A 68,205-nucleotide genomic window follows, 5' to 3' on the forward strand; every position below is an offset into this window, starting at 1 on the left:
TATACTAGTCAAAAACCCTTTGTATCCCATACAGTTACTGCTTGAGATGGTTTATATGTATGTTTGAAAATCAACTTTTAACCGTCTACAAACTTATAACCATATATGCGTGTAGGCATGTTTATATATATGTTTGAAATTAACTTTTAACCGTATATCTTATATTCTTAAATACCGGTTAACCTCTTTGTTTTAAAGTTACCATTTGAGCTGGTTTTATTTTATATGTTTGAAATCAACATTTAATCGTATCAAATCTTTTGTCGCACTAAATTTTTGGATCCTCAATTATATTTTTAAAATTTAAGGACAAAGTGGTCATTGTAATTTATTTTATTTATCAAAATGCCGATTCACAAATGATCTTAAGGACGAGCAAATGGTACCGACTACTAGTACCATTGTTACTGATTCTAAAGAGACATGAAACTAACCCGGGATAGGCTTAGCTTGATATTTCAACCGAGACTGGGATAATCATCAATCTAACCCCTGGTGGGGCTCAGATTAATGTTCTCTGGCCTCATGATAAACGAACTCACACCTCGATTTTCTTCTCCGGCGTGCTCGAGACCTGCCATGAAAGGCGGGGGAAGTGGAGGAGACTTCAAAGAGTTGCCTCTTGTTTACAGATAGGGCTGTGCAACGGTTCAGAACCACGAAAACCGAACTGGAACCGAAAATGACTAAAAAATAAGAACCGGTTATAGCAAACCGGTTCGGTTCCAGAACCGGCAAAGTCGGTTCTCGCTAATCAGTTCTTGTCAGAACCGTTTCCGTTGTATTTATCAAATATGTTGTGCAAACTTTGCAAATTACAAAACAAGTTTATATAAATGTATGTTTTCTTTCACGGTAAAATTAATTTAGATTATAACATGAACATCCGTTATATTTTTTATTAAAACCTAATTGTTTAAGTTAAATAATTCATTAGCAATGATAAATTAAAGGAAGATCATATATCATTTTATATAAAATTATCTTGATAGTTTAAATAAAAATTGATCATGGTTGTTAGGCTGAATGAAAAGAAAGAAGATTGAATTAAATAATGACTGAATGGATGCGGATTAATAAGTTACTCTATAAAAAATAGGTATTGGTAAATTTAGTTAAAACGTTTTTAATATTTCGGTTCTTCGGTTCCAAGTCTAGAACCGCCAGTTTTACCCGGAACCGAACCGCAAACTGTTTAATGCAAATTATGAGAACCGAGAACCGTAATGTAACACAGGTTAGCAGTTCTGAGGCACCGGTTCGGTTCCGATTCCGCGGTTCTGGCAGTTCCGAACCGTTTTTTGCTCACCCCTGTTTACAGATACAAAAATTTGTTGAGACTAAGGGTCCCTTCAAATAAGAGATGAGACCCCTTATATAGAAAACCCCATGACTACTATCATGAAACCCTAATCTTATTGGGTCAAGCCCGGTTAGGGGTTACCTCCACAACCCGCAAACCATTGGGCCTTTGTTAGTATACAATAATAATGCAATAAATACAACACGTAATGTAGTTCAGTTTGACACTGGTATTTACTTTACTTTTGATTATCTTAGTAATAGTTTTGTTTATTCGCTTTCAAATCTCAACTATCCAAGTTTGGTTTTTAATGTTAAAAAACGATTATTGACGCTTTGGCTTACAATTTACTTGTCAAAACCATACCGTGAACACCTTAATATGTCATATATACCGAATATGTCATTTAACTATTTACATTCATTTTTTCACTTTAACCCCTCAGTTTCTTTAAATGTAAATACAAATAAATGCTTTTGATACTGGTTTAAGCTAGTAGAATCGGTAGGTCCGGTCAAGCCATCTAAACCAATTGGTTTAGTTCATTGTTTCTCGAGTCTATAACAGTGTAAATTAACGTCAATACAAACAAAAACATACTCTAAAGTTTTAAATACTCGTAACTTGAGGTGGGCAAATAAACCTGTTAACCGACCCGACCCGAAAACCGAACCGAAACCGAACCGGTTTGAAACCGGTTATATAGAAACGGTTTGGAACCGATTTAAACCGTCGGTTTGGAACCGGTTTGTAGTTTTCTCCATCAAAACCGGGTTCAAAACCGTTTAACCGAACCAAAATCGGGCAAAAACCGGTCAAACCCGAACAAAAACCGATCGTAACATGGTAAGAAACCGGTTTCAACCGAACCGAAACAGATCATAAACCGGTTTTGACTTTTGTTGACAAAACCGAATTGGTTTTGAGTTTAAAACTGGTTTGTGCGCCTCCTACTCGTAACAGTACAATGGTTATTGATCCCAAATCCCAAATAAATGTTATTTCATGAGTTTATTGTCAATTTTCATATAATTATAAGCTGTTAAAATAAATAACAATAACAATTAGTATTATAATTATTATTAATATCAATTAATAATTGTTAATTAAGTAACGTATATCATATGATTCACATTACGATTATATCAGTCTTTTTAATACTCCCTGTTTCTCATTTTATATTTATTTATTTTCTGTGTTTTATGTTTTTGTTTTCTCTCAATTCAGATTTCGCCGACTGCTTCTTCACAAACTATACACATACATATTATACAATATACATACATATACATACAGCTTTCTCAATTATTATAATAATAATTATTATTACGATCGTCTCAGATCGCCTTCAACACCTGCACACTGGTACGTTTAACTCATTTCACGTGTTGTTAATCAATCACAGATCACGTGATTGATTCACGTCACTTTTAGTTTGATCTCATCAATTACCATTCTACTTTCTTTGTTATTATTGTCTGTAATTATTATTATTTGATTCAATTATTCTATATGTTAATTAATTAATTAATTAATTAATTGTTGAAATGAGAGTCTTTAAGTAGGATCTCGTATCGGTGGTTCAGCATTGTAATTAATCAGTTGTTGTAATGAAAGTCTCTATATTGAATCTAATTATGTAGTAATGTAGGATCTCGTATCGGTTAGGTTTCCAATTGGTAGGGTTGGTGAGCCTGGTTCAGTGTTGTAGTTAGGGCGTTTTTCGGTTGATTAACATTGAAGCTGCAGGATATGCATAATTAAGTAAAAATGTAGGATCTCGTATCGGTTAGGTTTGAAATTGGTAGATTGGTTTGGCATTGTAATTAGGGTGGGAGTGTTTCTGTTGATTAATGTATATATGTATCGGTTAGGTTTGAAATTGGTAAGCCTTAGTTGTGGTGCACGCATATAATGTATATATGTGTGGGCCCTCGAGTGGGCAAAAGTGAAATTGCACCAATTTTGACATTATTTTACTAATTTCGTGAAAATAACGTTAAAAGTGGTGGAAGGTTAATCAGGCATCATGTGGTGGCGTTGATGGCCGAAAGACAAGGGTACATGCACCGGTCAACCGGTGTCCAAATGGTTGTGTGTTATGTGACTTATGTCCAAGGCTTGATGCAAAACTACTATCGAGCCGAGGGTCTCACCGGAAGCAGCCTCTCTATTCCTATGGGGTAGAGGTAAGGCTGTCTACATCTTACCCTCCTCAGACCCTACCATAGCTTTACTACTGGTGGGATTTACTGAGTACAATGATGTTGATGATGATGACGATGTTTCTGTTGATTAACATTGAAGTTGTACGATGTGCAATTGGATAGGTATACAACATTACAAGTTTACAGCTCCATCATATGTGCATAAAATGATGGTTGGCATGAAAGTGGGTACTGAAATGATAATCTACATGTAGATGCGGATGAAAGGCGTTTTTTGGGTCGGTTAACGTTCTTGTAGTTGTTTTGACAGATGACAGTGGGGAAGTTTTGTTTATCTGGATACACATTTCTGTTTTGATTATGTTCTATGTTTATAATTTAAGAGTATGGAGAATTATTTAACTGTGAAAGTGCTTCAACGTGTCATATGTTATAATTTTGAAAATGTCTCGGTGGTGTTCTTGAACTGTTCTAGATGCTCAGATTTTTGGGCATCCATGTTTTGGTGATAGTGTTAGCCTGTTAGGTACATAGGATTGACATCATCAAGTCTTCTTTGTGTAAACAGCTGATGTATGTATTTTGCTATACGCGACGTACATGTACCGTGTTTTTGTTTTAGGGAAATGGAGGAATCCATTCCTGCAGCAGCCTTATATGACCAGCAACTCATTTGAACTTTAGTCTTGTGGTTATTTAGTTAGCACATTTGTCAAATGAACCTAATTCCCTTATATCCGCCTATACCTTCTGAACAGTAAATGTGCATTTATTTCATTTGGTTTTTTGGTATTGGTGTAACTGAACATGACATGACAGGGTGATTTATTATTTCAAGAAGAAGTCTAATCATTTTTTTATCCATTATTACTATAGCTTAATCAAACTACACATTTACTGTTGCATTGTCACAGATATATGATCAACCTGATAATGTTCGATCTATCTGTTGTTACTTTTTGTCTAGTGCATTCATGGTTGACATTGCTAATGTATGATCTTGTTATTCTTTTACGCAGTCCCGGTGTGGAGAAAAGTTCCTTTAGCGTAAATGCCTGTTGCAAAACTTTTGGGCGCCAGTAATCTAGATGCCATGAAATCAGATGAGGGTACAGATTCCTTGGATACTTTCATCAGGCAAGCGGTTGGGAAAGAGCCGTTATTTTCATTCTCAAGGACCGGTGATAGCCCAACTCAGTGGATACAGTTGCTTCATACCTTTGATCAGCCAGGTACAAAATATATATATATATACACACACACATACTCACACACATAAGGAACAGGTTCAAGAGGGAACTCAAAAAAAGTGGGGAACTGGGGAACTCTTCATTTTACATGTAAAAAAAATACTAAAAAAATTTATTTTTCATGTAAAAAACACATTTTTACATAATCTTTTTAGAGCTTTTTACATATAAATAACACATGTAGAAGCCGTTTAAAAAAAAAATAATTTAATTTTCAGTTAAAAAATCGGTAATTTTTTTTTTTTTACAAAATTACCTTTTTATTGAAATGTCTTCTACATGTATTTATAAACTAAAAGTCCAAGAAAAAAGTTTATGTTAAAACTAATTTTTTACATGTGAAATCGAGCTTTATATTATTTTTTTACATGCAAAATGAAGAGTTCCCCAGTTCTCCACTTTTCTTGAGTTCCCTCTTGAAATATATATCTGTCACTAAAAGTTGACAGCATTAAAGGGTGCGGTTCATAATTTATATGTGTTTGAATGCTAATATGAATTAGTAAACCTATGAGAATGTCTACCGTCTAGGCTTACGGTTCGTGATACTTTAAAAGAAATATTGCTATAAGCTGACAGTGTTATTTTTTTTAATGTGTAGATCTTCCTGGTTGGCCTTTGCTGACTCCTATGAAGGTTCAGTTGCAGAAGTGTGATAAGTGTTCACGTGAGTTCTGCTCAACGATCAATTATCGGAGACATATAAGAGTGCATCGCCGGTCCATGAACTTTCATAAGGTTTCGTTGTCTTACTTGAATACACACTCTAGTATGTCTACCTGATTATAGTTCTATTTGCCTTGCAGTCCCTAATTCATATAGTTTTCTTTATTGTTTAGGAACCTCAGAAGTACAGGGATTTACTAGGAGCATTTTGGGATAAGGTAATCTTCCATTGTTGTATAAGATTGCCCGTAGTGGGCGAGAATAATGGGCAAAAAGGGGCGATTTTCATTTTCAACAACGCCCCCCCCCCCCCCCGGAGCGATAAAGGGGGCGAAATGTGGAGGGCGACGGGTTCTTATCGCCTCACTTCCTTTTGTTTTTATTATTATTATATTGTGTTTGTGAGAGAGAAATATATATATGTATATTAACGCCCTGCTTGCGGTGCGCGCATATAATGTATGTATGTGTGAACCCTTGGGTGGGCAAAAGTAAAATTGCACTAATTTTGACGTTATTTTACTAATCACGTGAAAATAACGTTAAAAGTGGCGGAAGGTTAATCAGGCATCATGTGGTGGCGTTGATAGCCGAAAGACAAGGGCACATGCACCAATCAGCCGGTGTCCCGATGATTGAGTGTTATGTGCCTTATGTCCAAGGCTTGATGCAAAACTACTATCGAGCCGGGGGTCTCACCGGAAGCAGCCTCTCTATCCCTATGGGATAGAGGTAAGGCTGTCTACATCTTACCCTCCTCAGACCCTACCATAGCATTGCTATTGGTGGGATATACTGAGTACGATGATGATGATGATGATATATATAGGCCTACAACACCATTACACCCCCAAAACAAAAACCTACCCTTTGCTGACTGTGCGCCACATGGCGCAAAACGCCCCATTTTGTAGCTCATCCACTACACATAGCCTAAAGACTTGAAAATGTCTTTTGCTACTTCCACTTTTCTCACCAATGTGTTTTTTTGCAGCTCGATGATGACAAAGCTAAGGATATTATGTCTTTCAAGGATGTTACACTTGAGGTATTGGGCTTTAAAATTTTTCTTTGTCCCAATGTTAAATCTTCATTAGTTTTGGCTTGTTAATATGCCTTTATATATTAGTAGGATCATGTTGGCTATATAAATTAACTTTTTGTGCTATTGTTTTTTAATGCCCCTGCCATTTAGGAAGTTCCAGGCTCTTCTATAGTAAATAATATTGCAGCTAACTTACGAAAGCCGATTTTTCTATCTCTTCCACAAGTATATGTGAAGGCTGGCTCTGCACTAGTGGTAAAATGCTCTTTATATTTTTAAACATTTTTTTTTGCTGCTTTTACTAGTTTTATATGGTTTTAATGTTTTATACTGTTACTTGCAGGATATTATTCAAGGAAGACTTTCCATCCCGCGAATCACCTCTCAGGAATTATTCAGTGTTCTTGATGATGCTAGTGAGAGAACATTCCTGTGTGCCGGAACAGCTGAATCATTGAAAAGATATGTTTTCGATGGGGAAGCTGGGAAAATCGGTCTTGAGATGAAAAATTTAATAGCTTGCACAAGTTTTCTTGTTGAACAAAAATTGGTATATTCTTTTATTTCTCATTTATTAGTAACACATAGGGGTGTGCAAGAAACCGAAAAAACCGATTCGAAACCGAAAAAAACCGAAAAAATCAAACTGAAAAAACCGAACCGAAACAAAAACCGACGGTTTGGTTTTGCTTTTTTATGAAAACCGAACTAACGGTTCGGTTTTGGTTTTTCATGTAATTAAAACCGAAAAAACCATACCGAACCGAATTCCTAAATTTTTGTTTATTTATATTTTATATTAAGTAATTTATAAGAATTTAATAAATATGTAACTCAAATATTTTTGGTCAAATGTATAATAGTCTATAATTTTACAATTAACAAAATTATTTATACCTAAATTAGTTTATTTTTGGCAATATTTTTTTCGGCCTAAAATTATCAGGGTCAAATGGCAAAAACCGAAACCGAACCGAAACAAAAAAGTTTTCGGCCTAAAATTATCAGGGTCAAATGGCAAAAACCGAAAAAACTGAAACCGAACCGAAACAAAAAAGAAAACCGAAAAACCGAAACCAAAAAAACCAAAACCGAACAGTTTTAAAAACTCCAAAATCCAAAGTTTTGGTTTTAGCCGAAAACCGCACCGAATCGCACCACGCACACCCCTAGTAACACATTAAGACAATCATATGTTATCAAGATATGATCCAAAATGAACCTACAACATTTTCATGATTTATCGTATATTTTGAATCTTGTTAGGTAAAGGCCTGGCTTGCAGACAAAGATGTTGAAGCATTGAAATGCCAGAAGTTGCTTGTAGAGGAAGAGGAAGCTGCTCAGAGGAGGTTTGTGAATTGTGTATATGCGTTTATATTTTGTATAACCGGCAATGTTTTAAAAACCGATATTTTACTTGTACCGGATTGGGCTAAAAAATGGTACAACTGGTTGAACCGGGTTAGACCGGTGGGTTCAACCGGTTGAATAGTTTACCTTATAATCTATATCTATACTCTCTAATAAAAGGCTACAAGTTTTGCCACTTCTCACTCCCACATTAAACCTCACATTTTTAACAAATTTATAATAGTAAAATAATAGTTACCATTCTTAAAATTTATGTTTTAAAATTTGTTAATTTAATATTACTCCTATTTTTTTTTCGAACATTTGATATTTATAATTATCTTTTACTTTAAAATTGTTTTAAGGACTATTCTACAACGACTGTATTAATAGTGTTTAACGGGTTTATTGTTTCTTGTATACTGATTATTTATTGAATATTGTGTTTTCAAGAACTACTCGTGTAGTACACGGGCCTCAAACTAGTTTCCTATAAATGCAACTTCAACTCCAAAAATAACCCAAAAGTAAATGATCCCATAACAAAAAATAATCCAAAAGTTAATCTATATTAAAAAAAATAATACAAAAGCACTCAAATTTAAAAGGATTATTGGATTTAAATAATCCCATCTTTAATGAGTTGGCCAATAATAATCCCACCTCCGGTATTTCCCGCTGGCAGTCCCACCTTTTCAAGGTTTTTTGTTTTATGATCCCCCATTAAAAATAATTAACGGGGTTAAGTTTTTGCTGATGTGGCTAGTGACTTGGCCTTTTCATTATCCTACATGGCTTTTACCATTTTTTTCCCCTCTCTGATTACCTACGTGTAATACTCACCCATTTAACCCCCAAAATTATGTATTGAGCCCTAATTATCGATTGAATCCTCACCCACGACAAACTCATACAAAAATTATCTGATGGACACTGTGTGCCGGTTGGAAGAATCCAGGTACGGTGCCACGACCCAAGGGAATGCCGCGGTACATGATGCTAAAGGTGGAGGTGTCGTACTGGATTCCTACGGTGTTGTCGTTTTTGGCGGTGAAGAGCATGCGAATGGCGAGTGAGAGTGAGGCGGTGGTGGCTACCGGAGCGGCGAGGTTGATGTACTGCACGACGACTTGTTGGAGTTCGAACTGAGGTTTTTAGGCTTTACGGCGAGGACGATGACTAGGACGACGGTTAGGGTTAGGAGTAAGAGGAAGGAGAAGAGGAGGACGAGGCAGCAGCAACACCCTCTGATTGACGCGCCACCGCAGGAGTGTGGATTGTAGTGGTAGTTACGGTGGTGGTGGTTGGTGGTGATGGTGATGAGTCATGTTAGTGGTGACGGTGAAGGAATGAGTGGGATGGTGTGGAGTGATTAGTAATGGGTGAGGATTCAATTTTACACGTAAGTAATCAGAGAGGGGGAAAAAAGGTAAAAGCCATGTAGGATAATGAAAAAGCCAAGTCACTAGCCACATCAGCAAAAACTTAACCCGTTAATTATTTTTAACGGGTGATCATAAAACAAAAAACCTTGAAAAGGTGGGACTGCCAGCGGGAAATACCGGAGGTGGGATTATTATTGGCCAACCCATTAAAGGTGGGATTATTTAAATCCAATAATCCAATTTAAAACAATAGTCATAGTGTGTACACGTTTGAATGGTAATTGTTGGGTTAAAATAAATTTCAGAAAAATATGGGCCGCAAACATCAAAAATTTCTCGTACTTAAAACCGGTATTTTAGCAAAAAAAACCGCCGGTACGTTGTTCTAGCAAACCGGCCAAAAATATCGGGCTCAAAATACCGGCTTGCTGTGCGAAATCCGGTTTAACCGGTTCAACCGACCGGTTTGAACCGGTTTTCAAAACACTGATAACCGGTACAGTAAATAATATACAGACTGGATTTATATTTTGATGATATTGACATAGGCAAGCTGAGTTGTTAGAAAGAAAAAGACGAAGAAAGATTAGGCAGAAAGAACAAAGGGCAAGGGATCAGTCTAATGGCCTGAAGGTGGAGTTATCCACTGCATATGATCTGTCTGAGAGCGTCCTGTCAGCAGAGAATTCCAGCCGTCAAATCTCTCCAGATATTGATCCTCTCATTCCAGATGGAAGAACAGGTTCTCCCTTCGATCATATTCAGTTATCAACCAACGAAGAAGCCTTAGATCATTCGGATCATGCTGCTCTTGAACAACAGAAGATGAGTAACAGTTCACAGCATTTCTTTGCCAGATGGCAGGTTCCGAAGTCGCAAAGAACTGGTCGTAACGGTCGTCATAATAATCAGAATGGCAGTTTTGTAAAATGGGAACCAGCACACAAGCACAGGGAACCGAGGGTTAATAATAATAATAATAATAATAATAATGGCGGTAAGATTTGGACTAAGAAACCTAAACCAGAAAGCGATGTGAAATCCAGAGTTCACAATGATGCGAATAATCAAACCGGGGAGAACAGCTGTCATCTGATGATTGGTTCCATATCTGTTATTGTGAGGAACAGTGCAAGTCATCAGCACGTCAACAGTACAGTTGCTGAGTGTCAACAAAACGACAGGACGGAAAACAATACAAAAGGTGGTCAAAATGTCCCCAACCGAACTACGCTTAAGCTTTGGAAGGCCCGAAATGACAACAGAGGTCAACTGGCAGATGTTAGCAAAAGTCAAATGTTGGAAGAGGATGTGACGTCAGCAAGAGGCGTTGACCAAACTTTGACTACTGAGAGTTGTCAACAGTCGGAGTTGAATGGCAACGACAGCGAGGATACCAATGTCTCTAACGTACAAGTGGAAGGCAGTGATAAATTAGTGAATCTTTCAGTTGACGCAGCAAAAGATTTTCTTTCCCAGAGTAAGCTTAATTATTATACGGGTGTCAAGCGTGTCGGGTTGGCGGGTTAACGGGTTGATGGGTTTCGGGTTGGCGGGTTGAGATTCTTCAACCCAAACCGAACCCATATTTTTATTCGTGTCAGGTCGTGTCGACCCATTTAAATTCGTGTCGTGTTCGGGTTGTGTTTCGGGTCAACCCATTTTGCGTTCACATACGAAAATGAGTGACATCTACTGACTAACGGGCTGTTTGGTTCATTCAGATCTGAATGAGCCTCTGTCCCATTCAGCAACAACAAGTCTGAATGATTCAGACCTAATTTTAACCATTCAGATGTTATTCTGTTTGGAACCAAACAGTCTGAAGTCTTAATGAATCAGATGTTTACATCTGAATGGTTCCATTCAGATATTAACAAACAGCCCCTAAGTAATAAATTAAACAATTTATTACTCTTATTCATATAAAACTTGTTAATAATTTGTGATAAATCTAATTGTTTTTGTGCATTTATATCTCATTCTTAGTTAACAAACTTAGGTTCACATATTTAGCTCAAAATAAGAACAAACGAATGAAATAACCAGAGAATATACAGTTAGAACTACTAAATGAAATTATTAGAAGTAAAAAGTTGATAAAAGTAGTGTAAAAAGAAATTAGTTTTACTTTTAAAAGTTAATTGATATATGAAAAATTAAAAAACTGAGTATTTAATTTTAAAAATTAATACATCTTATTTATAAGATAAAAATATTAGCTTCTCTAAAATTGTTAAACGGGTTAACAGGTCAACCCACTTTTTAACGGGTCGGGGTTGGGTTCGGGTTGACCTGTTTTTAAACATGTCGGGTTCGGGTTGACCTGTTTAAGAAAATGGGCCGTGTCAGCCGACCCAAAACCTATATTTTTTTCGTGTCGGGTTCGTGTTGGGTTTCAGTTCGTGTCAGGAATTGACACCCCTAATTATTTTACCCTATTTTTTCAAAAATGTTTTGGGTCTATGTTTTTCAATCAGTTTATTAATATCTGGTGATTTATTACGAATGAAGGATGGAAAGAGGCGGTTACAGGGGACCATGTGCAGTTGGTTCTAACAACAGCAGCACCTGAATCGCCAGTGCAACTTGGTCATCCGGAATCAGATTCTGCAAAAGGTCAAGCGGATACTTCGTCGGTTCATGCAAATGCTAAACCCAAGTTTAGGAACAAGAGTATGAAGACCAAGTACATTCCAAAACAGAGATCCGTTTACTAGGCGTTGAATTGTTTTTTAGGTTCGTCTCTCATTATATACCTAATGAAAAATCAATGATGTGTAGTTTGATTTATTAACTTCGAGACTGTTTGTTACATTGTTATTAGTCAGAGATACCGGTTGGTCTCATCTTTTCAGAAAGATTTTACCATAAAAAGGGAGAAAGCGATGTTTTTTTAGTTGATTTTTTTTTTTTTTTTTTTTGCTTCGTGTGCTCTCTTTTGTTGGTTTTGCTGTCGGATAATGCTGATTTTTGGGTAGCTTCGAGTCATTTTTATAGCGCGTTTATGGCTGTGTTTTTCCATGCTTGAGCCTGTAGTTTTACAGAGTTATGTTCACTTTGCCTTTTAATGTGTTTGTTGGCCTGCCCAATTGTAACATAAGACTTGAGGTATTATAAACATGCCTTGGCTTTTTAAAAAAGTAATGTTTAATTACATTTGATTTATATACTAAAATTTTCAAGCATCACCCATCAGTTAACATGTGCCTGGCAAAAACCTAGAATTTATATTGTAAAGAGATGACAAGATGGCGAAGAATGGGTCATAGATAATTTGATCGTAAATTTGATTCGCGATTGTAATCCGTACTAGCAATTTGATTATTGACCGTCTTAATCTTCACTTTCTCTGTCTACGGCAATCTCTATAATGAAAACCGGTTGATATAGTTCAATCATAATGCTGTAATTTATTTTGGAATGATAAGAATTTAAGATCTGTTAAGGATTAGGAGTGTTATCTGTTTAATTGCCAGATAATAGTTTCAATTACTAAAATCTAGTTCATCTATATTTTATAAATAGTTAGCAAATAAATGTATTTATATACATGGTCCTGGCTCACTTTTACTGAAGTTATTACACTTTCTGAAAAATAGTCACACAAAAAGCATTATTTTCAACAACAAAATGTGGGTGTTCCACAAGTAAAAAAGGTTTGAAAATAACATGTAACAAATCGAAAGTACATCTCATAAATAAAAATATTCTATTCGCATAACATGTAACAAGCCCCATGGGCCCATGATATATTTGGGCTACATTAATCTTATATTTTGAATTATACATTTTTTATAAACAACAAAACACCCGCAACAACCTCCACAACCCGGAGAGAAGCTCAACACAAAAAAACTACATGAAAATAAAATTACATAAATTTGACCATTCTATTGATCTATACTTTGTCCTACTATTAAAGCCAAGAGATTTAAATATCTCCAATTATCTCTTCAACTTTCATCTCCATACCCTCAACACACTTTTTCGTTTCTCGCTTTCCAAATACTCCAACATGTAATGATAGCAATCCCATGAACGCCTCTTTCTCGACCTCTCCGAGTTTGATGGGCTTATGTAGCTCACGTAAATTTCTAACCGAGAACCCAAATATGGGATTAACTTTACACCAATGACTTACGTGATCCCACATTACCGTCGCGACCAAGCAGCCCGTAAATACGTGATAAGCCGACTCCCTTCCAAATTCACAAAAAACACTTACTATTAGATACCCTTATATTTCTTCTTTTTAACACACACTAGATAGGAATCTTATTCATTTCTGCTTTCCAAACGTGGTTGTTACACTTCGCCGGAGCCCACTTGCTTCATCTTATAACATAATTGTTTTTCAAAAAATACAATGATTTTTTTTAATAAATGAAATTAGTAGGCTAGGCTGCATGTTTCCCATTATTGGTAGATGAAACTTAAAAATAGATTATAGACATGAGATAAAAATTAGTTAAACGAGTCGTACTCGTGTTTGATACTTGTGTTAAACACGTCGTCTCTAACCTATTCAACCCTAACGCCCTATTTGAATGTAATCCCATTCTACCAATTATAAGATAAAACATAAACACAAGTGAATTAAAACTATCACTTCAACTAAAGCTTTGCAGCTCTGGTAGACTACAGTTTCCATGGTGAGTTTCAAAGTCTGGATAATTTGAACTCTTATAAATTAGCAAGCGCCTAATCACTAGCAGTCACGATAAACACAAGTCAATAAGAATAAACGAACAAAAAAAAAACAAAAAACAAATGTCGTTTAAATAAACACGACGCAGAAATCACGAAAGTTCAAAAGATGTATTCGAGCTCTTAACCTTCCTCTATGCTTGCAATGGAGCATATAATTTCTGCTTGCATGCCTACAAAATTTAACCTAATAAAAACATCCCTACAAAAGTAGATCATGATGCATTATGAGAAATGATGGGCCCCGCTTCTCGCCCGCCTGTAACAACATAACATTGAATAGTTAGAGAGTATTTTCGAGTTTGGATATGGCAATAAAAACTAACAATTATTATACAATTAAACCATTGCTATTACTTCAAGGCAGGAGTGGCAAATGTGACCCATTGGGTTGAATGAGTTGTATTAAAATGTATATAATGGGTCAGAATTAGTCAAACTAAAAAAGAATTTGATTGAAACGGGTTGACATTTCTCAAGTTTTTTTTATGAAGAGAAAAACAGGGGAAATTTTTTAATACTTTCACTTTTTTAGTTTTAGATTTATATTTCGAGTTATAATTTTTTAATTATTTTTTTTGAATTTTTTACTGAGGGTTTTTGATATGGGTTGATATTTCAAAAACCACTAAGTAAAAAAATTCAAAAATAATAATTAAAAAATTATAACCGAAAGATAAATAAAAAACTTAAAAAGTAAAAACACTAAAATGTTTCCTCCGTTTTTCTCGTTCCATAAAAAAAATAAAAAAATGTCAACCCGTTTTAATCATTTTCTTTATTTAGTTTGACCCATTTTGACTCATTATATACATTTTAATACAACCCATTCAACCCAATGAGTCACAATTGCCACCCCTACTTCAAGGTAAAGAAAAATACATACCTGTTAATAAATTACTAAATGGTGTAAGGTTCCTATTTTGACCAAACCGAGTTCAGTCTTTGAGCAAAATCCTCTACTTCCCTGCACCGGAAACAAATTTCACAAGATAAAAAAAAAGTTTCTTGATATAAAATTGAGTCGTTTAAATTAAACAAACCTGTCAAGTTGTTCCCTCAGTGCAGGATCCAACCCGTCATCAAAATCAGACTCGGCAGAAGCATATCCAAGCAACTATGAGCATATAATTTGATTACGCGCGTCTTCAATCTCACTATTATGGGAAGAAGACAGACTATCCGTTTCCTAAAGCATGCAATTAAAAAGTGATAAAAGCATTTACTATATAACGAAAAATTTATTTACTACCAAATTAACGATTGGATACCAACCTTGTAATTATTCTTGTTCTCGATGTTGGGAGAAGGATCCTTGCAATGATGCTTTCTCCTACGATTTCTCTTTTTGTTCTTGGCAGGCTTAACGCCTTTGGAATCTGAAAGCAGCAGAAAGTTTATTAATTTGCAAGTATTAATTTGCATGTAAAAACAGTAATTAACCTTCATCTCCACTGTTTATGAATGATAACAGATCATCAACAGACCGATCTTCAACAGGCTCCTCTTCAACTTCAACATTCTGTAACACACAAATGGAGTTAATGTCATATAAAGTTTTCTTGTCAACTGTCGTTGACCCAAAATGTGAAAACTCATTAGTTTTACCTTTGATTTTTCTCTAGCTTTCAACTGTTTTCTCTTTCTTGCATACAACCTATTCAAAAGACGGACACGTGAATCATCCGTTTTAAACTTAATAGGCTCCAACTTCTCTTCCTGCAATAAACAGATCCCGTTAAGTCAAATAAAACTGTCTATGCCATCTTCTTTTATGAGAAAAAAAAAACATTTTATCTTTTACCTCCGTAAGATCATCAGCAATATGAAACGTCTCACGTATTTCCTCCGCAGTTTTGCCTGAAATCATCCTAGCAATTGCACAGCTAGTAAGATCAACCAGCGGCCTAACCTGAAGGCTATCTGCAGCCGACACTAAATCACACAACTTATTTGCATCCAATCGCATAAACTTTTCATCAAAAGTTTTACGCTCCTGCAGAAACACAAATAACATATTCAACATTTAATTTTCAAATCATCAAAAACCTCCAAAAAAAAACGAGACATGCAGAAACAGAAATAACATATTCAACATTTAATCTTCAAATCATCAAAAACCTCAAAAAAAAAACGAGACAAATAGAGCGAACCAAAGATTTCACAGACCTTATTAGACCGGCCTGCAACTTGATGAAACCTGCAATAATCAAGTATTAACCCTAAAACCGCAGGAGTAACTCTGTCAGGAAGCTTTATAGCATGGTTTTTGGAAGATCCCATGCTTTTATGAAAGACTTCTCTGCGTATCATCGGACAAAACATTGCAACTTCTTCTTCCACTTGTTGAATTAAACCATCCGAAGTTTCCAGCCAAATAAAAGACTTCATCTTGATTGACATAAACAGCAAACAAAACATTTATAATTACAACAAAAAATTTTCACAAATCACAACCACATTGTGAATTCATGATATTGTAGGTAGAGCTGTAAACAAACCGAACGTTCGAAGAGCTTTTCGGAGGGAAGTTCGATTAACTAAATGAACAAACTCGACCAGAAGCTATGTTCGTTCATTTGCGTCCGTTTATGTTCATTAATGTTTGTTGTTTACGTTTGTTCATTAAAGATTTTTAATTCTTTAATAGCTTTTCTAATCCTATCATATAGCTTTAAGCAAAATTATTAACTATAACAAAAATATATATGAGTAATATGTGATTAATGTATATCTAAAATAAACTTTTCAACATGAATGTTAGAAAAGTCCATTTCTTGAATGACCCAACACAGACAATAAATTTCATTAATTTACGTTCGTTCATTAAAGCCCGTTACTTTAACGAACCAACACGAACAATAAATTCCGTTAATTTCTTTAATGTCAAAAAAACTCAGTGAAGTGAATTTATATTAATTCGTATCCATTCACTTGTGTCTGTGAACCGTTCACAAACAGTGTTATTCCGTCAACAAACCAACACGAACAATAAATTTCATTCTATTAGCTGTTTACGAACCGTTAACTTATCCAATTAAAAACCTTTACAAACAAACATGAACCACAATACCTTATGCGAATAGAATATTTTTAATAATAATGATGATAATACCTCTGGTTTGAGCATAGCCATAATATGCGGTTGAAATAATAATCAATCAAAGCAATGACAACGGATTATTATTATTATTATTATTATTATTATTATTATTATATAATAATATAATATACGCCTGGTGAAGTAAGTGATTAGCTGCCGTTAAATTCCGTCGACGTATAACCATACAAATCCCTTGCCACAATCAATGTCAATAAATAATAATAATAAATTAGGGCAAAATATTACGGGATGATAAAATTATTATTATTAAGTATAATAAAATTAATCGATACATATATATACATACCTTGAATTGAATTGAGATTGTATAGGTTGACCTGGTGAAGAAGGATTTAAATTATTATGTATATGAAAAATGGGAAATTGATTCAAGTTGAAAATTGCAGCTAGGGTTTTTTTTATTTTTTTATTAAGTTTTTGGTATTTATTTGGTTTTTTTTATTGGTATGAGATTATGGGCTTTAACGTGTTGTGCAGGTGGCGAGTAAGCTTGGCGGCTGGCTGGTTGTGGATAATAATTTGGGGCTTTCTTTTCTTTTCTTTCTCTCACAAACATCCTCCTAGTATTATCTGACTTTTGTTAAATGTTAATGTTGCTACAACAAAGATAAGACCAATGATAGTGAATAGACTGGTTAGGCTAATAAGTTTTAAGGGTTCAGGTTAACCTAACGCAGGTCGTGGTGTCCCTCTACGTTTGCAAAACGTAGAAGGAGGTTCACTAGTTAGTTGTTTGTTGTTATAGCTCACCGAAGATCAAGAACCGTGATGTTTGGAATCGGTTTTAGAATGATGTTCTTGGTGAAGCTATGAAGTTATTGAAGTAAGAAAGAAATAAGCTAAGAGTATATTTCTCAAGGAAGAAGAGAAGATTAGGGAGATGGTGTTATCTGCCCAAATCTGTTGTGTATATGTTTATGGCTAAGTCTCTCTTATATAGGAGAAGAGACTTAAGCCTTTCGTCCAATTGTAACTAATCTAGTTCCCCTCCAGTTTGCCTAGAGAGTTGACCTCTTTATGGGCGGGAAGCTTTGGACCGCTGGTCCATAGTTAAAATAATATTACTTTATCTGAGCATGTCCTTTGTTCAGAGGGGACAAGGATGTGAACAGTGATGTGACATCGTACTGTAGCACGTGAGTACTTGTTTACATAAGTTTGGGCGGGAAACGAAGTTTTTAACCTTTTAACCCTTTTAGCGTTAATGTGTTCCAGCCATTTTATTATTTCCTTGGGCTACCCCCGTAATCAGTTAATATTATTTTAATATTCGTCATGCTTACGGTGCGCGCATATAATGTATATGTGTGTGGGTCTCCGGGTGGGCAAAAGTGAAATTATACTAATTTTGACGTTATTTTACTAATCTCGTAAAATAACGTTAAAAGTGGCGGAAGGTTAATCAGGCATCATGCGGTGACGTTGATAGCCGAAAGACAAGGGTACATGCACCAATCGACGGTGTCCCGATGGTTGAGTGTTATGTGTCTTATGTCCAAGCCTTGATACTACTATCGAGCCGGGGGTCTCACCGGAAGCAGTCTCTCTATTCCTATGGGGTAGAGGTAAGTCTGTCTGCATCTTACTTTTCTCATACCCTACCATAGTTTTGCTATTGATGAAATATACCGAGTACGATGATGATGATGATGATGATATTATTTTAATGATATAACTGAAAATGAAAATGAAAAGAATAACTTTAAAATGACCCAGTTTAAGAGAGAAAAATCATGTTTGTAACTTTTTATTTGAAATTTTTCAAAATGTCCATACAAATCTTGTCGACGACAACACATTTGTAATCACGTTGACGAGTTTCAAAAGCTAACTATAACACGTAAATAACATTGAAATATTTGAAAATATATTTTTTAAATTGTCCAGTTGCAAATAATTAGTTACTAAGATCTGATTATTGATTATTAAATAGGTTATGGGTGAAATGTCACTCAAATCCAGAGCTAGCTGGTTCTCCCCGAAATGTGTTAAGATGCAGCAAAATTGTTGAATCTCTCTTTGATTGAGCAATCTGTAATATTTCGAATCCTCATTATTAATGGAGCTGGATATTATTAATGGAGCTGGATAAAATGGCGGGGTCCCCAATCTTTTTTTTTTTGACCAATATATATTTTACTATAAAACGGTTACAATAAAGTGGTAGGCAAACGGGCAACAAGTTGCGCCACAAGTTCATCGTTCACGGCATACTTTCATATTTTGAAGTTGGGATATTGGTTTTTAATACTCTAAATTTTCGCTCATTGGTAGATAACACTCCCAATTAACGATTTGTCTCCCACCACTCCCAACTTTCACCCTATTTGTTTCTAGCACTCCTAAATATAACGGAGCTTAACTCCGTTAATTCTTTTGCACACATGGCATTTATTTAATGATGTGTAATGTTTAGGTGGCAATTCTTTTATGATGTGGCTAATTTTGTTTTTTATAATCCTCAATTTACTCTCTCTCATAGCTCATCCCTGCCATATTGATTTCAATTTCTAGATTTACACTGTGTTCCAGAGTATTATAAATGGAGAGAAAGGAAAGGAGTTGGAAGGAAATAAAGAAAATTGATGTTCTAGAGTTCTTTTTATAGGGAGAAAGGAAAAGAATGGAAAGGAAAGAGTGAGCTTTTTGGTGTTTATCCTTTTCTTTCCAAATTGGAAGGAATTGAATACATAAACATTCAGATCAGATTTCAATTACAATTTTACCCTCATTAGAAGGCGGGATTATCTCCCAAAATCCCGCCAAGTCTTCCATCATCTCTCCCATCACAATATATCAAGGTCATTGTGTTTTCTCCTTATCCAAACCTAACCATCTGTTCATCAATCAGAAGCATCCCACTGCCTGTTCTTCTTACCAGGTATTTTAAGTTAATCTTACTTTGTTTTGATTTTACATCTTTTTCAATTAGGTTTGTAGTGACCGATTAAGGATCGATAATATGAACTTTCATGTTTCTCATAAAGTGTACTGCACTTATAGTTGATTATCAAAAGAAATTAAATATAGGATTAAGATTTACCTATAAGGTTATGTTCAAGAAACTTGGGTATATAATCGGGTACACCGTGCTAATCTGGTCGGATTAGCGGGCATATTACAAATCCCGAAGCCGTGAAAACTTTCAAAAGTAATCCAAAACCCGTCCCAAATGTTTCGGGTTTTGGGTTTTTTCATCGGGCTCGGGTTTCATGTCATCCATAAGTGTTCATAATTTAGGTTTGGTTTAAAACCGCAAAACCGCCCATTAGTTCTTTTATTTTTGAAGAATATGAGTTTAATTGTATTAAATAGGTGAGAGCAAAGTAAAGTCGGATCTATATTCCTTGATTGTAGTTGATGAAGTGTGTTCGTTTGTAACTTGAATTTTTATTATATTACAGCTTACTCAAGTGCAAATAAAAGTTGAAAACATCATAATGTTATATGTTATTGAAGGTTTTGTTATTACGTTTACTATTTGCATTTATTTAATTTTATAACAATGTATCCTTGTTATATTAATGTTACTATGTAGAAAGTCATCATGAGCAAACAAGAAGTCATTGGAAACACGGGTAAGAAGGAACACTTCAAGTGGACAGAGATGATGGATGAAGCATTCATTTAAGCAATGATAACACAAAAAGATAAGGGCTATAAGATAAATGGGTTATTCACCTCAAAAGATATACTAATATGATTGAGGAGCTAACTACAAAGCTTCAAATGGATATTACCAAAAATATTTGAAGCATCGCTTAAAAACTTTGAAAGAGCGTTTTCTCAATGGTACGATATGTTTCAAGGAACTTCTTTAAGTGGTTTCTCATGGAATTATGAGACTCAACTAATTGAGGCAGAGGACGAAGTGTGGGAGAAATTAATAGCTGTAAGCATTTTAAGCGTTTAAGCATTTTTAGTTGTTTCTAGGGGTGTGCAAACACGCATAACCTGCTGCACATGATCATTTGCTGCACATGATCATCATTAATTAAAAAACATAACCTGTTTGTTGCAACTTACAAAACAGTGGCACATACTTCATTCTTGCATGACATTCATTATATTTTATTCATTCTATATTAAGCCAACATAAAATAGAATGCATAACTATCATAAATCACTTTGTTTATTGATAACATGATATAATATATCAGAGCATGTCCATTTGGAAGAAACAATAACATCTGAGGGTAATTTCCAGATCTGAAGGCTGAAGCATATCTTGCTTGGCTATCATCGTCTATTTTCCGTCTGATCTACTGTTTCCGGGTTCCTTTTTGAAACCCTAGGCGGCGGTGTGACGGTGGCAGTAGTCAGCTTGCCGTTCTGAGTTCGGCTGTTGCGGTTAAAAGACGGTTGTCATTGATAATTCTGATAGTTCTTCTTAAATCGCTGTCAATCGAGTTCAGAAACTCGACATTCATCAGGTTGTTAACCTAATTTTTCATAAGGCTGAAGTGTTTGGTATACTAGGACGGTTGTTGCTATTTTGAGCTTAGGTTTCTCAATTCCATTCAAGAAAAAACCCTAAGTCTCTGAAGCATCAAATTCACCGGCGTTACGTTCCGATTTCAAATATTTAGCGGTTGTTTAGGTCCGGTGTTGAATTCAATCGGCGATTTACAGATTCCGAGCTGTTATAGCTACAAATTACAGAGGCTTTTTAACACGGGTGATGCTTAAGTGACACGAAATACATTATACTATACGGTCTTGTGCGCAATTATTATTATTTTTTGCTGCCGTTGGGGGTCCCAAAGCAAAATAGTGAGCTTCTTGTAACCTGGCTGCCGTTGAGCTGTATCCGCCTTCATCATCTTCACGGTATACTCGTTCCTTTCTCACTATTATTATTATTATTATTATTATTATTATCATTAGAACATACGTGATCCGGATCTTTGGAGTTTATTTTCATTTTAAGATCTCTTGACTATTATTGTTATTGCTACACACTATTATTATTATTATTAGTTTTTGTTACTATTATTATTATTATTATTATTATTATCATTATTATTATTATTATTGATTTGGTGTTCTATTGCTTGTGTTTGTGTGATTAGTTGCAACCATAGAGCGTAGGAACCATGACTATTACTTGAGACCATGTCCTGAAACGAGGGGTGTAGGAAAGAGTAAAGATAGGGAGCGTATATTGCGTTTGGCATCTTGGAATGTAGGAACATTAAATGGTAAGTTGCTAGAATTGGTAGATGTGCTTAAAAGACGTAGGGTTCAGATAGCATGCCTCCAGGAGACTAAGTGGAAAGGACATAGAGGGGCTGAGTGTAATGGGTATAAGTTGTGGTACTCGGGGTCTGATGGAGCTAGGAATGGAGTGGGGTTTCTAGTGGCTAAGGAAATACACACTAGTGTGGTGGAGGTGATAAGACATAATGACAGGATTATGGTGTTGAAATTAGTACTAGGAGAGGAAGTAGTGGCAGTAGTCTCCGCCTACGCGCCTCATGTAGGCCTAGGGGATCAGGAAAAGAGAGAATTTTGGGATTGCCTAGACGCAGTGGTAGGGGGCATACCTAGGGGGGAGGATTTGCATAGGAGGTGATTTTAATGGACACATTGGTAAGGCTAACGATGGTTTTCAAGCCGTACATGGGGGTTTCGGTTTTGGTGATAGGAATGAGACCGGAACAGATCTTCTAGAGTTTGCGGTGGCACATGACCTAGGTATTATAAATTCTTATTTTAGGAAACAAGATTCTCATTTAATCACTTTTAGCAGTGGCGGACGCGACACGCAAATTGACTACCTTTTGATGAGGCAAGGAGACCGACGTTGGTGGAAGGACTGCAAAGTCATACCTGGGGAGGCAGTTGTGACTCAACATCGACTACTAGTGACAGATATAGCCTTCAGAAATAAGCTGACTGTTCGAGAGAAGAAAGGTACACCGAGAATTCGATGGGGAAATTTGAAGGACGAAAATCTCCTACTGTTTAAGGATAAACTCATACTGCATACGCGGGCTCGACTAAATGGGGACTCAACTCATATATGGGAAGCTATGGAGACAAAGATCATCCAAGTAGCAAAGGAGACTCTCGGGGTCACAACAGGAAAGACAAGTGGGCATAAGGAGTCTTGGTGGTGGAATGACGCAGTGCAAGACAAGATAAGGGACAAACAAGGATGTTTTAGGGAGCTAATGAGGTGCACGAATGAGGAGGAGCGAGTGGAATTGAGGGACAACTACAAAACGGCCAAGATAGAGGCGAAGAAGGCAGTGGCGGAAGCAAAGAAGGCGGCCTTTAAACGGATGTATGAAAGTCTAGAAACAAAAGAGGGGGAACATGCTATGTTTAAGATTCCCAAAGCCAGGGAGCGTAGAAGGCAAGATCTAGGACCGGTGAAGTTCATAAAGGATACAGATGGGCATGTACTGGTCAAGGAGCAGGACATCAAGCTAAGATGGCAAACCTACTTCCACAATCTTTATAACAATGGGAGAGCTTACCAAGAAGAACATGACAACACAAACTTTCAGCGACAACAATCGAATAACTGCTACTGCCGACGGATCACACGAGAAGAGGTGAAGGATGCACTTAGGAGGATGGGAAGGTCTAAAGCGGTTGGCCCAGACAACATACCCATCGAGGTGTGGAAGTGTCTGGGGGAGGAAGGAGTCATGTAGTTAACTACTCTGTTCAATAGTATTCTCAAATCAGGTAAGATGCTAGACCAGTGGAGGAGCAGCGTTGTAGTTCCTATCTATAAGAACAAAGGAGACGCTCAATGTTGTGGTAACTACCGAGGAATCAAACTACTAAGTCATACTATGAAGCTATGGGAAAGAGTGATTGAGGTTAGACTTAGACGAGAAACTCTGGTTACGGTCAACCAATTTGGCTTCATGCCGGGGCGTTCCACCACAGAGGCAATACACCTTATAAGAAGATTAATGGAAAAGTATAGGGAGAAGAAGCGGGATCTACATATGGTGTTTATTGACCTAGAAAAGGCCTACGACAGTGTGCCACGACAGGTGCTCTGGGAGTGCTTGGAGGGTAGAAGAGTGCCCAGGAAATACATAGAGATAATTATGGATATGTATACCAGGAGTGAAAAAAGTGTCCGTGCGCCAGTGGGGGATACTGATTTCTTTCCTGTAGAGGTAGGTCTTCACCAGGGGTCAGCGTTGAGCCCGCTTCTTTTTGCAGTAGTCTTGGATGAGTTGTCAAAGTCGATTCAGGGGACTCTCCCGTGGTGCATGATGTTCGCAGACGATATTGTGTTACTTGCTGAGAAAAAACAAGATCTAAACATGAGGCTTGAGGAGTGGCGAACAACCTTAGAGACAAAAGGTTTAAAGATTAGCCGATCTAAGACGGAGTACCTCCACTGTGATTTTGGTGGGATAAACGACAATGAAGACTCACAGATCACAATTGAAGGGCAGGTGGTCCCGCAGGTAACGAAGTTCAAGTATTTAGGATCATTTGTACAGAGCGATGGGGAATTAGACAGTGATGTGACCCACCGAGTTCAGGTAGGATGGTGTAGATGGAAAGCAGCCACAGGTATATTGTGCGACAAGAGTTTTCCAACTAAACTAAAGGGAAAATTCTATAGGGTGGCAGTTAGACCTGCAATGCCATATGGAACAGATTGTTGGGCCATCAAGAAGGCACAAGTGCGGAAGATGGAGGTAGCAGAAATGAGAATGCTACGTTGGATGTGTGGGCACACAAGGCTAGACCGAATAAGAAACGTTGTGTTTCGCGAGAGATTAGGGGTGGCGAACATAGCAGACAAGATAAGAGAGTGGAGATTGAGATGGTTTGGACATGTAAAGAGAAGACAGACGACGAATCCTGTTAGATCCGTAGAAAACATTACTATAGAGGGGAGGAGGGGTAGAGGACGACCGAAATTGACTTGGGATGAGAGGATTAGGCATGATTTGATAGACCTAAACCTCTCCGAGGACATGGTTGAGGATAGGAATTCGTGGAGAAGTAGAATTAAAGTTAAGGATTTTTAGAGAGAATTGAATACCTTAGGGTTTAGACTTAACTTATTTAGGTCACATACCATAATGGTATTTCCCTTACATATATTATTATTATTATTATAATTATTATTAGCTTTTATATAGCTGTTAAACTGTGATCTTATTATTAATATTATTATAATTAGTAGTAGTTTTTATATAACTGTTAAACTTTGATTTCCTTTATTTTGCTTCATACACATGTACTTAGAGCCGAGGGTCTCTCTGGAAGCCACCTCTTTATTCCTTTGGATAGAGGTACGGTGTGCCTACATCCCACCCTCCCCAGACCCTACTTATAGCTTTGCTGTCAGTGGGATTTTACTGGGCATGATTGATTGATTGATTGATGATATAATATCAATACATGATGCTACTGTAATCATGATTTCTAATACCGGTTCCATTAAATTGGAACCATTAAATATTTACCTAATCAATTATAACTATCATCTTTATTGTTTTAAACAGTCAAAGCCCGATGCTGTTAAGTTGAAGACAAAAAGGTTGTCAAACTACAATGAAATGCTAGAACTATTTGCAAGGGATAGGGCATCCGGTGCACATGCTGAAACCACTAAAGAAAGTAATGCTCGACTGCAAAAGAATGACAAGATTAAAGTAGAAACAATTGTTGAATTGGATGACTTACTAGCATCCGAAGAAGTGACTCTGAAAAACCAATACAACTTTGATGATGATATTCAAGTGTTAGATTATTTGGTTTCTTCACCTGAGCCGTCTTCAAATGCAAAGAAATGTAAAAGTAAAAAAGGAAAACTCGAACAAGAAGATGAAGTGTTTAACTGGAAGCTTGTGAATTGCCTTGACAATGTGGCTAATGCCCTATTTTAGAAGGCAATAAAATATTGGCAGAAACGAACAAGATATTTGATCGAGCTTATCATAGCGAGTTTACTGGTGAGGAAATCTGTAAAGAATTGGAGCCAATGGGTTTGGAACCCCATGAAATACCGGACGCTTTAATTTATTTGGCTAACAATCAAGCAAAAGCAAGGACTTTGTTTAGTTGTCCTTTTCAGATGCGTGTGGGTATACTGAAAGGTATGATGAGGGACGGTAAGTAAGCGAGTTCAGAAAATGATGGCGTTGTTAGTAGTTTTAGGTAATGGATTTGATGTTATTTTAGTAGTCATCTTTAGATGCCATGTGTTTTTTTGTTAATTCAGGCAAAGATGACATTGTTAGTAGTTGTTGGGTATGTATTTTGATACTGTTGTTAGTTGTCATCTTTAGATGCTATGTGTTTTTTTGTTATTCAGCATAGATGACACGGTACTTGTAGGTTATGGATGTTGAAAACAAATATCTTTTGGTTATGGTGAAATGATTACTTTTATGCATTTGTTAATTCTTGGTATTGTTGTGCTTGTTGTGTAGGCCCGTTAAAGCGATTTATGAAGAATATTACATGAAACTTTTTTAAGAAGTAGAAGTACAACAAATTGCAGATTTCGTTAAACAGAAATTACGGTAGAGCTCGTTTAACAACACTTGTTTACTGATCGTAATATTAATCTGAACTTGTTAGACTCGATTTGCTATGTCGGCCCGTTAAAGCGATTCAACTTAACAGCAGTTTCGTTTGACAACAGTTTAACAGCACTTGTTACTGACTGGAATATTAATCTGAACCGGTTAGGCTCGATTTGCTATGTCGGCCTGTTAAAGCGATTCAACTTAACAGCAGTTTCGTTTAACAGCACTTGTTTACTGACTGGAATATTAATCTAAACCGGTTAGGCTCGATTTGCTATGTCGGCCAATTAAAGCGATTCAACTTAACAGCAGTTTAACAACACTTGTTTACTGACTGGAATATTAATCTGAACCGGTTAGGCTCGATTTGTTGTTTTGGGCCGTGAAAGCAATATATAAAAAATTAAATTTATTACACAAGACATTTAAAGTTAGATAAAAAATGAGCAGCAGAATTTATTTGTTAGAAACCATAGCAGAACCTGGTTAAGAGTGTTTATTTATTGATTTATATATCAATCAATGCTAGTTGGCCAATAAAATTATAAAAGATACAAATAAATAAATAATACAAATCAATAATATGTGTAGAACATAGTAACTGCAAAGAATACTATTACTCAAAAGATCCCATAAATCTGCAGTATTGAATATTGAGTGTAAAACATAAATGTTTGAAGTGTGGATAAACAAGTGAGACAACGATGGTGAATAACTAATGCACATGCTGCATATACTTGAACACTCTTGACTTCATCATTTATATGTATAAATGTTGTGAAAGAAATTGCCATCTTTTGGTATGCCGGAAAGCTTCTTTTTTTTTTTTATTTTCTATGAAGGGTATAATAGGAAAAATGAAAGTTTCTTTTCTTTTCTTTTCATCTCAGGAACACAAAAAATGTCAAATTTCATTTCTTTCCTTTCCTTTTCCTTTCATCATCTCGGGAACACGAACTAAAAACACACATTTTCCTTTATTTCCTTTCTTTTTCCTTTCCTTTCTCTTGTTAAATGAAACTCGGGAACAGAGTGTTAGTCACAATCCACAGTGTTGCTAGCAACACTGATTTCATGAAATTAATACAAATTAAAAAGCTTCAACGGTATTGATTTGAAAACTATGTCGGAGCGATTATTTTTTCATCATCTCCGTCGTCGATTGAAGATAATGAATGTGCATTCGCTAAGAAGAAGAAGAGATCGGAAAAGGAAACAAACCCTAAACCTTCGGTTTATGTTGGTCGGATTGTGTAGCTCCGACGACCATGAGTTCTTTTGTCGTTTCCCCAAACATAGCTACGATGTTTGGCTCACAAAAATAGCGTAAATCACCTCCAGAACGAAGATCTGTACATCGAAGCTTTTCCGACAACGTGCCACTCGGATTCGGCCATAAACATTACAAATTATTATGACGGAACGTGGCGCCGAAATTTACACGGCGGACATGGAAGGTATGTGAGGAAGAACGACAACAAGTTTGTTGCACATCTAGAGAATAATAATCAGTACAGTGGGGAGTTGGGAAACTGGTATGAAGGTGGTGGTTTTGTATGGGGTTAGGGTTTGATGGAGAAGAAAATGCCAAGCCATCTCAGGAATGCCAGATAAGTAAAAACATGACATGTCATCAATAAAATCATTAAGTTCGGGAGTGAAGGAAGAAACTAAGTTATAAGTTGAGAGTGGTGAGAGACAAATCGTTAATTGAGAGTGTTATCTACCAATGAGTGAAACTTTGGAGTATTAAAAACCAATATCCCTTTTGAAGTTTGTAACTTGTTTGTATAATATAATTATATTTAATTTTACTCATATTTAGTTTTTTATAACATTTAAAATACGAAATTTTATATAATTTTGAATATACCGTTGAGACGTGCTTGACTTTATCTATGTGCTGACATAAATTTCATTCAAACTGAGTCGTGTCGAGTTTTTATTGAACATTTCGACATAAATTTGACCCCGCTCGGTTTTGAGTAAATTTATATTGGCACTTAGATAAAAATAAATTTGTCTCAACATTCAAAATTTTTTAAAATCGTATATTTTAAAAGTTATTAAAGAAAAACTAAATATGAGTAAAATTAATTATAATAATTAAATATTAAAAAACACAAAATTCAAAACTTTGTTCAAAGAAGACGGGTATCAAAAAAGACGAATTTCAAAATCGACCGGTTTTTTTATGAAAATTGTCGGAGCCAATGAGTTTGGCTCAAAAGTTGCCTGAGCCGACGGATTTGGAAGAGACGGATTTGGTTCAAAACTTATCTATACCAACGGGTTTTGGATGAACACATACGGAATATTCAAATTAAAGGGTTGTTTGGGGTTTCTATCTACTAAATAAAAATATTTTGAGAATTTTTCCTAAATGAAACCATGTTTAGTTTTTTTTAATGTATTTAGTATGTGTTTTTAACTATAAAAACTTTCTATTCTATATACAGTCATTGCTAAATATAAAGTAATCACCCGGTAATTACTACGTTATATTGCTATTATATTCTAAGTCCCATTTCAACGGTTACACGAACTAGTAACAGTGAATAGGGGGGGGGGACTTTAGTAGTTTTTGTATGTTGTGGTTTTAAGGACTAATTCAAAAGACGAGTGTAGATGGTCCAGAGGTACGTTAGGGTGTTTCTCGATTTAGTTCTTAAGATGTTTGATTGAAGTTGGTGCGAGCTCAAGTTTGAAGTTTGTTTGGGTTAATATTAAAGTATATTGTTTTGTATGGAGGCTGATTCAAGATAGAATCCAGGTGGGCGCGAATTTTGCTGACGACACACGCCTTCCTTCTCTGTCCGTGTGACATTCGTGACAAAACAAGGTATACCTTATTCATTACATAGCAAGTAAACGATAAATCGGTTAATTCGTAGTGCTTAAACGAGTAACCGACCGATACTAATTATAACCCGTATATATACTGAGGGGTCATATACGAGTTATATATATATTATAGTGGCTAACATATTGATATTTAGGCCCCAGTACGTTTAAAACCATTTAAACGAAAAAGGTTTCGTTTATTGATACGATATGAGTTTAAACGCAATCGTTAACATCAAAACAAGCATTGTAGCATCCGTTAAACCGAAAAAGATTTATAAAACACTTATATGACATGTTCTAAGCTATGCGTGAAAATATTTTTGATTTTTACAACGAGTCAGTACGTTTTTCTTATTTTACAAAAATGGGGTGAAAAACACTCGTTTTCGCGTTGTTTTTCGCACTCGAACTAGTTTTCTTGCGAAAAACCGGACCCGAACTAAATTTTGGACTGAGACCGAACCTTGGCACACAAAACGAGGCATCAATGGGCCAAAAAGAGGCACGATGGGCCCTCCCTTTTGGTCCGGCCGCCAAAGTGGACTTTTACCCCCGTTTTTGTTCTAGCTTGTTACATAAGCTTTACACTTTATATTTTTGCACAAAAATTATCAAACCAACTCACAAGCACCTGTGTTCTTCTGCTGTTCCAGCAAAACCCTATAGGTAACCTTCAATTCTCATTCATTTCATACTTAATTAACATGATTTAAACATGGAAAATTAGGTTTTGATTAGTATTAAACATGTTTAACCATCTAAAAACCCTAAAAATCACCTAAAATAATTTTTTGATTTTAAACATGTTTACAAGTCAGTACCATGTGGATTTTTGGCCAAAAACACGGATTAGAACATGAATATGTCGTTTTTACGGTTCGAAAGTTCGGTTTGAAACCAAAACCGAAACCCTAATTAACAAGGCTGTTATATGGATGATTTATGCTTGGTTTGATGTTATATGATATGTATATACACTTACTTTGCGACCCAAGACCCGGAGAGCTGTTTAAACCATCGAAAACCTACCGAAAACCGACAAGGTAATACCGTATTAATCGTTTAGGGGCTGTTTAGTATTAGATTGTGACTTTCTTGTTTTTAGCTTCTTAAAATTTTCAGAGACATGAGGGATCATTTAAATGAGTCCCTGTTCAAATTTGGTATTTTTTCGATAAACGGAGAATATTTGGCGAATTTATTACCGTTTATTGGCGTTTATTCGGGAAAAATAGGTAAACTTCATTAAAAATTATGAAATTTTTTTTGAAACCCATAAATGATATATTAAGATCACTGGTAAAGTTTTAGAACATTTGGAGATGTCTAAGTATTATTTGTGCAATTGTGTTTTAACCGAGTTTTAATAGCCGAAAAACGCGCAAAAAGGCATTTTGGCCAAAGATTTAGATTCTGGAGATTTTTCAGGGGCTATGTAATGATATTGAGATCACTTGGAAAAATTATTGGATTTTTCGGATATCGTTTGGTGTAAACGGGCTATTTATTACTCAATTATAGCACATTAAATGAATTTTTATAAATAGATAATTAATCATAAAATTTCTGAAAATATTTTTATAAAATTCTCCATATTTTAATTTATTTTTACAAAAATTTTCATAATTTATATATTAGTACATAATTAGTTATGATTAATCAAAGATTTAAACTATAATTGTTTTAACGAAACCGGCAGTTTTGTGTTTAACGGACTGACTGGTATGTCAAAATGTCAAAAGTGGTCAAATATCGTATTTTTGAATGAAATTGATAAAAACAAACTTTTTACGAGAATTCCGGATAATTCAGGTGGATTATACGCGTTTTGTATAATCAAACCCGTGTGAAAACGGAAACGAACCCTGCGATCAATCCAGATACCGAAACCTCAAGATGCTTTCATAAATCAAATCATTTTAACAATCAACATGTTTACTTAAGTTTGTGTGATCTTACCAATTCCCTAAACGCGTAAACGATCAACTTGGCTAGGCTCGGAAAATAGTGAAACTGAGCCAAATCCAGTTTTAAACATTTCATAGTATACAACGTCACAATCTAAGACTATGGTCATGTTTTTGGCCTGACAGCTATAACCAAACTAGTTATACAACCCGATTTGGTTTAAACACTGTATTAGTATTAACAGTACGATACCGATTATAGGATACGAGTTATAATCGAGGCATAACACTTATTGACGTATATTACCTGCTCGAACTACAATAAGGTGAGTTTCACGACCCCACTTTCTAAACTGTTTTACGAACTTTTGGGGTGGAAAGCATGTTTACATATACTTATATACTTGAAAACGTGTGGTGATGTGAATTATCTAAGTACTAACACTTGAAAGTCCCCACAAACACAAGTGATTAACTTCGTGCCAGTGACGTGTGGATAGTACTATCGGTTTGACAAACCCAACTGAAGGCGCCGGTGGGGTATGCCGGATATACTTGTTTACGCAGTTGCACATTGTCATTTATACTGATTACATTCTGCAATGTGGTGTTAGACATAGTACATACTTGGGGCAAAGTGGCTGTTAAATGCCAACGGGAGTACATGGGCAAGGGTGGCCATGCAGTGCGAGCTGTCTCGGTTTCACTTGTGGCTTAGTATAATACATCATACACATACTTATATACATACGTACTGTGAACTTTACGAACTCGTATATTGATTTTGTTCGTACTCGTGAAACTTGAAACTCACCAACTAGACGTAGTTGACCCGTTTTAACATGTTTTTCAGGTAAGCCGAAGTTGGAATGATTTGCTTACGTGCTTGGTGTTAGAAGGAAAGTTGAATAGCTGTGAATAGATGCAAATACGTACTAATGAATAAGGAACCGAGAACTGGTTATGTGTTTTTAATCTAGTTTGTAAACATAGTACCTACCAATGTAATATGATGTAAATTAGTTGTTGAATTTCTTTATAAACAATGTGGTTGATACCAGTGTTATCTGTTACATTCCCGTATTACGCTTCCGCAACTACCTAGTCGGGGTGTGACAGTCCGTTAGTAAAACGGGGTTGGAAGTGTGGAGTTACATATGGAAATGATGCATGGAAGTGATTAGGATTGATATCGTAGAGTGGTAAAGTTGATTGCCAGTGCATGGTTTGTTTGGAAAGCCAGGAATAGATGGAATTTCAACAAATTAGAGTCTTAGCGGTTTATAATAATCGACAAAACTTAATTGTTGTTCAGATGGATTAGCATGAGACCTAGGCTGCAAACATGTGGAGTATACATGCGGTAGTTTTCTCTATTTGGGACTAGGGTCTTGATAAATGAGTTATTTAGACGATGGTTTTTCTCTTATTTGGATTATCATGCTTATTTTTATACGAGAAATCTGCATTTTGTCTCCCTGGTTTATATCCACGTTCGATGGGTTTACCCCTGAAAAAGATTTTGCGAAGTTTGGGCCCCTATGTTTCTCCGGCGGGTTCCTCTGACTCCTACGGTTAGTTGACCCGTCGTTGACTGTTAATGTCGAAGGGTAATATGGTCTTTTACCTATTTATACACCCCTGATTCAATAAAACCCCCGAATTAGGGCTTTTTTCCCAAACACCCAATTATAGGCCAACCGTTCGAACATTTAACCCCTAATTTTTCCGATCACCGTTAAAATCAAACGTCACCTGCACACATCGCAATGTCGACCTCGTATTCTATTAGGCCGGACAGTGAGTATTGTGACCCGTACGACTTATATGGTAAGGTGTTACTGTGTGTTCAAACTATTTGTTTTATTTACTTGTGTGTTGTTAACGGGTTGAATGAACTGTTGTTATAGGTGAAAATTATTCACATGCGTTCACCATAAAACTTTTCCATGGAGGGTATTTCGCTACCGAGGGGCAGCGAATATACGAAGGGGGGAAGATCACTTACGTTGATGAAGTTCAAGTTTCTGAATTTTGTAAAAGTTTGTTGGTTGGAATACTTTGGAAGTTACAATATGGTTGTGGTACAGCTTGTTGTTTTCATTACAAACATCCGCACATTAGTTTGGATTTGGGTTTAAAGCCATTGGTTGAAGATTATCATTTTCAAGATGTTTGTGAAATGATTAGAGGTAGTGATGGTATAGGTAGTCACATTGTTGAGATTTTTGTAGAGCTTGGCAGGACTAGTGGTGCTGAAACTGTGGTATATAATTCTGGATTTGTAACTGGTTTTGAAAGTGTCCATGAAGTGTGTGCTGAGAGTGTCCATGAAGTGGGTGGTGAAAGTGTCCATGAAGTGGGTGGTGAAAGTGTTGATGAAGAGAGTGCTGAAAATAGTTCTAGTGAGGAAGATGATGACAGTTATGATAGTGATCGATCAGATGAAAGTGATCCTGAGTATACGGCTGCCTTTCAAACACCCTTGGAGGATGTAAAAGTTGACATGAGGTTGTATAAAGCTATTGTAGATTTTGATGTGGTAGAAGCAGTAGGTGATCATATTAGTGATGATGATGGTTTAAATCCTTGCATGGATACCTATGAGAGCTCTGATGATGAGCGCTTGAGTGTCTTGAGTAGTATGCTGAGAAATTTCAAGGGGAAGGAAATGAATAATGATGATGAGTGTCCATTTAATGTTGGTCAGTTAATACCATTAAAGGAAACATTGAATGAAATGGTTAAGAGTTATGCTATTCATGCCAGAAGAGATTTGTATATCAAGAAGAATGATCCTTTAAGGTTTAGGGTGATTTGTTTGGGGACCAATCCTAATTTGGTTGTTGGTGAGGGGTCAAATGTGTCAAGTCAGGAAAAGTTGAAGGTAAAAAAAAGGAAATGAAACCCACTTGCCCTTGGACGATGCACATTTCAAGACAATCTGTTGAGGATAATTGGTGTGTGAAGGCCATTCCTAGAAAACACGACTGTCTCAGAAGTAGAACAATTGGTTTGTACACAAATGTCTACTATTGCCAAAGAGATTGAGGTTGAGCTACAAATCACCCCTAACTTATCTGCCAAGGAATTGAAGGCCAAATTCCAGCAGATGCATCAAGTACAACTTTCTGAATCCAAGATGAGAAGAGCAAAGACAATAGCCTTGCAAAGGAAGGATGGTTACCACACCAAACAATACACCCACCTCCGATCCTATATTGATGAGCTTCTTAAAGCAAACCCAGGTAATACCATTAAATTAGATGTTGAACCATCTGCTAACCCTAACCTTAAAACAAGGCAATTTAGAATATATGTGTGTTATGCTGCTTTGGTTAAAGGATTTAAATTGCTTGGTAGAGAACTTCTTGGGTTGGATGGTTGTTTTATAAAAGGGAAATACCCCGGACAGATTTTGACTGCTGTCGGGACGGATGGTAACAATTGCTTGTATCCTGTTGCCTTTGCAATAGTGGAAGCCGAATGCACAGACTCATGGAAATGGTTCTTAGATCTACTTGGAGATGATCTTAACTTGCCTCATGATGCCAATTTTACTTTCATAAGTGACCGACAAAAGGTATGTACACGTAGGATATATTTGTAATAGGCTAACTCATGTACACTAATTATGGTGATTTGACTATTGTAGGGACTTATTCAAGCAGTTGAGAGTGTTTTCCCTAGTGCAGAGCATCGGTTTTGTTGTAGACACATCCATGAGAACTTGAGGCAAACCTGGAGGGGAGATTTGTATAAAGGCTTGTTTTATAGGGCAGCATCGGCCACTTCTGTCCCCTACTTCAACATGGCAATGGAGGAGATTAAGAAAACAAATCTTGATATGTTTCTCTGGCTTAGTGAGATCCCGGCAGCAAGATGGTCAAGATCACATTTTTCAGGAAGGGCAAAAAGTGATATGTTGCTGAACAATCTTTGTGAATCTTTCAACAAGCAACTTGTTGGAGCAATAGACAAGCCGATCATTACATGCTTGGAGTATATTAGAGAGTATTTGACCATGAGGATTGTGACTGTGAAGAAGATGCAAGCCACTGCAAGGGGCCCATTAACACCCCAAGCAACAAAAGCATGGGATGAAATCCAAACAGAAGCAAGCAAATTGACGGTTATGATGGTGGATGAAGTGACTTACCAGGTATGAATATTTGCATGACTATTATATTACAATCAATCTTTTGTTAATATGCAAATATGTTCATAGGTTAAAAGTCTGAGAAGCCAATGTGTGGTGAATGTGGAGGATAGAACTTGCACATGCAGGAGATGGGACTTGACAGGTATGCCATGCAAACATGCTGTGGCAGCCCTATATAACATGATAGAAAACAACATGTATGTCGGTCCATTGGAGAAGTGGGTTGATGAAGCTTATTGGTTAGACACTTGGAAGAATGTGTATAATCACCAAATCTGGCCCATACCAGGCCCTGATATGTGGGCATCCTCAAAATGCCCAACAATAATAACTCCACCTAAACATCATACTCAGATTGGCAGACCGCAGAAGAGCAGGAAGAAGGCACTAGGTGAGAAGAAGAAATTGGCAGCTAGCAAGAAGAGGAAGAGGAAGATTGAAGAGGTTCAGGAAGTGTTTTCTGCAGGTGGAAGACTTACCAGGTTGGGGCATGAAAAAAGTTGTGGAAGATGTGGAGGTTACGGACACAACATCAGAACTTGCAGGGCACCAATTCAACAATAATGATGTCAACCATAAAGTTGTGTTTGAGTTAGATTGATGGTGTGTGTTTGAGACTATCTAAGACTTTTGTTTGAACTTGCTGGTACCATGTCATGGTTTGTGTTTGAAACAATTTAAGACTTGTAGCATGTGTGTTTGATTTGGGACATGATGGTTTGTATGCTATTTTGACAGTATTTTGTTTAATGTTTTTAAAACTAGTAGCATGTAGGCAAATAATGCAAACATTACAATAGATTTAATCATGTCAAATTAAAGTACAATTCAAATGCAAACAATACTATAAACCAACTACAATGTTACTTCCAATGACAATCATCATTTGACCAGTCAGAGTCCCACACTGGATCGTCTTCATATGGATCATGATAGTAATCTTCTTCCGGCTCACTGGTGTACTTGAAAGCTGCTTTCACAACCTCAGGGTCATAATCATCACCGGGATCCATTTCATGTTCTTCACTTGTTCTAAATAAGTCATCTTCTTGCACTAAATAAGCCATCAACTCATCTTCACCCAATTGATATTCCTTATCTTCCATTTGACTTTTGTCTTGGTCAAACTGAACATTCTCATCATCCTTCCCTAACTCAACATTCTCATCATCCTTCCCTAACTCAACATTCTCAGTTTCATCATGGCTGCAACATGACTGATAATGTGGAACACAAATTTAAAGTAAATAGATGAAACAAGAAGCTCTAAAATTAACATAAACTAAAATAACAACAACAAAGATTACATTATCCCATACTACAAAGACAATGTTAACAGCTAATCAATAAAAACACACATAAACGAAGAACAAAAACCAACTAATTCCTAGCAACATCTTCAAGCTTGTTACTTCTTTGGTTTTCATTCTTGCAAAATCATCTTTCTTGTTCATCAGCTTCACCATTGCTTGAATTACCTTTTCACAACTAGGGCATGTGGGATCATCAGCCCATTTTAGCCATCCACAACTCCCCTTCTGTAACGGACTAAATATATCAACAAACAAACAACCCTAATTCGATTCACAGATTAGAACAATTACCCCTAAAATTGACCTAAGCAACACGACATACCAAATCATCATCGATTAACAGACTAGAACCATAATTCGTGAGTAATTAAAACTTACACAGCATAAGAATCGACGCCCCGGGTTTGCATCGGTCCTGGATATCCGGTAACATGTCGCGGCACCACATGAACATCTCACACAAAGCTCATCTGCACGGCAAGGCTTGGAAGGTGAACCCGAGTAGAATTGACTTGACTTGGATTGAGACATCCGTCAATCGGTCGCTGGATAATGAAATATTACAGGGTTGAGAGAATCGCCGGAGATGGTAATATAAAAGGAAAGAGGGTAGATCGATTAGTTATAAAGGAATCAGGGGTAACATAGTAATTTCCTTTTTTTTTAACGGGTCAACGACGGGTCAACTGACGGTAGGAGTCAGAGGAACCCGTCGGAGAACATAGGGGCTCAAACTTCGCAAAATCTTTTTCAGGGGTAAACCCATCGAACATGAATATAAACCAGGGAGACAAAATGCAGATTTCTCTTTTTATACTGTAGTGTTGTTTTTAAAAGAAGAGCTTAAATGCTTTGAACAAAATAATAAAGAAAACTAATGATTATTAGGTGATGTATTTCTTATTTGTATAAAGTTTTTAAAACATAGCTTAACAAAATACCCAATAAGCTTTTACGAACATACATACTTCTGGTAATCATTAACCATCCTATCATCTGGTTTTTATTAAAATAACTTTTTTTTTATATTTAGTTACGTAAGTTAGGGGTGTTCAAAATCAGAAATCTAGAGTTTCCGATAATGAATTTCTGTATTCATAATTTCGGATTCGGATATCATATAATCGCTTGTTCTTTGCTATTGCTTCATGGAGTCCATCCCAATGATACAATTTCTTGTTTTAACAATAGCTTGGGTAATTTTTTAATGCAATTAGTCTCAACTATATCGAGTTCAATTAACTTGCACTCATTATAATAGTATACTATAGCAATATATTATGAACCAAGGAATAGTAAAGATTAGAGTACCAACAATTGCTCAAAACAGGATCCTTTACCAAAGATTAATAGCACTGCCTAAAAGAGCTTAACAAATTGAATCAATCAATAGAAGATATGATTTGATTACAAACTTAACCACACATTGAAACTAATTAAACTTAATAAGCATAGTTAATCCGAAAATTAAACCTACATACAAATAGACCAATACATAACCAAACAACCCATCAAACATTTTTAGAACCAAATCATCTTATTTATGAAATCAAACTCCATTTATTCTTGGGTTAGGAGGAATTCCTTATCCTTCTCAAGGTTGTCCATTGCACTTGCTTCCAAACTAATCTCAACATCAATGCCCTTTCCACCATCCTTAGATGGATACAAATAAACCATACCATCAAACCGGTTATTCGCCCCGCTCCGAACGCTTTCAGGTTTACCAAACCCGAAATCCACATCGTAGACCTTGAACCGAGGGGAACTTCCCACGGCAACGCAGTTCGCTCCGGCGTCCTTGTATTGAAATATGATTGGGTTACTCTCCCACTCCTTGTTTCGTGCTTCGATCGCCTTCGCGTCGTGCGTATTGATCGCTTTTTGGATCAACGATGCCGCAAATTCCGGTGGATTTGCCTGCAATTAGGGTTGTTAATTTTATCCAAAACCTGAAATCCGACCCGAGAAAAACCCGAACCTGAAATAACCTAACCCGAAGAAACCTTAACCCAAGAAAAGAATAAAATCTGATTTATGGGTTTTTGGAATAAACTTTTTGTTTTTTTTAAGACAAAAATTTTATTAAAGCAAACCTAGCAAGATGTTAGACTACACAACAAATGAAAAAAAATCCCCAAATAAAAACATAACCTCCTAACCACCATACACCAAATAAACTTTTTTTAAAACATGATACTATTAGTAGATTCAATTGAGTTTCGTTATGGTATATTCTTTATGACTTAACTGTTTAATCGATTATGGTATATTTTACTTGATCGATTATGATGTTGTAGTTATAAATCTAAGTTGTTTTTTTTTTTTGCTTAGATACTCGAAACCGGACTAACCCAAACAAAAAAAAACAGTAAAAGATTTGGGTTGGGTTTCAAGTATAGATTTAAAACTTTGAAACCCGAAGAAACACCCATACCTGCAATAATCCAGCAGCGGTGACGGTAAAGATCGCCTGAATTAAATTACCAAAGTAGCTTTCCGGCATCGGAGGATCCACTCGTTTACGGCAATCAGCAAACACGGTGAACACCGTGTAATCCTCCGGTTTTAAGTTACGGGCATTAGTGACGGAGTGCCATATGTGTGTGGAGAGTGACTGGAAAGTGGAGAACGGTTTAGTAGCTCCATCAGGTGGATTGGCGTTGACTTTAGCTTTGACTTTGTCGATTGCCGACTCTGAGAACCTGAATGGGTTAGCAATAACCGAACCGTTAATTGTACTGAAAACCAACGACATCGAACCAAAATTAAACATAAACCAAATTAACATAAGATGGTTATCGGGTTTTACTTTTTTGTACCCTCGATTAACCGAACCAAACCATTCGTATTTTAATATTTTCTAGATTTTATACCACTAGTTCATGTATTTATACCTCCATTTCGTTTTGTATATTTATATTTCCATTTTATGTATTTATGCATCAATTTCATGTATTTATGCATCCAAATATTTCTTAGTAAATATTCTTAACCCAAGTTTTATTTTGGTTATTAACCAAACCGAAAATTGAACCATTAACCAAATAAAAATTGGTTAATTCGGTTGAGGCTAATAAACATACCGAACCGTGCACATCCTACCTGAAGATCTTCTCTTTTAACGGTGCGGCTGCTGGTGGGTTGGCACCGTCGCCGTTTTGTTGGGCCGGTGGTGTGAGGTCAAGCTTCACTCGCGTGTTTCGGGCTTGGGTCCGGTCCAAGAAGGGTTGAACGGAAATGGATTTGGATCCGGTGCAGAGTTCGGCCCATGAGCTCATGAAGTGCCATGTTGATGTACCGTCTAAGATTGCATGGTTGAATGCGCAGCCCATTACAAGCCCATCTTTGAGCTTGGTTAGCTGTATAAAAAATATGCATCCGTTAATTAAAAACTATTAAATTAATTATTAATTAGTTAACAGTATTAAATTAAAGTAACTTTTTAATGATGTTAAAAAAAAGTAACTTTTTAATAGTTGACATTTATTACAGTTTGTTTGAGACAAAGTTGGTAGTTGTGAGCAGTCAAAATACACATTTATTGTAATATGATTTTATTTAATGAGAATTACATTTAAACTTTGAGGAATTTCATAGATGAAATTCTGAAATCCAGATCATTATTTTTTCTTAAGTCTTCAAAATATTTACTTCTAGACTAATTTATTTTAGCAATTTTTGCAATCAGCAGAATTATTTTCTGACATTTTTAATTGTCTAATGTGCATGATTAGTAACATAACTATTGATTACATTAAACGGAAAATGGAAAAAGGAGCGATGTTTTAGTATATTTAGTCAATTATATAGAAATATAAGTATGTGTTAAAGGTGCAAAAATAATTAAAACATAAAATAATTCTTATGAAACAAGTTTTGTAACATAGGATGTCAATGGTTTAATCATATCGTTGAGTGTACATTTAGTGGTTAAAAAATAATATATTTGGACCACATGTGACTAGTCATTGTTATCAGATTTATAATTAATGAATTGCATTAATTTAACATGCATTATATTTAATTCACTTCAACAAAAATAAATATATTAATCAGTACAAAACAAAAAATATATAACTTCTTTGACTGATATTAACAGAGTATTAATTCACTTCACCAACCTTCAACAAATATAAATATATTAATTGGTACAAAATAAAAAATAATTAGCTTCTTTGAATGGTATATAACCGAGTATTAATGAATAATGGCTATACGTTTGAGACAAAATAAAAAAAAATAATAATTAACAAAACACTTGAAATTTATTATATGACCATTTTATCAAATATAATTTTGAATATAATCATTGCTACCTTTTTCTTCTCTCTTTTACACTCCAAACTTTCATATTATGTAAGTCAATATTTAAACGAATGATATACCTGTTATAAATTCTAAAATAAATATATTTGACATTTAGTTTAGATGGTAAATATAATATTATATCAAATTACGAATAAAAAAGGTATTGTATTTTTTTTTTCTTTCTGAATCCATCACAATCGAAGTTTTATATAATTTACTATAAAACGATTACAATAAAGTGGCAGGCAAACGGGCAACAAGCTGCGCCGCAACCCCCTTTTAATCGTATTAATCGTATCTCACCTTCACTCATGTTATTTGCTATATGGTTATACCGTGGGCAAATTGGATTTTATTAATCCTAAGTTAATGCCATTTACCGATATAATCCTAACTGAGAATATTGTTGCCGTTGGACCGAACTTTCTAAAAATCTATTCTCATTGGACCTATGTCAAAAAAAAACTTAGCGGCATTATCCGAATTACAAACTGATGTTTTAGGCTTTTGATCGGAAGGAAAATACAAGTCGATGCGAAACTTATCTCGAAACGAAACGGTATCAAAACGGTTTTAATTTTTGTTAACCAAAATTTCAAACACCAAATTGAATCATTTTTTTGTTATTTGGAGCACCATTTCCATCTAAATTTTGCATCAATCGACTTATATCGTCATTCCAATAAAAAACCCTAAAAGTAGTTTGAAATTCGGATAAAACTTAACGCCGTTAAATTCTTTTTACAAGATATCCATTGAGAGTAAATTTTTTAAAGTTTAAATCATAAACGGAAATATTCTCAATTGAAATTACTATCGACAAATAACATTAAGTTAAGGTTAATTAATATTCAATTTGCCATTTTTCAAAATAATAATAATTCTTGTTCCACGTTAAAAGATAAAAAAGAAAGCACTACTGATTTGATGTTTTCTAAGAGAGATGATGAAATCTTTTTGCCAATTTTCAAAATAATAATAATTCTCTCCTTCCACTTTAAAAAAAACACCATTGATTTGATGTTTTCTAAGAGATATGATGTAAATTTGAGGTGGATGAGCTACGATTAAGAAAGAGATTGGATTTTTGTACACCACCTCGATTTCTACGTCAATTTACTATAAACTGCGTAATTATCTTTCGTAAACGATTGTTTACAGTGAAAAAAGAAATGTTGTACGATTTCCAAAAGTGATGTATGAAACCATAATCCCTTAAATAATCCGAAAACGACACTAAACCATGTGAATCATTCAAAAATTACCTTTTTGTTAAGTAAAAGTACCTGAACAGATAATAGCGGACGATGAAGCCCTTCGAAGTTCAAAACTTCATTATAAGGAATAAACTCCTTAAGCTTCAAGGTTCCCTCCTCCTTCAACAAATCCGCGGTCTCGGTGTCTTCCGCGGCGGCAGTCACCACCTCTACCCCATCCATATCATCATCATACACCACCTTGAACACCCCATCATCATCTTTATCCAATTTTCCAGCCAATTGATAAAACTCTTCCAAAACTACCTTCAACCCATCTTTCAACTTCTCCACAATGCCCTCAAACTCCTCCACACCACCTTTATAGATCAACAACTTTTGGTTGTAGTAAAAGGCTATATATGGAAGATCAAATGTGACCAATTGACAATCTTTTCTACCTATTAACTTTTGTGGCTTCACATGACTTTTGCTTATGGTTTCGACTTTAAAACGCGCTTCGGGTGCCATTTTCGATCAATGGTAAGAGGGCAATTTTTTTTTTCTTGTTGATGAAAGTTGTGTGTTGAAAGGGGGTTGAGAATGGGGTATTTATAATTCATTTGAGTGTAGTTGAAATTGCATTAATGACCTTCATATGTGTAGTTGTGACCATTTATTGCCACCTCTACCATTTGCAACCAAAGTATGGATGGGAGTTACGAGTAAAATAAGTGGTCCTTTTATATCAATTAAACTTAATTTTTCATTAAAGAGAGACAAACATAAATAATGTAAATAATTGGTGGATACCATATAATTCAACATACCATTTATGTTATATTTTAAATAGTCTACGATTCAATTTGGTGTATTAAAATCTTTAACTTTGTTATAAATACAATAAATATCAGGTATGGTCTTAACAAGTTTCGTGTATTAAACAGGTAGACAAGAATCGATTTGTTAATTTTTAGGTCTAAACAGGTAAAATACCCGTTTAGTACCTGATTAAATTTTTTTTATCAATAAGAATATATAACAATATAATATGTTATATACCCTAAATAGTTAATCATAATATTTTATACCAAACATTTGAACACGGTGCATATCACTCCAATCCAACTTCAAGCAGACATCGCACAAACCCTAATTTGATTCTCCCTCTCCGAATCTCGGGTAGTCCGGTGGTTTCCCTCCACGTCTCCAGTAGTCGCGGCCCTTCGATTCTCCAGTCCACCTCTCCACATGTCCGATTCTCCCGCAGTTCGGCCTCCTCGCAGTTGCAGCGGGGCCATCGGTACTGACAAGTTCGTGCTTTATCGTGTATACCTAGTATTAACATGTCCGTGTTTGGGTTTAGGATACATGCACACGATAAGTTTTCGTGTCATGTACAAGGTATACATGTTTTGTGTTTGTGTCTTATCATGTACGGTTATACACGATATGTCAACCCCAATATATATAAAATTAATCATAAACGTCGCTAGCACATGACTATGAATTCTATGTAGACAGTTTAAGTCCCCCCCCCCCCACCCCAAACCACCATCATGAACCTCGTCACGAAATCTCCACATGACACGCCCACGAAACGGGGTGTGATATTATGTGGGCGTGGTGCCTGTGTAGCCAAGCCGGCAATCCCCCTCTCACGCTTAGCTCACAATTACACATAACCTAACCACTATCAATTATATTGAAAAGAAGTCAAACTTTTCGTTTGCGAAGGTTAAATGCACAATGAATTATCGTCTTCGGTGGACGTTTTATATTAAATGATAAAAAAATTTATGTTTATTAACTTTTATTTATCAAAATTTAAGCCATTTTCCTAAAATAAAAATTAAAAATCGTTACAACTGATCTAACTATAAGTTTATGATTTGATGCAAACTTAATAAAATTTATAAACTTAATTACCATCAACCGGTAAGATTTAAAGTATGCATTACCTCCTATATACAGATAAATAAAGTATATTTTGTTTTTTTTTAATAATTGTATTTGGTAGAAATCATGTTTCTCCAATATTCCACTAAATTAAATAATAAAAAATAAAGTAAATGAATAAAAGTGCTCCTGGCTCAGCTATCATTATGTATTCCACTATCATTATGTACGTATTCCAATGTTGTGAGTTATTGGGTATATTTGGCAAAACTAGCTGGTAGCTGTAGCTGGAAGCTGCTAGTTAGTCGTTGGAAGCTGTAGCTGGTAGCTGTTAGCTGTAGTTTTTTAAAATATTTAGGTGTTTGGTAGAGTAGCTGGAGCTTTTAATAAAACTAGCTGGGTGCTCGCGCGATGCATCGCTCTAATCCGAAACTTATTCTGACTTGACCCCTTTCGACTCAAAATTGGACCAGCGTGAACTAAACTAAATTAACCCTTTTTGCATTGACTCATTTTGACCCTAATTTGGTCTTACACATGACCCGGGGTTTCCTAACTCGACTTGTTGCCGATCCCGACCAATAATCAAATAATATACTAATTTTTTAAAGTTATAGAAGTATAACAATATGATACTCAAATTAAAGAGAATAAAATGCTCGTTTTTATGATGTATTTTTTTTATAAAAATATTAACGTGTGAAAAAGTTATGGCCTTTTAAAAAGTCATAGGGTAGTTGGTTTTGAATAAGTGTTAAATATTTAATTATTATATGAAGTAACAAAATGTGACGAAAGTTCAAGTACCAAAATTGTAAATATGAAATACTAAAAGCTTGTAGTTTTTCTCTAAACGCTACTAGTTGGAGCTTTTAGCTTCAAGCTTTTTCTCTTAACCTAAAAGCTTAAAGCTACTCTAACCAAACAAGACTTTTCAATAAATATGAGTTTTTTCTTAAAAGCTTGTAACTTAAAGTTCTTGAAAACTTCTAAAAGCTCCTTCCAAACATACCCATTATATTTATTTTTTTAAATTGTATGACATTACCTCCCCTAATAGTTTGTGTGAACCTTTCTTAGACGGGTCATTCATGTTGATCTCTAGGTTTTACTTATTCAAGAATACAATTAAAAAGAAACCCACCACTATACAAAACTACCTTAAGTTAGCCCCTAAATTTAACACCTTAATATCCTAATACTTAACTATCACTTTATGTCATTAGTTTTAAAGGCATTATTGAGCGATTATATTTGTTAATTACTCCGTAACTTAGTAGGAGAACGTAGTTCAGAAAACAATTTAATTAAATAATAATAAAGTTTCAAAATTGTTCATTTTAAGTAAAACTAAAAAAATATAAACATAAAAGAAAAGCAATCAATGCTTAGTATCTTTCTTAATTAAAAAGAAACTAGTATTTTTCTATCACACTACGTTACGGGTGTTAACGTTCGATCAAGAAATTAGCTTAGTTGTGCGTTAAATACTGAACTATTTAAATTTAATTTAATTTAATAAAGATGATATAATTACATTTAAGATAGCCATAAATTAAATAAAATTACAATAAATAGTAGTTTTAAATTTAATAAAAACAATCTACCATTATTATTTTATTCCAAACTTATATATGATTTGAGTGTATGTCAAGACATGATTATATACATCCAAAATGAAAGTCATAAATTACTAATATTAAGTAACATGTAGTAAATAATATTATTTGTTATGAATAGTAGAATAATGTGAGATAAATAACATTTACAAATTAATATATATTAGTAATATTAATCGTGCTTCGCGATGCAGGCCTAGTAATTCATAGTAATAGAATTTGCAGCCGTTATTCATGGCACTCACCAACGTCCGATCAGTACCGTTTTAGTATATCTAAGTTGTTCATATTAATGCTTAACCATGCACTGTGACAAAGGTTGCCATAACTGTCTTAAGGCAACTCAAATGCCTCAAACACTTCAATTTCGACATAGTTGTCTATTGTTTAAGTGAGATTTTGGGATGACAAATGATGTAAATGACAGCTTTGTGAGATTTGTGGACTTTTGGTAATTGAGAGGGGCACCCCTTCCCCTTAAGATTTAAGGCAATTTTTTTTGGTTAATTTGAATAAAGTAGCCAAATTCTCTTTTATAACTAAATGGGTCATTTATATTTTAAATAATTGGCTATTTATGTAAAATTCACTAAGGCTATGTGTAGTTAGGGGTGTGTAAGAGTTGGTTTTGAACGATTTTGGTCAAACCCATAACCGTAACCGATATAGAGGTTAATAGATTACCATAACCATAACCGATCCGTCATGGAGGTTTCAGTTAATCGGTTTTAACGGTTATAATGAGTCGGTTATGGGTCAGTTAACCGTGACCAAAATAAGCAATCCTTCTGTATGATTGTGAACACTGAATAGTCGCTCATTGTATTGTGGAATTCAAATATATATTTTTTTACCACAATTTATGGAATATACCTATCTAATTGGCATATTAAATAATTAAAATGATTTGGATGGATTTAGAACAACAATTATGGAACATTGGAATGAATATGGTAACTAATATCACCAATATTGTTGGCCTAAATCCTAGTAGTTGTGGGGTATTTTTTTTTGTAACGATAATAAATATAATAATATCCTACTTATGCACTAATTCTAATTTCCAAACCCTTATTTTTCGATTAATAGTTACATAAATGGGGCGGTTCGGTTATGGCGGGTTTGAAATTAACATTAACCAAAACCGACCCACATTTGGTGGTTTTCAAAAATTCATTAAACTGACCCACCGGTTATATCTGTAATCGGTTGAAAATCGGTTTGGTTATATCGGTTATGGTTCGGTTTGCGATTATGACGGTTAATTTGCTCACCCCTATGTGTAGTGGAGGGATATAAAATGAGGGCGATTTCGATACGTGGCGTCACGTCAGCAGAGGGGCAATTTCCATGTTAGGTAGCCCCATCACATAACATTATATATATATATATATATATATATATATATATATATACACTTACATACTGACGTGAGGTCGAAGACTCACTAAAAAATAAACCGATTACAACTATTAGATAGCGATAAGCGGGTATCGAACACAGGGAGTTTGTGGAAAATGTATTACTAAGTAGCTTTATGATTAAACTATATTAAACTAAGTGCAAAAGTAAATTCAAAGAGTTGATTGTTTGGTTTTGATTAACAAAATTAACTAAAATAATGAACGAGTTTTAAACAATATAAGAAAGAATGCTCTCTCCCGATTTCAAGTTTCCAATGTTGATAAAGTTAATGTTTACTTGTGAGATGAACTACACAATTATAGTTCATGAAAATGCGTTTGGATGTGATACGAGAGGACTAGGTACTTGGATTACAAAAACACAAGATTGTCACTCAATAATCAGTTTAGTATTGTTAACCCTAATTCTCTTCTACTAAATCTCGATTGCCTATGGCACCAAGAACGGATAGTCAAGAACACGAATTTATACCACACTAACAATTACAAAACAAACACACAATCACCATAGCACAATAATCATATGATCAAAATACTATCTCACCAATAACATAAACGATTAACAAATATCCAATTAGAAAACCTTACAATTCGGGAGAGCACATAAAGAGTACTAGCCACACATCGTTTGATTAATCATCACCTCAATTAAGATAATCGAACGAATCATAAACCCAAACAAATGATTATAATCACCACAGTCTTGTTCTTGCTCTCAAAAATTCGTCTCTAGATTGTTTTGTGATAAAAGATAATGAAAAGACCATGAAAAAACGATTAAAAAAATTCAGGGAATCGACAGTTACGACCCGCAGCGTGGCCCACGGTTCACACCGTGGGTCACGGTGTATTCTGGAAAACTGGACCGTGGCCCACGGTTCAACCGTGGGTCACGGTGATCCTCACGGTCACTCTGTTGGTTTTTGTGCTAGTGAACCGTGGCTCATGGTTTGGACTGTGGGCCACGTTGGACTTCAACCACATTTCTTGTTTTCCACATGTTTAGTGTAACATCCTAAAAATTTTAATGATGAATAAAGGAAGTTATGTTTAGTGATTTCGCGTAATTAACTAGTATCGGGTAGGGAGCGGGTCTTGGACGTGGATTAATTGAGATGGGTTAAATAAGAATGGGATTTCAGGGATATAAATACCCCCAAAATCCCAAAAATATCTTCATTTACATCTATTTCTTCACACACTCAAAACACACACATTCTAACCGATCAAGATTCGAAGCCGAGACCCGAGATTTTGTTGATAGATCTGAGTTGGTAAGGTAAGAACAAATCCAACAAAGCTAATATTACTGAAAATGGTTAGGATTGGATGGGTTAACCGGACCCGAAACCCAAACTGCCCAAAAAACGTCGATTTTAGGCCGATTTGATGGTTGGGATTTGTAGGCGCCGATCATACGATTCCGTGGGTACCAAAATCGAGTTATTTGGCTAAGAAACGAAGGATTTATGGGCAAACAGATCTGCAGCGCGATAACTTCGCCTGCAAGATTAAGTTCGCCTGATGAACTTCGCCTTCAAGCGTAACTTCGCCTAAGGATAACTTCGCCTACGGCCAAGTTCGCCTAAGGATAACTTCGCCTGAAGCCAAGTTCGCCTAAGGTTTAACTTCGCCTGAAGCCAAGTTCGCCCGAGGTTTAACTTCGCCTGAAGCCAAGTTCGCCCGAGGTTTAACTTCGCCTGAAGCCAAGTTCGCCCGAGGTTTAACTTCGCCTAAAGTGAAGTTCGTTAAGAAAATAAATTAAAAACCTAATGGAAAATGTGTTAAGACGGTTAATGGAAATAAAATTTTTCCAAGCTGACCTGGCAGCTCGACCCCAGCCAGGGGCTCTGCCCCTTGGACCCTGCTAGGGGCTGCCGCCCCTAGACCCCGCTGCCAGGGGCGCTGCCCCCGGACCCCCGTACGTTGTGGGTAGTAATTAAGACTAGAAAGATGTTATAAGTAGTGATAGTTAAATTGATATGTAACTTGTTCAGTCAGCCGAGCTCAGTTAAAGAAGGGATTTACAGCTATCAGAAAAAGAAGCAGAGTTCAGGTGAGTTTCTAGCCCCATTCCTTGTTATGTTTTCGGGGCTGTGTGCATACTCAATGTGATAGTTAATACACTTATCCGAAGAGATAAGTGTATGCCTTATGTGGATAATGTGAAATGTATGAATGATAGCTTGTCGGTACGTGAACGATCTTCGGATATTGCACGTATCGTCAAGGGAAGAGATTAGCTCCTTACATGGATATTAAATAATAACGTATAGATAGTGTTCCTTTTATGGAAAGTATAGTGTTCCTTCTATGGAAAGTATAGTGTTCCTTCTATGGAAAGTATAGTGTTCCTTCTATGGAAAGTATAGTGTTCCTTCTATGGAAAGTATAGTGTTCCTTCTATGGAAAGTATAGTGTTCCTTCTATGGAAAGTAAAGTGTTCCTTCTATGGAAAGTATACAGAGTGTTCCTCCTATGGAAATTATATATAGTATGGTAATGGTAATGGTTCTTTTAATAGATATTACATGACGATCCTCCTATGGATATTTATACGAGGCTAAGATAGTAATATGTGTCTTCGGATACGGGAAGAAATATATGGGGATAAATTGTACGTATGGTAGCAAGTATGTAGGTAGAACAGAAGGGCAACTAGTGAAGTATGGATATGTATCTACAGATATGTATGTATGTGTATGTATTGTATGGCATTCGATTAACTAGAACTCACTCAGCGTAGCTGACTTTTAGTATGCACGCAGGTGAGCTGATTACAGAGCTAGCATGAGGATGACACACGGCATGGATTGAACGGCTGGCATCTGAAGAAATAAGTAAAGATGTTTTAAAAATAAAGTTTTGTGTTATGGTATCAAAGAAAAGATTTAATGTTTTGTAACAAATGATTGATGTTTTATATTCCGCGAAAAGTTTTAATAAACTCTGATTTGAAGAACTGTGTTTATGAGTAAATCCGACACGAAAGTAGGGCCACCGGGTTCGGGGCCTTACATTTAGGCCTCTCGCGCGTCTTCGGTTGCCTTGGTATACTCCATAATAGCCCCGGAACTTCCTTTGAACCTGCAATTCACCAACAATACCATAGTTATCTAATTCCACAAAATAAACAAATTCAAAACATGATTATTACGGCTTTAAATCAATTAAGGGTTGTCTCATGGACCACCCATCACATACTAATATAATAATATTAAACTAAAACCCACACCCATACGAGAAATACATGCCCCCTCCCACAAATCACCCATTTGTCACCTGCCCGGGGGGGGGGGGGGGGTATTCTCGCATCTTGTCGCCCACTACACATTGATTTTATCAACTAGAAGTGTGAACGTACACGCAACTACACGTCAACTAATACTGGAAACCCCATATAAAAAAATTGATTTGAAGTAGACTCATAAAAAAGGAAATTAGACTACATGTTTCATAGAAAGTGCTTGAATCATCCAACCATCAACCTAATTGATTTCGTTGCAACCTTGATTAGATGGAAAGGGTTTCAACTAATGCAATTGATATCTAGTCGAAAATGGTGGTTTTGGCGACCTTGATCGAACCCCTAATTTGTTGTTCGTTTAAAGGGGAAAGTGGCGTTAGCTTTTGGAACGATTTGGTTAAAACCACGATCGACAGATGAGTGATCATGCAGTTGCCTAGAAAACACGAGTGGAGTGGATTGGTGGAATTTTGGGAGAATGGTACTTGTTTTTGTTATCTTTTAACAATTCACATAAATGGCCCCTGAATATAGCCATTTACATCATTAGCCCTTGTATTTAAGTAGTTAAAAGATAGTTTGGTCATTTTAGAAACTTACTATCCAAATGTAAGACTTTAGTCGTTTCGTGTAATTAACCATATTATAAGTTTCATCATATACACCTGGACACATATGGATTGTTATTTGTTTTTATCATAATTAAAACTTTATCTTTCATTAATTTTGGTCACTTGTAAAGTTGTAGGGTTTGAATAAAAGCGACACATAATTATTGAAAAATAAGTGCTTGAAAAAAGTGGACAACCTTTAAGTTTCGTGCCGTTGCTATTCTCCAACTTCTTTAAGTTGCTTTTATTTATTTTTTAATGACCTACAAATTTTATTAATAAAGAAACTAAACGGGCAAGCAAGTACTGAACCCACACACACCAAACACCAAAAAAACAACACCACTAGCAGATTACATGATAAACTTCTTTCAATTAATCCTCCCAGGACAAGGAGATATACCTCAACCTATTTCGAATGCAAAAAACGCGGGAGGACATTGATCTTCTCTATCACATCCGCCACCATGATCGGCTTTCATCAAACACAAAATCGTTTCTCGTCTTCTACAAACACCATAGTGATAGCATGAAACACTTTAGCATTTTCCTTCTCAAAGCTCGTGTATTTTATATGAGTGCCAAAGAACTGTATAAGTTTTAAGTATAGTATGTATTGACTTTTGATATGTTGTATATGTTTATTAAATATATTAGAGTTATGGTTGTTTTAATATGTGGACCAAGGACAACTTCCTAATAAGACCATGTATAGTGATAGGGGGAGAATGAGGGAAGAAGCCAGCAAAAGAATGTTTATATTTTAGAGGTTTAGTGATGTGGGAGAGATTGTGGGTTGAAGTGTCACAATTTTACTGAGTATGTGAATAAAACAAATTAATAAAAGTGTGGTGGGCCTCACAATTACATCCAAAAATATTTCCCGGCCTTCCTAATCTCGATCCACTTCTCCAAGGAGGGGGGGGGGGGTGTTCCCCCCAATTTTTCTCCACTCTCGTTCTCATTCTCGTCCACTACGAAGAGTCGAATAAATATATCTAAGGGGTTATACATATTTCAATAATATGAAGTAAATATAAGTATAAAAATGATCAAAACCAATATGTAACTTGAGATATGAGTTAGTTTAAAAGAATCTTATTAATATATAAGGGAGTGTTTATGGAAAAAGTTTTAAGTGTCATTAAGGAAAAATGAAGATGATTTGAATTGAAATTTAAGCCTTTTAGCAAAAACTTTCAAAGTTAATTAAAGAAAATTATTAACTTAAATGTTATTTATATATGTATTACATTTCTTATTTGACCAATGGGTTGATAATGAATTACAAAATACAAAGTCTTTAAACATTTTAGATTGTGAATGTTTGAGAGGCTATGGTTCAAATTTCACATACAACAAGAATTATAAAAAAAATCGTTGTATAAATAAAAATTCTTATATTCTTTCTTTGATTTTCGCATATGTTTAGGTATCATTGTGAAACATATTAGGAATCCTTTTTATAGGGAAGTAAAAGTAATTGTAATGGTCTTCTGTTTAGTTTCTTTTATTTTCTTTGGGTGTCAGTAATATAATCAGTATCGTTTTATGTGTTTAATTAAAAACTAGTTTAACTAAAAACCAGTTTGCCAACGTATCTTACCTACACATCTACATCTAAAGGGTTAAGATTTTAGAAAATAAAAGGAAATTAGTATAGATATTTTTTTATGTATACGAACATATGTATTTTTATTTAAAAAGTGAAATAAAAACTAAAATATAAGTTATTGATTAAAAGTTTAAACAATTTTAACTTTTTTTTTTTTTTATTTTTACAATAACTTGGTGTTTTCTAATCGACCTTCCTCTGTAATAGTACATGAATTATTTTTAACTTTCTATCCCACATCATAACTCTAAATACATGTTCTTGTTCGATTCATTAATTATACAACGTGGGTGTTCCCATTTATACTTAGTACTGTGATGATGTTGGGGGTGGGGTGGGGTGGGGTGGGGTGGGGTGGGGGTGGGGGTTCCATAATCCTTATCTGTACTATATTCTTTATTCTACGAATATGCATAAAATAAATATAACATGATTAGAAACATATAATTCTGAAACTTTTTTTTTAATGAAAACTCATAGAATTCTATTCCTGTATCCCTAAATATGTTTCTATAACTGATGACGGGGTAGCCCAAAGCCCAATAAAATGACTTTCACGTATTAACGCTAAAAATGTTAAATGGTTAAAAGGTTCGTTTATCGCTAATTCAGGAGAACAAGTACATGAACAGTAAAAAGCATGTAACAGTAACGCATCACATCACTGATTACTTGTCTCTCAGCCGTAAAAAGGACACATGCTCAGAAAACATACTATTAACCACAAGTCAATAACCTCCCGCGTCTAAAAAGGTCACCCCTCTACTGCAACAGGGATTCACTAGTATAACCACGGGACAAAAGCCTTACATTCCTTCTCTATATAAGGAATGTAACTCAGTCATAACAGACACACCAGATCTGGGAGTTAACTTACACTCTCTGATCTTCTATTATTCCTTGAGAACTTGCACTTTGCATGTTTCTTTCTTACTTCAAAAATAACATAACTTCACTAAGAATCTATATTCAAGAATCGGCTCTTGCATCTCGGTCTTGGATCCTTAGTGAACCATAACAAATAACAACTAAACTAGTGAACCTCTCTCTACGTCTTGCAAACGTAGAGGGACCCGACGACCTGCGTTAGGTAGGAGTGTTCAAAATTATCCGAATCGAATCCGTATCCGAATTATCCGACTATCCGTATCCGAACTATCCGAATCCAGGATATCCGAAAATTTGGATTCGGATAGTAGTTTTCAGATTTTTCGGATATCCGAAATATCCGATTTTTTAATTTTAGTATTTTTTAATTATATTTTATACAATACCAAATAACAAAACCCTACATAACAATATAACATAACAAACAAACAGAGCAGCCTCTTCTCTCATTCTCTCACACACTAATCTTCATGAGTCACGGGACGTCAGCCACCGTCGCCATCCACCATCGTACAATCAGCCACCACCGCCATCCACCATCGTAGAGTCAGCCACCTTCGCCATCCGCCATCGTACATCCAGCCACCATCGCCATCTGCCATCGTACAACCAGCCACCTTCGCCATCCACCATCTTACAGCCAGCCACCATCGCCATCCACCATCTTACAGCCAGCCACCGTCCCCATCCACCATCTTACACCCATCCACCGTCGCCATCCACCATCTTACGGTCAACCACCGTCGCCATCCACCATCGTCTGGTCAGCCACCGTCGCCATCCACCAACGTCTAGTCAGCCACCGCTTATGTCAGTCCCTTTTCGGATATTCGGATATCCGAGGTTTCAGATTCGGATTCGGATAGTGATTTTCACTGTCCGAAAGGTTCGGGTATCCGGTTTCGGATATCCGAAAGTTTGGCAATCCGGTTTTGAACAGCCCTAGCGTTAGGTTAACCGGAACCCTTGAAGCCTGTTAGCTTAACCAGTCTATTCACTATCATTGTTCTAATAATTGTTGCAGCAACAAGTTGGCGCCCACCGTGGGGCTACGCCGCTTACTTTATCTTAAAGACTAGTAGCGTAGCTCCATTTTCATCAAAATCAACATGTCAGAAAGTTGATCTCCCGAAGAAGTCGACCAAGTGTCAAGAACATCGACACCAAATGCTAGCCAGCACACTCCGGCTGCGACCACGCCTCTTTCCACTCCGGGAGGTACTCGGACGGACCTTTGTTCCTCGAGTTTTCACCTTTCCAAACTCCAACCCCTTCACGATCCGGAGTTCCTTCTCCTCACGCAGGAGTCACAAACATCCTGGAGCATGTCGACTTGACACTGGAAGGGGTATCACGACATTTCTTACAACTAATATCTCTTCTTAACCAACACGTGAGCCAAGAAAGAGAAAAAGGGATAAGAATAAGGCTGGATTATAACGATCCGGAACCCTCACTGTCACTCGGACATCCACCTTCCCCTTTTACCAGCTCACGACCAGCTGTTTCTCATTTGGAAGCTGGTCCAAGTGCGACCTGCCAACTTTTTAACCCAAATCCTTATGCCTACGGGAGGCCAAGCCCAACGCTTTCCCCTTTTCACTTCACAACCCCTCAGGAATGAAACCACTCTCGAACAGATATGGCAGTCACCAGCTTTAAGTGTTCCTCCTCCTACAGCCACTACATGGGAACAGTCCATGACGGTCTTGCCATTGGCTCGGAGTGCAGCAATGAGCACCCCTATGGGAATAAACCAAATAGCAGCAACTACTGAAATCCTTCAAGGCTTTAACCTCATGCCTCAGATGATGACTCAAATGATAACACACTTCCCTTGGACCCAGCTCATCAACCAAGCGCTGAATACTCACCAAGGAGCAACAAGTCATAATCTCGCTACAAGGGTATAAGAAGATCTTGCAAAGCCCTACAAGCCCGATAGCCTATCTTGTTTCTCTCAACAAATCGCCTATTATGAGTCTCAAACGAAAATCAAGATGCCATCCCATATAAAAACATATGATGGGACCGATGATCCCGAAGACCACCTCCAGATCTTTACTAGTGCTGCCAGAATTGAAAAGTGGCCCCACGCTGAATGTTGTTTAATGTTCATGCTAACACTTGTCAGATCAGCCAGGATATGGTTCAACGACCTTCCTGCCCAAAGCGTTCGAAGCTTCGATGATCTGAGGAAAGGATTCTTGGCCAACTTTTCACAACAAAAGAGGTACGTCAAGGATGCCACGGTAAATTTTCAGATAAAACAAAAAGATGATGAAAACCTTCGAGAATTCATTGAAAGATATAAGAATGAAGGGTTGACATATGTGGGGGCCGACGAAAAAATGAGGGTGGCAGGCTTCATGAACCCCATCACCTCCAAATACCTCACAAGGGACTTTAACAAGTGCCTGCCTAAAATCCTTGAAGAAGCTCTTGAATGAGCTGAGGCTCATATTCGATGAGAAGAGGCCGTTGATATCAAAGAACAAATAAAAAGAGCTCCTAATTGGTGAGGCAACAGCCCCAACCGGAAGAGAGGGAACTTCAGTCCCTATGATAAACATCCAAGGAGCTCAGATCAACGAAGGCCTGAAGGTCGGAACCTTCCAAGTAGGGAAAAGACTGTGAACTTCACAGCTCTAACCAAAACCCCTCAGGAGATCCTTGCCACCGAAGAAGTGAAACACAGCTTCCGACCTCCTCGACCCTTGCCCAAAAGCAAGAAAGACGAAAGCTCCACCCAGTTCTGTGAGTTCCACGAAGAAAAAAGTCACCACACCAACGATTGCTTTCAACTCAAGAGAAGAATTGAGGAAGCTGTTAAGTCCGGAGAATTGGCCAATTTGGTAAAGGGGGTCAAGAACAAGATGCCCGAAAGAAAAAACAAAGAAGTGAATATGGTGAATATAGACCAAGGTTTTCCCCACAAACGACAAAGCTTGGAGGCATGGGAGCTTCAATGCGTCTGCTTCCCGCCACCTCAAGGTGACTTACTCTCAAACCCTTTGGTGGTAGAAGCGAACGTGGGAACAATCAAAACAAACAAAGCCTACATTGACACAGGGGCGGCCACATAAATCATGTTTGAAAAGTTCTTCAACCAACTAAGCAACGAAGAATGTTCAAGGCTTCAACCCTCCGGGTCATCTATAAAAGGTATCGCCGATATACCCTTAAAGCCTTTGGGCCAACTAACCCTTGATGTCTGTTTTAGTAAAGGCAAGATGAAGAAAACCAAACCAGTCACTTTTGTGGTTATCAACATACCTTCCAACTATGATGTAATCATAGGAAGGCCAGGACAATGTGCGTTCAACATGGCTGTCTTGTTTGGTCAAGGTGCCGTAAAGTTTCCCACCGAGAGGGGAATTGCAACCCTTCAACCCACCCAAGAGGTTTACATGGTTGAAGGGGAAAGTTCAAAAAACGAAGACGACGAACAAGGCTTGATCATAAACCCCAAGTATCCTGAACAAAAGTTACGTGTAAACACGAGACTTTCCAAAGAAACTCTCTCACACCTTGAAAAGCTGTTGATACACTATAGCGATGTCTTTGCTTGGTGCCCGGAAGACATGACTGGCATCCCTCAAAGCATTGCAGAGCATGAGCTAAAAATACCCCCCGATGTCAAGCTTGTTGTCAAAAACAAGCGGAGCCTAGCTCCTGAACGAAGCTTGGCAGCATGCCAAGAGGTTGAAAATCTTGTCCTAGTTGGGATCCTACGTGAGGTCAAATATCAGTCTTGGGTTGCTAATCCAGTCATGATTCGAAAGCCCGGCAAGTCTTGGAAGATGTGCATCGACTTCAAAGACTTGAACAAAGCATGCCCGAAGGATTGCTATCCTTACCTGCGATAGACCTCAAGGTTGACTCTTTAACCGGCCATCCCTTTAATTGTTTTCTCGACGCTTACAAGGGTTATCATCAAATTCTCATGAAAGTGGAAGATGAAGAAAAAACCGCATTCCACATGGACAAGGGTATTTTTTGTTATCAAAAGATGCCTTTTGGTCTACGAAATGCCAGAGCAACCTATCAACGTTTAATTGACAAAGCATTTGCCAGCCAAATTGGGAAAAACATGGAAGTTTATGTCGATGATCTGGTAATCAAGAGCAAAATCGAGCATCAAATACTCGATGATGTACAAGAAACCTTCCAAAACATGAGGAAGATCAACATGAAACTCAATCCCGGAAAATGTTCATTCGGATTCGAAGAAGGCAAGTTTTTAGGACGCATCGTAGGGAAACAAAGCATAAAAGCCAATCCCAACAAAGTCAGGGCTGTTCTTGAAACTAAATCCACACAAAGCAAAAAATAAGTGGATAGTCTGAAGGGAAGGCTATCAGCCTTGAAGCATTTTACCTCCAAGCTCGCTGAGAAATCCCTACCCTTCTTCAAAACACTAAAGGGTTTCATCAATAAAAAAGACTTCAGGTTGACGGAAGAAGCGGAAGAAGCCTTCAATCAAATGAAGCAACACTTGGCTTCACTTCCAGCTATTGCAGCTCCCGAAACGGGAGAACTGATTTCTGTCTATCTCTCGATCGCTGAAGAAGCATTAAGCACGGTCCTAAGCTTCGAACGAAACAAAGTTCAGGTACCCGTTTATTTCTTTAGTAAAACGTTAAAACTAGCAGAGATCAAATATCCTCCTTTGGAAAAACTTGCTCTGGCCTTAATTCAAACTGCCAGAAGGCTTCGAAGGTATTTTCAAGCACACCCTATACAAATGGTCACTGACCAACCCATCAAGAGTGTGCTTGAAAAACCAGAAAATTTAGGCCGATTGGCCAAATGGGCTGTGGAACTAGGTGATAACAACATCACCTATGTCCCAAGAAAAGCTGTCAAAGCCCAAGTATTTTCGGATTTCATTGTAGAAATCCCTAAGAAAGTCATTCCGAAAATACATACAACTGCCACTGAACCTTCTGACCCTGAAGCCTGGAAGGTTTTTACCGATGGAGCTTTCGGCATTGAAGGGTCAGGAGCTGGGCTCATTTTAATCAACCCCGAAGGGTTGGAATTCACAAATGCTCTCCGAATTGAATTTCAGACCACCAACAACGAAGCTGAATATGAAGCATTGATCGCTGGTTTGAAAATTGCCAAAGAGATGAAGATCCAAAAACTACAAGTCTTCACAGACTCGTTTCTTGTTTCAAGTCAAGTCAATGATAGCTATGTAGCAAAAGAGCCTAACATGAAGAAGTATCGTGAAAAGGCAAAGTAATTGATGAACACGTTTCAAGAATATACTATCAAACAAGTCCTAAGATCACAAAACAAAAGAGCCGATGTCCTGAGCAAACTGGCATCCCTCACATTTGCACACCTCACCAAGAAAGTATTGGTAGAAGTGTTAAAAACTCCCTCAATTCAAGAATTGGAGGTTCAAGATGTAATCACTGAAGAAGGTCCCAATTGGATGACTCCCATAGAAAAGTTCCTCAAAAGTGGTGAGTTACTTCTGGACCAGACAGAGGCTGAAAGAGTTCGAATCAAGTCCCGACAGTATGTGCTGCAAGGAGAAACCCTGATGTAACACAATGTGTACACCTTTTAGAATCAAATTATCCTCTTATTTTGGTAAAACTCCATGCAAATTCGTTGTATTCGGTACTTATTTGAGTTATTTATGAATTTGCAGGTCCGGGCGCCCGCCCGACGAAGAAACGATGAAAAGATGGTGTTTTTCGGACAAAAATCAAGAATCTGCCAAAAGTGCATGACCATGCTAAGAAAGCGCATGACCATGCAGAAAGCAGGTGCATGACCATGCTAAGGAAGTGTATGGCCATGCTGAGCAACTGCACCATCATGCACTTTATGGGTATTATGGTGCACCTTTTATCGGAACCCGTGCACATCTGATACCGTGCCAAGGTGCATGACCATGCACTTTATGTGCATGATGGTGTACCTTTATTGGAACCCGTGCACATCTACTGCCGTGCCAAAGTGCATGACCATGCACTTTATGTGCATGATGGTGCACTTTTATTGGAACCCGTGCACATCTACTGTCGTGCCAAAAGTGAAACTACACCATCATGCACTTTTTGTGCACCACCGTGCACTCCCGAGGGCACGAGCCCGTGCACTATCCGATGTCGAGAACAAGACACATCAACTTTGAAAGTGCACTAGCCAGTGCCTCAAATGCACGACCATGCACTTTTTGTGCATGACCGTGCACTTTTTTGGAACCTGCAACTCTGAGCCGCCGAAAGTGAAAGTTTGACTTACCCAAAATAGTGCACGACCATGCACTTTTTGTGCATGACCATGCACTTTGACCAGAAGCTTATAAACACTTGTTTTCACTTCATTTTGGTGTGTGGAGTTTTGGGAATTCTCTCTCAACCAAGTGTAGCAATATTTGGGGATTCTTGGAGGCTTCCACCAACACAAGATTCATCATTCCATCCTTTAATCTTTGCTTGATCTTAGTTTGCATTCCTTTGTTCTTGAACATGTTTTGTAAGCTTATTTCTAGTTTGATTGTAGTTGTATTAAGCCTTATGGGCTAATTACTTTTGCTATCTAGACAATGTTGAAACTCTTATTAATGTGATATATTATCTATGTATGATTTTGGTAAAGTGGTTTTCTTTCAAGAATATGGTTGAATTTATAAGTTGATATTAATGGTGTTCATGCTTGTTATGTTACATAACCTTGTTAGTTTTGCAAATGTTTAGGCATTCATGTTGGAAAACTATGTTCTAGATGTTTGTTTGTAAACCTTGAATGTTCAGGAAATCTTTGTTTACATTGCTAAGTTAGGAATGACTAGTAAAAATTAACTTGGTTATATAATTATTGATGAGTATGAAACCCTACACTTAATATTGGAAAATTGATGAGTGTTGTTATGATTCTTGACTTGGTGATGACTTGCTAGTTAAAGTTGCATAAGTTTATATTAATTTCATGAATTTGGCTACTTTAGTGTAATCTTAGGTGGTTAGAATGTTGTTCATGCTAGCTTTCCTTTGATTATGAGACTTTGTTGTTTTGACAAACAAGTTAGTCTATGTTTATCTCTTGATTGAAAATCCATCATGATGATTATTTGCTAGTATTAGGTTGCTTTATTGAAATCTAGTATTTATGTTTAGATTCATGATGTTTTGCCATATCATTGCTATTTTGTCATGTTAGTAGAGTGGATTTTTGTCTAGGTAGTTTGTTGGATTGATAGTTTTTCTTGTATTTTTACTTGCTTTGTTTTTATTTTATGCTATTTAATTAGTTAAATATTCAAATCAAGATTTATTTGTTCGGTTGATCATTTACAAAGATTTAGTACTAGAAATTTGTCGTGTCCATGGATTGATACTCGGTTCTTACCGACACTTTATTACAAACGATAGGTACACTTGCCTTTCGTGTGTGGTTTAGTTGTAGGTGAAAACCTATTTTATAACCCGATTTGTGTGGAACTTTTACTTAAATTTTTTATATATATATTCACACACATCAAGTTTTTGGCGCCGTTGCCTGGGACACAGTCATTTTTAAGGAACGATCCGAGTCTTTGATTAGCCTTGTTGATATTTTTAATCTATGTTATTTTATTTTATTTCATTTTTATTCATCTTATTTTTTTAATTTAGTTTAGTTTCTAGTTAGTTTCCTTGTGTTTGTTCGTTTTCCGTTCCGCGTTCTTCCGGGTGATGAATATCCACCACGCCCGGTCCTGAGCTTGTTTCACCTCTTTCTGAGCCCGAGCGACATCTTCGAGAAGATTTGAGGAGGAGAGCACGCAAGGTTGCCGAGGTCATTGAAAACGAAGAAGTGGAGGATACCGACACCCCCGAGGTAGAAGAAGAAGAAGAGATGGCGGACCCGAACGATCAAGGTCACATGGACGACTTTGCCACACCATCACTTGAAGGTTATGGCAGCAGTGTCACGCAGCCTGAGATTGCAGTGAGTTTCGAGATCAAGTCGAGCATCATTCATATGGTTGAAAATTCCATTTCTTTTCATGGTCTCCATAACGAGGACCCTCATGCTCACGTTTCACATTTCCTTCGATTATGTGCGACATTCAAAATTACTAATTGTTCTGATGATGCCGTGAGACTTAGACTTTTTCCATTCTCACTTCGCGGGTCTGCTCTGGAGTGGTTAGAGGCACTCCCTTCCGGTTCCATCACCACTTGGAATCAATTAGTTGAGCAGTTTCTTCTTCAATATTTCCCACCCGATAAAACTGCTAAATTCTGAGCAAACATCACTGGTTTTCGTGTTGATGATGATGAGTCACTTCATGCCGCATGGGAGAGGTTCAAGGGCTTGTTGAGAAAATGCCCTCATCACGGTTTGAGTCGCGGGCTTCAGTGCCGTACATTCTTTGACGCTTTCTCTGGGGCACAAAAGCAGGCCGTCGATTAGGTTGCGGGAGGAGATTTCGGTAGGTGTACCCCAAATGAGGCGCTTGATATCTTGGAGAAAGCCGCTAAGAAGAGTTTTGCGTATAATCTGCCTCGTTGTATTCCTTCCTCTAAGGGTGTTCATCACGTTGATTCAAACACCCTTGTCTCCGCCCAGTTAGAAGCTCTTACTAAAAGATTTGACCAAATGCAATTCGATCTTGTTAAATCTAGTTCTCGTTGTGGTGTGTGTGACGGAAAACACCAAACCAGTTAGTGCCAGCAGGCCATGGTGGTGGAGGATGTTGACTTTGTGGGCCGCCAAAACAATGCCTACAGCAGCACCTACAATCCGGGATGGAGAAACCACCCCAATTTCAGCTGGAAAGATGGTGGCAGCATTCAAAATCAAATGCCACCGGGTTTTGACAGAGAGCCAAATTATCAAAGTCAAACCCAAAATCAATCTTACCAGCAAAAGCCTCAATTTTAGGGTTCCAGCAGTGGTAATCAGTCAGGTGGGGGGACTAGTGTTGAAAGCCTTTTATCCCAACTTTTGGCTAAGACCGAGACCTCAAACAAATTGGCTGAGCAAAGGAACCTGAAAATTGATGAGACTCTCCAGAGGCACGATATTGAGTTGAGGAATCAGAAAGCGTCCATGCAAATCATCGAAAATCAAGTTGGACAGATTGCTCAACTCCTCTCTGAGAGACAGCAGGGTAGCCTTCCTAGTAACACCGAAAGGAATCCAAATGCTGAGGCTAAGGCTATTACCCTGAGGAGTGGTAGGACTACCATTCCTGTTGATGCATCGGTTTCCACAACAAAACCGATTGCTGATGAGATCGAGACTGAGACTCCTGGTGAGGTGCACTCGAGGCTAAACCCAGCAAGTGCCGAACAATCCAGTGAGCCAGTCAGGACTTATGTTCCTCCCATTCCATACCCAGGCCATTTGAAGAAACAAAAGATGGAAGAGCAGTATGGGAAATTCTTAGAGCTTTTTAAGCAGTTACACATCAATCTTCCTTTCCTTGATGCCTTGAAAGAAATGCCGAAGTATGCTAAGTTCTTGAAAGAGGTCCTCTCGAATAAGAAGAAGTTGGAGGAGCTTTCTTGTGTTACTTTGAATGAGGAGTGTTCCGCGGTCCTTCAGAATAAACTGCCCAAAAAAATGACCGATCCGGGTAGTTTCACCATTCCTTGTTTGATTGGTAATTTGTCGGTTAGTAATGCTTTAGCCGACCTAGGTGCTAGCATAAACTTTTTCCTTATTCTGTTTTTTCCAAACTAGACCTAGGTGAGCCTAAGCCTACTCGCATGAGCATCCAGCTTGCCGATCGTTTTGTGAAATATCCTCGCGGTATAGTTGAGAATATGCTTGTGAAAATTGACAAATTCATGTTTCCTGTCGATTTTGTGATCTTAGACATGGATGAGGATAGAAATGTACCACTTATCCTAGGTCGTCCTTTCCTAGCCACTGCTAGAGCTCTCATTGATGTCTGCACCGGCAGACTCACTCTTAGAGTTGGAGACGAGGAGGTGACCTTTGATATTGGGAAATCCATGCGACACCCACAGGATCATGATGACGTGCTTTATATTGATACCATTGATTCTTGTGTGTGTGAACACCTTCAGGACACGTGTGAGGAAAGTTCTATGGATACTCAGTTGATTAGTGGAGATGGTTCTGACCTTGTCATTGAGCCTCTACTTGAGGAGTTGGTTTATGGTGTAGACCACGAACCTCCTGAGTGTTTGGAGAAAATTGAGGATGTCGATCGCGTTACCGAGCCTAAGGCAAAACCTTCTATTGAGGACCCACCATCCATTGATCTTAAAGAGCTCCCGTCCCATTTGGAGTATGCCTTTTTGGAGGATGGGTCTCGCTTGCCTGTTATCATTTCTTCGAGTTTGTCGAGTGAGGAGAAGGTTAAATTGCTTACGGTTCTCAAAAGGCACAAACTTGCGATTTCTTGGAAGATCATGGATATAAAAGGGATTAATCCATCCTTTTGTACCCATAAGATCTTGATGGAGGAGGAGTACAAAGCTGTGGTGCAGCATCAAAGGCGTCTCAACCCTAATATGCAAGACGTTGTGAAGAAAGAGGTCATCAAGCTACTCGATGCTGGATTGATTTATCCGATCTCTGATTCCTCATGGGTGAACCCTGTGCAGGTTGTCCCGAAAAAGGGCGGTATGACGGTTGTGATGAATGAGAAAAACGAGTTAATTCCTACTCGTACCGTCACGGGATGGAGAGTTTGCATTGATTACCGCAAACTCAATGACGCCACGAGAAAGGATCATTTTCCCCTCCCCTTTATCGATCAGATGCTAGAACGACTGTCGGGAAAAATGTTCTATTGTTTTCTCGACGGCTTCTCGGGATATTTTCAGATTCCCATCTCTCCTAAGGATCAGGAGAAGACGACATTCACATGTCCCTATGGCACATTCGCCTACCGGCGGATGCCCTTTGGATTGTGTAATGCCCCTGCCACATTTCAAAGATGTATGGTGGCGATTTTTCATGATATGATCGAGGACTCCATGGAGGTTTTCATGGATGACTTTTCTGTTTTTGGGAGTTATTTTGGTCATTGTTTGAGAAATTTGGAAAAAATGTTGGCTAGGTGCAAAGAGGCTAACCTTGTTCTTAATTGGGAGAAATGCCACTTCATGGTGAAGGAGGGCATTGTATTAGGGCATAAGATTTCACAGGCGGGGCTTGAGGTTGATCGAGCCAAAATTGATACCATTTCTAAGCTTCCGCCACCAAATTCGGTGAAGTCTATTAGGAGTTTTCTTGGTCACGCGGGTTTTTATCGGCGATTCATAAAGGACTTTTCCCAAATCGCCCACCCAATGACTAAGCTCCTCGAGAAGGATGCCCCGTTCATTTTCTCCTCCGAGTGCCGTCGAGCATTTGAGTTGTTGAAGGAGAAATTGGTAAACGCTCCTATCATGGTAGCCCCCGACTGGACTCTTCCTTTTGAGTTGATGTGTGATGCTAGCGATTTTGCAGTCGGGGCAGTTTTAGGTCAAAGACGGGATAAGCATTTTCACCCGATTTACTATGCGAGCGAGACTCTGAATGACGCGCAGGAGCATTACACGACTACCGAGAAAGAGCTCCTTGCGGTCGTCTTTGCATTCGATAAATTTCGGTCTTATCTTGTCCTTTCTAAGACCATCGTGTTCACGGATCATGCAGCACTTCGTTATCTTTTCAGTAAGCAAGATGCGAAGCCGAGACTCACTCGTTGGATTTTATTGCTGCAGAAGTTTGACATTGAGATTCGTGAAAAAAAGGGCGCTGAGAATGTCGCGGCCGATCATCTCTCTCGTCTTAAGTGCTCAGCTTCATCGGAACAAGTGGGGGTCCACATAAATGACAATTTCCCCCACGAGTTCCTCATGCATATCGAGGCGCGAGATGATGATCATCCTTGGTTCGCGGACATTGCGAATTTCCTCGCGAGTGGGATCGTTTTGAAGGGCCTTACTCACAAGCAAAAGAAGAAATTCTTTTCTGATGTTAAGCATTATTTTTGGGAGGATCCCTATTTGTTTCGGGTCAGAGCCGATCAGCTCGTGCGTAGGTGCGTGTATGGTGATGAGGCATGCAAAATCCTGAGTCACTGCCACGAGGGCCCGACCGGAGGACACCATGGAGCCACATCCACCGCGAAGAAGGTCTTTGATGCCGGTTTCTTCTGGCCAACCATCTTCCATGATGCTCATGACATGGTGAAGTCTTGTGATGCTTGCCAAAGGGCAAGAAACATCTCATCACGAGACGAGATGCCCCAGCGATCGATTCTGGTTTGCGAGATTTTTGATGTGTGGGGCATCGATTTCATGGGACCTTTCCAGACTTCTTTCAGCCACCGTTACATCCTAGTAGCCGTTGACCATGTTTCAAAGTGGGCCGAGGCACAAGCCTTGCCCACTAATGACGCTAGGTCGGTGGTGAAATTCTTGAAGAAGTTGTTTTCTCGCTTTGGTGCCCCCAAAGCATTGATCAGTGACCGTGGGACTCATTTCTGTAATGCCCAGTTGGAAAAGGCATTGTCCCGATATGGTGTTCATCATCACTTCTCTACACCATATCACCCGCAGACGAGCGGGCAGGTCGAGGTCACCATTTGGGGTATCAAAAGAATCCTTGAAAAGACGGTTAGTCAAAACCGTAAGGATTGGTCCGAGAAGCTGGATGACGCATTATGGGCTTTTCGTCCCGCCTACAAAACACCGATTGGTACGACACCGTTTAAATTGGTGTACGGGATAGCATGTCATCTCCCTGTTGAGCTCGAGCATAAAGCCTATTGGGCTTAGAAAAGTGCTAATCTTGATCTTGCATGTGCGGGCAAAAACAAGTTTGGTCAGATTCATGAGCTTGAGGAATTGAGAGGCCAAGCTTATGAAAACTCAAAAATTTACAAGGAGAGGACCAAAAGGCTTCATGATGCCCGCTTGAACTACCACAAACAATTCCAAGTGGGCGATCGTGTTTTGCTTTACAATTCTCGCCTTCGTTTATTCCCCGGGAAGTTGAAATCCCAATGGTCTGACCCCTTTAGTGTGAGGCAAGTATTCGACTATGGTACCGTTGAGATCGGCCATGAGGATGGACGCATCTTCAAGGTGAACGGTCACTGTTTGAAACACTATTTGGGTGAGCAGGTCGAGGTTGCCTTGGAGGTTCTCACCCTCAACCCCATGAAATAAGTGTGGGGAGTGTGAGTCTAGCTATCGACTCCTTAAAATTTAGCATGTTTAGGAATTTAGTAGTTTTTATTTATTTATTATGTGTTTTTGTATTTCTCTGTGCTTATGTTTATTTGTGTAGTACTTTGTTGGTGTGTAGACTATCTCATAGATTGTATTGTTATGTTATGGATTTGAGATTGTTGTGTTTATTGAGCATGTCATGTGGTTTGTTTTGTTTTGCTTTGGTTGCTTTGCCAGGTTGGTTGTTGGATGCTCATGGTCGCATGGTCGGGTCTTTGGATTGTCACATTGCCGAGTCATGGGAGTCACCTTCTGGCAGCTTTCTGGATTTCAGGGGAGTTTTTCTGTTCTCTCTTTTGCACTTTACTTTTATAGTTTTTTGTTGTACATCGAGGGCATTGTACCATTCAAGTGTGGGGAGGGAATTTGAACTTTGTTTGTCTAAAATTAAAACTTTTTGCAAATCTCCTAAATAAATTTTTGTAACAAATAATAACCATTAAGCAATTTTTAATTCAAACTTTAATTGCATTATCCTGAAGCACAAATCTTTAAGACATTCAAGCCGAAAATCTTTAAAAGACATACCTTTAAACATGACAAACAAAAAGATTCACATTCTTACTTTGCAAAAATTACCCATTCCGCCCGTTTCCGTGAGTTAGCATCGTCAGTTGTTTTTGCTCATGTTTTTGCGGGCAATTGAGTGAGCCGGGTGATTATTGAAAGTAGAACTTGTTTTTGGCATGCATTTCAAACCATATACACATACATAGTATAAACCATTTGAGGAATTTAGGATAAACCTATGTCTAGCTATTTTTCACTTATATTTCCCTTACCCACATTATTCCCCTAGTAGCCCATGTTTAGACTTTTCCCATGTTTTTCTTTATCGCCCACTTAGCCATAAATCCTTTTATTTTTCACCCATTTTTGGTTAGAAATTCGGTTCGGCTAAGTTTGTTTGTTTTTCATTTTATTTTCATGTATTTTATCACTTGGGAATATTATAAGCACAATGCTATCTCCCAAAGTGTTTTATTAGTTTGTATTCATTTGTGTAGTCTCTATGCAAAAAACAAAAAAACAAAAAAAAATGTTACAAGAAAAAAAGAGAAGAATAAGAAATTTGGTTCATCCCATATTGATGAAGTTTAATTTCAAAGAGCAATTTTTGGTTCGTTAGCTCTCGGTTCATTTAGACCACTTGGTTTAGTTAGTAGTTGTTGGTACATGTATGTCAGTAGTTCATAGTCTAACGTTTGTAATCGAGTCTGTAATATAATTATGTTTTTGATTATGTTTATGTTTATGTAACGAGCGAAGTTGTCAACAAGTTCGCTCAGGCGAACTTGTTGAACAAGCGAAAGTGTTTATATAACTGTTCACCGTAACAGTTGGAGGTGTTCGAGAGTTCGAGAGTTCGTGAGTTCGCGAGATTGGTTAGGGTTACGTGTTTACAAGTCAGAGTCTGTAATAGT

At 37.1% G+C, this 68,205-nt stretch overlaps 5 protein-coding genes and 1 non-coding gene across 6 annotated transcripts in view; 3 read left to right on the forward strand and 3 right to left on the reverse strand.

Moving 5' to 3' along the window:
* Window positions 1–47, forward strand: part of LOC143581564 (kinesin-like protein KIN-10C) — a 5,434-nt gene extending 5,387 nt beyond the window's left edge. Inside the window, exon 17 of the mRNA XM_077064325.1 lies at window positions 1–47. This exon is cut by the window's left edge and continues 65 nt beyond it. The gene's annotated coding sequence lies outside the window, so the exon portion shown is untranslated.
* Window positions 48–2,464: 2,417 nt separating this feature from the next.
* LOC143581565 (uncharacterized) lies at window positions 2,465–11,978 on the forward strand. Its single transcript, XM_077064326.1, has 10 exons — window positions 2,465–2,668; window positions 4,491–4,703; window positions 5,323–5,459; window positions 5,561–5,605; window positions 6,382–6,435; window positions 6,583–6,687; window positions 6,776–6,982; window positions 7,699–7,784; window positions 9,719–10,650; window positions 11,685–11,978. Exons 2-10 carry the CDS (start codon window positions 4,523–4,525, stop codon window positions 11,888–11,890), a joined length of 1,953 nt encoding a protein of 650 aa, XP_076920441.1. The 5' UTR covers window positions 2,465–2,668; window positions 4,491–4,522; the 3' UTR covers window positions 11,891–11,978.
* A 1,795-nt stretch (window positions 11,979–13,773) lies between these two features.
* LOC143581558 (SKP1-like protein 20) lies at window positions 13,774–16,540 on the reverse strand. Its single transcript, XM_077064322.1, has 8 exons — window positions 16,050–16,540; window positions 15,685–15,876; window positions 15,489–15,599; window positions 15,324–15,402; window positions 15,156–15,259; window positions 14,924–15,069; window positions 14,767–14,847; window positions 13,774–14,139 (listed from the first exon to the last, which is right to left on the reverse strand). Exons 1-6 carry the CDS (start codon window positions 16,299–16,301, stop codon window positions 14,998–15,000), a joined length of 810 nt encoding a protein of 269 aa, XP_076920437.1. The 5' UTR covers window positions 16,302–16,540; the 3' UTR covers window positions 13,774–14,139; window positions 14,767–14,847; window positions 14,924–14,997.
* A 17,767-nt stretch (window positions 16,541–34,307) lies between these two features.
* LOC143581566 (uncharacterized) lies at window positions 34,308–36,008 on the forward strand. The gene is made up of 3 exons (XM_077064327.1): window positions 34,308–34,865; window positions 34,938–35,444; window positions 35,511–36,008. The coding sequence occupies exons 1-3, from the start codon at window positions 34,308–34,310 to the stop codon at window positions 36,006–36,008; spliced, it is 1,563 nt and encodes a 520-aa protein (XP_076920442.1).
* Window positions 36,009–38,175: 2,167 nt separating this feature from the next.
* Window positions 38,176–42,817, reverse strand: LOC143581557 (BAHD acyltransferase DCR-like). The gene is made up of 4 exons (XM_077064321.1): window positions 42,355–42,817; window positions 39,863–40,119; window positions 39,195–39,462; window positions 38,176–38,677 (listed from the first exon to the last, which is right to left on the reverse strand). The coding sequence occupies exons 1-4, from the start codon at window positions 42,793–42,795 to the stop codon at window positions 38,318–38,320; spliced, it is 1,326 nt and encodes a 441-aa protein (XP_076920436.1). The 5' UTR covers window positions 42,796–42,817; the 3' UTR covers window positions 38,176–38,317.
* An 18,997-nt stretch (window positions 42,818–61,814) lies between these two features.
* LOC143581574 (small nucleolar RNA R71) lies at window positions 61,815–61,921 on the reverse strand. The gene has a single exon (XR_013143854.1). It is a non-coding gene; the product is annotated as a small nucleolar RNA R71 (small nucleolar RNA).
* Between the last annotated feature and the right edge of the window lie 6,284 nt (window positions 61,922–68,205).

The sequence above is a fragment of the Bidens hawaiensis genome, unplaced genomic scaffold (genome assembly GCF_021521415.1).
Source record: "Bidens hawaiensis isolate Kalapana, Puna unplaced genomic scaffold, B.hawaiensis_p1.1 tig00031103_1, whole genome shotgun sequence".
Lineage (NCBI taxonomy): Eukaryota > Viridiplantae > Streptophyta > Magnoliopsida > Asterales > Asteraceae > Bidens > Bidens hawaiensis.

What these genes read in the sequence shown, in the direction of transcription:
- LOC143581558 (XM_077064322.1), bottom strand. Translation starts at nt 16,301, where the DNA reads ATGTTTTGTTTGCTGTTTATGTCAATCAAGATGAAGTCTTTTATTTGG. An exon ending in AAGCTAGAGAAAAATCAAAG is followed by an intron (nt 15,403 to 15,488) that starts GTAAAACTAATG and finishes TGTGTGTTACAG; the next exon opens with AATGTTGAAGTTGAAGAGGA. An exon ending in CATAAACAGTGGAGATGAAG is followed by an intron (nt 15,260 to 15,323) that starts GTTAATTACTGT and finishes TGCTGCTTTCAG; the next exon opens with ATTCCAAAGGCGTTAAGCCT.
- LOC143581565 (XM_077064326.1), top strand. Translation starts at nt 4,523, where the DNA reads ATGCCTGTTGCAAAACTTTTGGGCGCCAGTAATCTAGATGCCATGAAA. An exon ending in TCATACCTTTGATCAGCCAG is followed by an intron (nt 4,704 to 5,322) that starts GTACAAAATATA and finishes TTTAATGTGTAG; the next exon opens with ATCTTCCTGGTTGGCCTTTG. An exon ending in AGGCTGGCTCTGCACTAGTG is followed by an intron (nt 6,688 to 6,775) that starts GTAAAATGCTCT and finishes TGTTACTTGCAG; the next exon opens with GATATTATTCAAGGAAGACT.
- LOC143581557 (XM_077064321.1), bottom strand. Translation starts at nt 42,795, where the DNA reads ATGGCACCCGAAGCGCGTTTTAAAGTCGAAACCATAAGCAAAAGTCAT. An exon ending in TTAAAAGAGAAGATCTTCAG is followed by an intron (nt 39,463 to 39,862) that starts GTAGGATGTGCA and finishes TAACCCATTCAG; the next exon opens with GTTCTCAGAGTCGGCAATCG. An exon ending in CCGCTGCTGGATTATTGCAG is followed by an intron (nt 38,678 to 39,194) that starts GTATGGGTGTTT and finishes CCCTAATTGCAG; the next exon opens with GCAAATCCACCGGAATTTGC.
- LOC143581566 (XM_077064327.1), top strand. Translation starts at nt 34,308, where the DNA reads ATGTCTACTATTGCCAAAGAGATTGAGGTTGAGCTACAAATCACCCCT. An exon ending in TCATAAGTGACCGACAAAAG is followed by an intron (nt 34,866 to 34,937) that starts GTATGTACACGT and finishes TGACTATTGTAG; the next exon opens with GGACTTATTCAAGCAGTTGA. An exon ending in TGGATGAAGTGACTTACCAG is followed by an intron (nt 35,445 to 35,510) that starts GTATGAATATTT and finishes ATATGTTCATAG; the next exon opens with GTTAAAAGTCTGAGAAGCCA.